The 71,064-nt window shown below is 37.9% G+C and overlaps 6 protein-coding genes, 2 long non-coding RNA genes and 1 pseudogene across 13 annotated transcripts in view; 5 read left to right on the top strand and 4 right to left on the bottom strand.

Moving 5' to 3' along the window:
* Positions 1-685, bottom strand: part of LOC149679138 (uncharacterized) — a 2,866-nt gene extending 2,181 nt beyond the window's left edge. Inside the window, exon 1 of the mRNA XM_089834773.1 lies at positions 1-685. This exon is cut by the window's left edge and continues 48 nt beyond it. The gene's annotated coding sequence lies outside the window, so the exon portion shown is untranslated.
* Positions 686-824: 139 nt separating this feature from the next.
* LOC149679137 (uncharacterized) lies at positions 825-6,973 on the bottom strand. The gene is made up of 2 exons (XM_089834770.1): positions 6,851-6,973; positions 825-4,169 (listed from the first exon to the last, which is right to left on the bottom strand). Exon 2 carries the CDS (start codon positions 3,902-3,904, stop codon positions 1,874-1,876), a length of 2,031 nt encoding a protein of 676 aa, XP_089690896.1. The 5' UTR covers positions 3,905-4,169; positions 6,851-6,973; the 3' UTR covers positions 825-1,873.
* A 4,125-nt stretch (positions 6,974-11,098) lies between these two features.
* On the top strand, positions 11,099-12,718 carry LOC149679136 (uncharacterized). The gene is made up of 2 exons (XR_016365671.1): positions 11,099-11,189; positions 11,253-12,718. It is a non-coding gene; the product is annotated as an uncharacterized LOC149679136 (long non-coding RNA).
* A 5,436-nt stretch (positions 12,719-18,154) lies between these two features.
* stnA (stoned A) lies at positions 18,155-21,473 on the bottom strand. The gene is made up of 5 exons (XM_089834774.1): positions 19,672-21,473; positions 19,542-19,604; positions 18,994-19,125; positions 18,794-18,930; positions 18,155-18,721 (listed from the first exon to the last, which is right to left on the bottom strand). Exons 1-5 carry the CDS (start codon positions 19,744-19,746, stop codon positions 18,646-18,648), a joined length of 483 nt encoding a protein of 160 aa, XP_089690900.1. The 5' UTR covers positions 19,747-21,473; the 3' UTR covers positions 18,155-18,645.
* A 3,058-nt stretch (positions 21,474-24,531) lies between these two features.
* On the bottom strand, positions 24,532-30,898 carry LOC149679134 (uncharacterized). Its single transcript, XM_089834772.1, has 4 exons — positions 30,840-30,898; positions 30,208-30,770; positions 29,229-30,129; positions 24,532-25,024 (listed from the first exon to the last, which is right to left on the bottom strand). The coding sequence occupies exons 2-4, from the start codon at positions 30,208-30,210 to the stop codon at positions 24,675-24,677; spliced, it is 1,254 nt and encodes a 417-aa protein (XP_089690898.1). The 5' UTR covers positions 30,211-30,770; positions 30,840-30,898; the 3' UTR covers positions 24,532-24,674.
* Positions 30,899-32,364: 1,466 nt separating this feature from the next.
* LOC149679133 (E3 ubiquitin-protein ligase UHRF1-like) lies at positions 32,365-39,473 on the top strand (annotated as a pseudogene). Its single transcript, XR_016365902.1, has 10 exons — positions 32,365-32,532; positions 32,933-33,124; positions 34,149-34,366; positions 34,463-34,470; positions 34,529-34,829; positions 35,361-35,494; positions 35,568-36,065; positions 37,297-37,403; positions 39,099-39,262; positions 39,341-39,473. The product of XR_016365902.1 is annotated as an E3 ubiquitin-protein ligase UHRF1-like (transcript).
* Positions 39,474-39,575: 102 nt separating this feature from the next.
* Positions 39,576-41,269, top strand: LOC149679132 (uncharacterized). Its single transcript, XR_016365672.1, has 2 exons — positions 39,576-39,798; positions 40,975-41,269. It is a non-coding gene; the product is annotated as an uncharacterized LOC149679132 (long non-coding RNA).
* Positions 41,270-50,802: 9,533 nt separating this feature from the next.
* On the top strand, positions 50,803-53,189 carry LOC149679131 (uncharacterized). The gene is made up of 6 exons (XM_089835704.1): positions 50,803-51,021; positions 51,119-51,167; positions 51,507-51,588; positions 51,658-52,218; positions 52,297-52,758; positions 52,924-53,189. Exons 4-6 carry the CDS (start codon positions 52,216-52,218, stop codon positions 52,927-52,929), a joined length of 471 nt encoding a protein of 156 aa, XP_089691830.1. The 5' UTR covers positions 50,803-51,021; positions 51,119-51,167; positions 51,507-51,588; positions 51,658-52,215; the 3' UTR covers positions 52,930-53,189.
* Positions 53,190-54,854: 1,665 nt separating this feature from the next.
* LOC149679130 (uncharacterized) lies at positions 54,855-66,159 on the top strand. 5 transcript variants are annotated; one of them, XM_089834780.1, is made up of 8 exons: positions 54,855-55,706; positions 55,838-57,896; positions 61,670-61,751; positions 61,819-61,881; positions 62,298-62,429; positions 62,493-62,629; positions 62,702-62,745; positions 64,723-66,159. In XM_089834780.1, the coding sequence occupies exons 3-8, from the start codon at positions 61,677-61,679 to the stop codon at positions 65,658-65,660; spliced, it is 1,389 nt and encodes a 462-aa protein (XP_089690906.1). In that variant the 5' UTR covers positions 54,855-55,706; positions 55,838-57,896; positions 61,670-61,676; the 3' UTR covers positions 65,661-66,159. The 5 variants fall into 5 exon arrangements, with proteins under 5 accessions (XP_089690906.1, XP_089690904.1, XP_089690908.1 ...); XM_089834778.1 differs by lacking the exon at positions 55,838-57,896; XM_089834782.1 differs by lacking the exon at positions 55,838-57,896 and having other exon boundaries at positions 54,857-55,706; positions 62,285-62,429.
* Positions 66,160-71,064: the final 4,905 nt, after the last annotated feature.

Raw genomic sequence — 71,064 nt, 5'->3', positions numbered from 1 at the left:
TGTCGATGGTGCGTTAGCTAAGCAGACGACTGTTAATACCTCTCAGCAATTAAGAGAGTGAATGGGTAATGCAAACAGACCAAATAAGCTATGACTTTTTACAGACTTATGAAAACTTTATGAAATCTGTAATTTTAATTAAAGAACTTTTATCTAGCCAAAACTCTTAATATTAATACGATTAATACGAAGGTTTAGTGACAGACAGGCTGAGAAATTAGGTTTTTTTTTAAAAAAAATCTTGCCTTATGGCCAGAAGAGAGAAAGTACTTTTAATTAAAAAAGTGGACACTGGCCACTTAAAACCTTGGAAGTTTTTAGTTAATTAAGTCTCCTTAGGGCCAGTAGACCCTAAAAACATTTAATTTTTAAACTGGCTCAGCTAATTTTTAGAGCGGACATTTGTCCAGGGCCAGCGCCTAATTTCTCAGCCTGGTCAGTGACTTGGTCAAAGCCAAATCGATCACGCGCCCGTGCGAGGATTCGAATCATTCGAGGAATATCAATTGTCAGAGTGAGAAATAAGGAATACTTCAAACTTGGTCGTGTGACGAGTGTAGTGCAAGGGTTTTTTTTATAAAAGAAACTGGTCACTGTCCACTTATTATTCCCACGCGCTGAATAAGTATGGGAAATTCCCGGGGACTACTATCATCCCGGGAAATTAATTTTTTAACTGGCCACCGCCTTATTTCTCAAATTACCACTCTGTCAATTGAACACTAAACTCTACTGAGGTTTGAAACGAATCACATTTGATACGTAGATTACCTAACGTTTGAAATGCAAATTAACTAAAATAAAATAAAATGAAAAATTCAACATTTCACTTTCAACTTGCAAAATTTAATAATGCTTTTGTCACACAACTTTTTGAAAGAAAATGAGAACTTCTTGGCATCTACATTTAGATGATTATGGAAGTTTCAAGTACAAATTTGCAACAAAAATTTTTTTTTTTTTTTTTCAATATCAACGAACTTTTTACTTAAAAAGTATCAAATAATAAAAAATTTACAAAAAAGTTTTCTCTTTAAATTTAAAGATTTTTCAAAAAGCAAAAAAAAACGTGCTAAATTCAGAGTTTTAAACTTAAACAATATTACCGAAGTTTAAAATGACAGTAATATTTTAAAACAAATGTTTCCTCTTTAAATTAAAACATTAAAAAAGCAAAACAAAACATATTTTAGAGATCTTAACTTTAAAATATTATTGAACTTTGGATTTTGACATGAGTTTGAAACATAAAGCATAAAGTACGAGCATATTCTTGAAATTGACTACGCCATTTTACACCACATGAATTTATGAGGTTTGTTTAATTTTGTTCCAGCAGAAGAAGGTTCCAGCGTATCTAAGAACTTCTTCTGATTTTTTAGTTCAACAGTTTTTGAATGAGGTAGTAGGTGTATAGTCGTTAGGTAATATCCTTTCGCCGAGGAAGTGTAGTGTAATATTGTAATGTACTTGGGAAACACTACGTGGTTCTTCATTTCCATTCAAAGCAAAACGTTGAAAAGGTTTTTTTTCGTATACTATTGATATCATACGTCGCGATTTTAGGAGTTCAAAGAAGGAAATAATTTTTCTAAAAGTTTGTAGAAAACATTGGTACATTTTGAGGCGAAACTGTGGTTAATTATTTTTTTTAATTTCCATGAAATGCGGGATTTGCATGTTAATTTTCAGGAAATACAGGTTAACAAACAGCGAAATACAGAAATTCAAGGTAGCTATTGCAAAACGAATTTAGGACAACTTTCGAAAACATAAGACGACTACTGTCTAAAAATAACGATTTAATATGTTAGGTTTCAGTTTGTCAATCTGCTCTCTCGTAGTCGCTTCCAATTGTCATTCTCCGTTTGCTTCAGTAATTGACCGAGCGTGTCTTCAATTCTCTTAATTCTTCTTTTAATTTAAGTTCTCTCGTTGCCGCCTGCAATTTTTCATTCTCCAACTTTAATTTCAGTGTTCTCAGTTCTTCTTTCAAGTCTTCAATATTTTCAACTGAGTCGTTAATGATTTCATTGGCTCGCGACATATGAGTCTCTCTAGCCAAATCCAAAGGTGTTTTCCCATTTATGTCAACTGCATTATAGTCCGCTCCTTTTGACAAAAGGAGACTTAAGATATCGACGTCGCCAATATCATGAATATCTCCTTCTTCAGGGATTTCAGAGACAACTGTTTTATTTAAAGTGGCATAATGCAATGCAGTAAGACTTTTGTTATTCCTAGCATTAACATCCGCTCCTTTATCCAAAAGAGACTTAACCACAACGACCAGATTCCACTCAGAAGCCTTCATTAAGGGTGTTGTCCCATCTGAATCAGTCAGATTAACATTGGAACCTTTTTCAATGAGCAACAATGCCGCATCTGATTTTCCTAATTCACAAGCCAATTGTAATGCCGTTTTTCCATTTTCATCAACGGCGTCGATGTTGAGACCTTTCTTATCCAAAAGAGACTGGATAACAGCGACTCGATCCTGCTGGATAGCACTCGTTAACAGTCTCGTTGGATTAAAGTCAGCCCGATTAACATCGGCACCTCTTTCAATAAGTAGCAACGCCACATTGGATTGTCGATAATCACAAGCCAATTGTAATGCCGTGTCTCTCTTTTTATCAATGGCGTCGATGTTGACACCTTTATCCAAAAGAGACTTGACAACATCGAGTAGATTCCATTTGGAAGCACTCATTAACGGTGTTATCCCATATGCACCGGCCAGATTAACATTGGCACCTTTCTGAATGAGCAGCAACGCCGCATTGGTACTTCTAAAATCACAAGCTAGTTGTAATGCTGTTTTCCCACTTCTATCAAAAGCGTTGATATTGACACTTTTATCCAAAAAAGACTTGACAACATCGAGTAGGTTATGCATGGAAGCACTCATTAAGGGCGTTGTCCCTTCTGCGTCAGCCTGATTAACATTGACACCATTTTCAACGAGCAGCAATGCAGCATCGCATTTTCCATAATCACAAGCCCATTGTAATGCCGTTTTTCCCTTTTTATCAAGGGCATCGATATTGCCACCTTTACCCAAAAGAGACTTGACCACATCGAGTAGATTACGCCTGGAAGCACTCATTAACGGTGTTGTCCCCTTTACATCAGTCAGATTAACATTGGCACCTTCATCGATAAGCAGCAATGCTGTATCACATTTTCCACTATCACAAGCCCATTGTAATGCCGTTTCTCCGAATTCATCAACGGCGTCGATGTTGGCACCTTTATCCAAAAGAGACTTGACCACATCGAGTAGATTACTGCTGGAAGCACTCATTAAGGGTGTTGTCCCTTCTGCATCAGTCAGATTAACATTGGCACCTTTCTCAATGAGGACCAATGCCAAATCTGATTTTCCACTATCACAAGCCCATTGTAATGCCGTTTCTCCATTTTGATTAATGGCGTCGATGTTGACACCATTTTCCAAAAGAGACTTGACCACATTGAAAAGATTACGGCTGGAAGCACTCATTAAGGGTGTTGTCCCCAAATCTGAATCAGTCAGATTAACATCGGCACCTTTTTCAATAAGCAGCAATGCCGCATCGGAGTTTCCATTATCGCAAGCCACTTGTAATGCCGTGTCTCCCCAGTTATCAACGGCGTCGAAATTGACATCTTTATCCAAAAGAGACTTAACCACGTCGAGTAGACCAGTGCTGGAAGCACTCATTAACGGTGTTGTCCCATCTACATCAGCCTGATTAACATTGGCACCTTTTTCAATGAGCAGCAATGCCGCATCGGAGTATCCATAAAAGCAAGCCAATTGTAATGCCGTTTTCCCCATTTTATCAACGGCGTCGATGTTGACACCTTTATCCAAAAGAGACTTAACCACGTCGAGTAGATTATGCCTGGAAGCACTCATTAACGGTGTTTCGCATTTACATCAGCACCCCTTTCAATAAGAAGCAATGCCACATCGGATTTTCCATTATCGCAAGCGATGTGTAACGCGGTTCTGCCGTTCTTAGTACAGTGGATATCGGCACCATAGTTTAACAAACTGACCAGTTCATTCATTTGGCCCTTTTCAACGGCAGCCAAGAACTCTTCGTCAGACATATTGTTGACGAGTACTTCAATCTCTATTTTCTAGTATTTTGGGTAATTTGCAGCTGATCGTAACTCGCCTGAAAATAATAATAACAATAAATATAGATGAATATCCAAACCCTTATTTGAACAAGAAATCATTGTCTTGAATAATTAAACTACTCCCAATGACCAGTGCCATTATTCTATGTATTTAAGTTGGAATTATTAAAGTAGACGGGACCAGTGAGGCTCGGGGTTTGAATTAAAAAAAGCGGCCCGACTAATTAATAAACTGGCTTTTGACTTGTCTTATTTCGAAACCTTCTCTAGAGACGTGTACAGTACATTTTAGCGACAATCAGCTTCAAACTGAGACAAGCCAAGTCAAACGTTTTATGCCATTTTGGGCAAAGGCTTAAGTTTATTACTTTTACTTATTTTTTCTAATTAAACATTGTAAAGCTCTCACTTTGAAGACCAAAATTACATTGAAACTGTCTATATTCCCCTAAAACTGCAAATCATGTATATCAAAATAAAAAATCTTAAATGGTGCAAAATAGCACGAAAACTACTGTCTGTGAGGAGTAAACCTACTGTACTTCCAAGTAAGAGGAGGGTGTAGATGTTTCACTCGTGTTTTCTATAACCATCTTGACACGAAAATCAAATTAAATTTCCGATTAAACCTTTAAATTAATAACAAAGTGCCTTAAATTACCCCTATAAAGATACTATTAGCCCTTTAAACTTAAACCTATCCCTTTAAAACAAACTGAAAAGAAATTCACGGTTTCTAAAAATAACTACAATGAAAGAGGAAATAGCCCATCAAAATTGACAGCGAACTTTCTAGAACTATCCTATACCACAGTATCCACAGTGCAAAATGAAACACCTAGCAACGAAAACTTTTTCCAAGAAACCAGAGAAATACTAGCTTATTTAGACCCCCAAGCAACAAGACCTTGAGTCACTATCCTGGTACCTGGCCCGAGAAACTTCTAGAACATTTTTTTAACCCTTAAACTGACCAATCCGTATTTGGTCCCAAAACAAAAAGTTTTGCCCATTCGCTGTTAACATGAATACGCCCGGCTACGTCATAAATATGGTCCACTATTCGCCAAACCGAAGTCAATCAACAAACGTCATTATCCCAGAAATCCTTGCGAGAAACTAGAAGTTATATATACGAAGTCCCTCCTGTCCCATCGTCAGTCGATACCTGAACTGTCTAAACGAGACCCTGTCGACTCACCCCCAAGAAATCTCTAAACGGACGGAGATTAATTTTTAAATCGAAACCTTTATTTTTATTCGATGTTTTTATTTTTATTCATTTGATACCTTTATTTTTCATCAAGTTGAATATTTTAACCCCTAGAAGAAGAGAGCGCGCGAATTATTAAATCGCGAGAAAAAAAAACATAATTAACCCTTAAATCAAGAAAGAGAAAAAAAAAAAGATCCTGAAGAAAAACCCTTAAATCGAGAAGAAAAAAAAGATCCTGAACCCCTAGGAAGAATATGGAAGAGGAGCTACTTGGCGTAAGAAATTAAAAAAAACTTGAAACTATTGATTAACTGGCTTGAAACTATTGTTAAAGAACTTGGATTATGGTTGACGGATTGATTCATTTTAAAAATCTTAACATTCTATTTTTTTGAACATTATTTTTTTAGTGCATAACTGCACGATTTTAACCCAAACACCCCTAAAATTTAAATTTGAAACTTAAAGGAGACATTCCATAGAGGTTATAAATTGCAAACCTCCCTTAGATATAAGTTTGATTTTTTTTGTTTAATTTCTTTAGTTTGACCCCTATAAAAGTGTGTGAACATTTATGAACAAGATTGAATATTATGTTGAATATTAAAAATTGGATTAGAATCTATTTTGACTCTCACTTGACATATACCAACAAACGCGGTCACTTTTGATTCAGAAATTTTATAAGCCCCTCGTTTCCGCTAAAAAGGCCTTAACTCCCCACAACTGACTGCATTCTAACATCTAGTCTAGCGTTTGCGAGGATGAATCATAAGTGAAAATAGGTAGGTGTTTGTCTTATACTTTAACCCCTCTAATAAGAATCGAACACTCCACCTCAACCCCATAAAATCTTAAAGAGCATAAAGAAAAGGCTTATATTTCCCCTAGAGACGCAACTCACGCAAGAGGGAACGTGATAGGAGCGGACACCAAAAACTAATACTTTTAACAAGTCACGAAAATTCTTTCTTATTAGCTATTTGAATGCAGTAGTCCAAAAAGTCAACAATGTGACGTTTACGTGAACACCGTGTGTTTGGGATGGGGTGGGTTGTCATGCACGACGTGGATAAACGGTTGAGGTCTAACTTAAAATTTTCAGATACTCGTTCACTACGAGGGTTACCCTAACTGTTAAGTTTACAATGGGTTTTCAAGGATAATTCTACCTGTAGTCTCTCTGCTTCAATAAGTCTAATGTGAAGATTTTGATGTTTTTAGTTAACTTATATAGTCAATTTAACATGAACGTAACTCTTCAATTACAACTCGCGAACGCGTGCATATGTTCCAAAAACTGTCTTTTGTTTGAACATAATTTTCCATCAATCTTTTGACCAAGGCTTAACCGCAAAACCGTTAGGAGTGAGTTGGGGCTTTGGCGCGATAAGGGAATATGAAAATAGACCAATAAATTGTTGTTTTAAGAGATAAATTCTAAAAAATATAATGTTCAGAAAGTATTGAAGAAAAATAATAATAATAAATAACAATTACCTTGTTAAAGAAGTGTTTTACAACGAAATGAAGGAACGACGGGCGCCGTGAGTGCTGTATCGTTCTTTAAGTGAGCAGACGACTGTTATTGACGCGGCGCTCAGAAACGAAAAGAGTGAATGGGTTATACAAACAGACCAAATAAGGTATGACTTTTTACAGACTTATGAAAAAATATTGGAAATCTATAATTTTAATTAAAGACCATTTATCTAGCCAAAAATATTAATATTAATACGATTAATATGAAGGTTTGACTTATTTTCGTGCTAAGTTATGCCACTGTGAAGTAAAAAGACGTAGTGCTGTTCCAAGGAAACACTAACATTTCTTTCAATTGAAAAGAACCTAAAGAAGGAAAACTTATCGGATTCGATCAGAGGTGGATTAGGGGAAGTTACGAACGAGCCATAGGGCTCACTGTGGGGGCATTTTATTTACGAGAGAGAGGAAGAGGAACGGCTGGGTGGGTTAAAATTCCTCCCCTCTATCAACGGAGTAAGATTAAGGTCTCTACCTGGTGGATGTTAAGAGAAGTAACACGGGAAATTGAGAAAATGGCCTCCGAAGTTAAGCTTCAAAACTCTTCGCGACCTATTATGAGTATTAACAGCTCTAAAAGTTATTAAGAAGTATCAACTCAATGTAATTTTTATTTAATGGTCAAACAAAATATGAGAAATAAGTCTGTAGGTTGTAACATAGATAAAAAAAACCACAAAAAGTAGCGAAAAATCGAAAAATATAGCTAAGCCTTTGCCGCGCTTTAAATCAGTTTCAACCCAGTGCTTGATTTTAATAAACCCCGTCACAATACCACCAAAGAAATCGGATGTTAAACGGAAAGGTATTTACCCTGCTTTAAAACTTAAAAAATGGGCCACCAACGCTACTCTAGTTTCAGAGGAAGTCACAAAATAGCTGAGATCATTTTTTAATTGTTCTATTAACTTCTTAATAATGGGAAAGTCCGCGCCTCCCGACGATTGTTCCATTTCTAACTATAAACGACTCTTGACTGAGCAAGCCTTGTACATCATACACTAAAGCAGACGCTATTTTCCATCCGTTAGGTGGCGATATCGTTACCCTGCTATCCTCGCGAATTCTCTCTCATTTTTGGGGGGGCTTAAAAATAAAGAGTAGCTCTATGTTCCCCCATCGCTTTTATAAAGCATTTGCCCATCCAGAAATTCGGCCTCTTTCGTAACTTCCCCTAATCCACCTCTGATTCGATATAAAATCGCAGCTAAAATTGACAGAATAACATGAAACTTCTTTGGAACTTTTAATATAAATTTTTGTCAAAGTATTAATTAAAACTTGCGTATTCTTACCACACACTAACCCTATAACAAATTGTACGAATAAATATTGAATATCATATAAAAAACAAACTTTATTTCAAAATTACACTGGAAAATGAAATACTTTGACATTTTTTTGAAAAAAAAAAAAAAAAAAGGTTAAGGAACGCATGGAGATAAGTTTATTGAGGTGGAATGTCTTTATCAGATTTGATTCTAATAATTGGAGCGTCTTCATTTTTACGCAGAAGAATCTTGCCATCTTGAACCCAAACGAATTTGTACTGCTTTGCTTCAGCGAATTCTTTGACGCGATGCAGCAATTTCTTGTTGAAATGGGTCAACTTCTGGTTGATGTAGATTTTGTCATCCTTGAATGATTTATCCAAAGATGATGCCAAGATTCCAGTTGACCTCTTCTCTCTGAAGGCTTTCAACCAAGTCTGGGCCGTTTCCACCCTATGAAACGTGACCGCGATCGATCTAGGCTTGTTGGTAGCTACTGGATAGACACTAGTTTGACGACAGACTCGAATCAAATCGCTTGGAAAGGCCAAACCCAGATGGTGAACTATAGAGGCTAAAACAGATATCAGGTTCTCATCGGATTTTTCTGGAAAGCCGTTTATTTCCAAGGTGTTGAGTAGTTGCTCTTGCTCAGTGCTGTTCAGTTTGGACTCAATTTTGAACCTCCAGTTATCTCTTTCCGGTTTCGAAGCAACCAGTTTTGGTTTAGTAGCCAAGTTGTCGGCAATTTCCGTACACGACTCTGTTATTTTGGCTAGTAGTGGCGCGACTATTTGGGGCATTATAACCTGAGCCGAAGATGCTGGCGACGTTTCTACAGCAACACCTGAGACTAATCCTTCAAGTTTGATCTTCACAACATCTTATCTACAATTAAATCCGATAACATTCCTAGTTGCTTGTATACATACAATATTAATAAATTATTGTTATTATTATTAAATATACGGGAACGGATGAGAATGAGATGGTGGTCCGGTCACTGTGATAGGATGTTCTGATGTTGTCCAATTTGGTAAATGTTTGTAAATGTAGACAAGGTGAGTTGCTTTGATGAGTCAGTGGCGCAATATTCTGTGCTGCTAAGTGTTGCGGTCGATGATGAATTTGCAAAGTAGAATGTTGAGATGGAGTCTTAGTCAGTTCAGGAGGTTGGTGTAATGGTAAGGTACTCAGTGTTGTTTCACTAGGTTGGGTTTGTACTGGAGCTATTTAAGTTGGTATTTGATTTAGAGTTGTCCCAAGGGGAGGTGTCGAAGCTGTTGAGTAGGTTGTTGTTGTTGTTGTTGAAAGCGGTGGAGTAGCGTGTGAGTGCGTTATGGTCGTAGCAGGAATCGATGTCGAAGCTGGTGAGTTGATTGTGTTTATTGCAGGAAGCGATGGCGTTGTGGTGGGTAGTGATGCTATTGTTCGCATCAACGTTGCCGACAATGTGGACGAAGGAGTATGGCCTGATGAAGTTAGTGTAGTAAGAAGTAAAAGTTAACTGTTTTTAATTTTGATACGCTACTTTTTCCTACAGTAAAAAAATTCAAAATCAATTAGAATTTTCAGCTTCTTTACTTTTGTGTCTTTACGTGCTTTTTATTCTCACCATTTTGGAAATTTAATTTATAGTGGGACCGGTAAAATAATAATTAATGCGAGGGTCACTGGTCTCAAGGACCAGTTTAATAATTCCAACATGAGGGGTCGCTAGTCCCGAGGACCACTAACAAAATTCACCTTATTTCCAACCCTGTCCTAGAGTCTATGTTCTAGCAGTAGCATGTCGGTAAAATATCAGAGATTCTTCAAGACTTAATTAAACCACAAAAAATACCTATAACCATTTTCAGAGCAAACTAACAATTATACGGATAAGCTATGTAAAAGTAGATATTTCCCAATTAAATCAATCCATATTTTCTCAATTAAATCAATCCATATTTTATCAGAGGTGGATTAGGGGAAGTTACGAAAGAGGCCGAATTTCTGGATGGGCAAATGCTTTATAAAAGCGATGGGGGAACATAGAGCTACTCTTTATTTTTAAGCCCCCCCAAAAATGAGAGAGAATTCGCGAGGATAGCAGGGTAACGATATCGCCACCTAACGGATGGAAAATAGCGTCTGCTTTAGTGTATGATGTACAAGGCTTGCTCAGTCAAGAGTCGTTTATAGTTAGAAATGGAACAATCGTCGGGAGGCGCGGACTTTCCCATTATTAAGAAGTTAATAGAACAATTAAAAAATGATCTCAGCTATTTTGTGACTTCCTCTGAAACTAGAGTAGCGTTGGTGGCCCATTTTTTAAGTTTCAAAGCAGGGTAAATACCTTTCCGTTTAACATCCGATTTCTTTGGTGGTATTGTGACGGGGTTTATTAAAATCAAGCACTGGGTTGAAACTGATTTAAAGCGCGGCAAAGGCTTAGCTATATTTTTCGATTTTTCGCTACTTTTTGTGGGTTTTTTATCTATGTTACAACCTACAGACTTATTTCTCATATTTTGTTTGACCATTAAATAAAAATTACATTGAGTTGATACTTCTTAATAACTTTTAGAGCTGTTAATACTCATAATAGGTCGCGAAGAGTTTTGAAGCTTAACTTCGGAGGCCATTTTCTCAATTTCCCGTGTTACTTCTCTTAACATCCACCAGGTAGAGACCTTAATCTTACTCCGTTGATAGAGGGGAGGAATTTTAACCCACCCAGCCGTTCCTCTTCCTCTCTCTCGTAAATAAAATGCCCTCACAGTGAGCCCTATGGCTCGTTCGTAACGTCCCCTAATCCACCTCTGATAGAACAGCCGCCGTATTCTGCAGGCTTAACCTTCCGCGCCCACTTGGATTCTCGTCGCTCATTGGTCCATAGACAACTGGATTCTGGCTTTTGATTGGCGGCTTAGGTTTCGAGGCGAAATTGGATTCTGGGCTGAGATTGGATGTTCATGCAAGCAAGGAAAGATGGTGGTTCAGTTCAGTTAGCTTTTCAATTGACACTGAACGTACGGTGTAATGTCAGTATTTTGTGTCGGTTATCGTCAAAGGTCAGTGCAATAACCTTTAACCTCTATGTTTAGGTTCTTCACGCCATCTATTTCGTGAACCTTCAAACAGCAGACTATTTTCCACAATTCTCACATGTTTAGGGTTAGTGTACTGTATCTCGGTAACATGACTCTGGAATGGAAGTTTATTCAAGTATTTAATGTGTAACGATAGTGTAGTTTATGGTAGACGAAGTATAATTTTACATTTTAATAATACAACTTCACAATCTTTACTAAAATAATGCATTGTAACAGGGGTTAGTTCAGGTCGTCAAAAACCTTGTAGCAGAGGTGTTTTATCATTGAAAGGGGCGTGTGTAGCTGCACCATGCAAGGCTAAGATATATTGTGCGCAATTCACTGGTTAGGCTTTTGAGAGCCTATTTGTCTTCATGAAAGAGAGATTCCAATGCACAGAAATTGAAGACGTATCTGTTCTGATATACCATTCCAGTTCACGGGTATAATGTATCATGTCACCAATTAATAAGCTGAGAAAAACGAAAGTAAAAACGCAGCTGTAGGTTGAAGAAGCCTAAAAAAATAGATCTCTGGTTATAATTTCCGGGTTTCATCTTGGCATTTGTAATTTCTGTTAGTCCTGGATGAGTACTAATTGTTGGTATCGAGTACCTCGATCGAATATCAATACAAGTACTTGTACCAAAGATAAGTGATACATATCGTGAAGATAACTAATTACATGAATATGACATTCAACATATAAATGCTCGAACGAAAGGACACGACTAAGACTTCACCCTGTTTCGATAGTGTCACACACTCTATGGTATAACCTTGAATGAAACGTATCTTATTGAATGCGTTCAACTCATTTTGGCTTTTCAACTAACGTTGTAGCTTCTCCAGACACACTTCAATATTAGGCAAACTTACACTCTACTCTCACTTAAATCTAAGATGTTTTAGTTTGAAATGGTCAATTAGGCAAACGAAAAAGTCGAAACAGGAAGCTTCTTGTAATATATCGGTTTCAATCAGTTTTATTCATAATACTTTCTACCAAAAATTTAATTTAAAATTATTATTATAATTAATTGATACAGAACGATATTTCCGAACATATAGCTTTATTTTGACCAGTTTTATGAAGAAACGTTGTCGCTACTCTCATGACAAGAGAGCAAATTTTTGCCGTTGTCATATAATTGCTTATAACATTTTTCATCCAAATGTACCTTCAAACATTGTCTCTTATCTTTTACACAAGCAGGCTGATGTTACTTCATTTGAGGTGACATTAAGTAGCAGCAAATCCTTTATATAGAAAGTTTACACACATGGAGCATTAATGAAACTTACACTTAAAGAGGACAAAAAGAGACGGGTTTCTGTCCTCCTGGTGTAAATGGTATGATTCCTCCATATGTGCAAATCCTGTATATTAAGATCAAAATTTTGTGAAGCCTTAAACATTTATAAAATTTTTGTAATATTTTCGAAATAAAGTGGTAAATACATGGTATTTGATGTTAATTATATCAATTTAAAGTTGTTATTATAGACTGAAGCGTGTTAGTCATCAATATTGACTGCAGTAACCCATTCGTGTGACACTGTCAATTAAACCACTGTTTTATCCCAAATCTTTAGCGCAACAAAAACTCATTCAAATTTATATTGTTAGACACTTCAGTAACCATATTTACCAGTTGAACGTACTGCAACATTTACTTTTAAATCCATCTATCATAATTACTTTCTTTGATTATATCACACGGTACAGTCAATGGTACCCTATAGGGCTGTGACACTTCGAAAGTTTATACTGAATGACGTTTTTGTCTCATTACCCTTGAGTGAACCCACTTCAGCATATCAGTAGGATGTTATTATATATTATAATTAATATTATATATTATATTAATTATATAATTATTATGAGAATTGAATGGCTTTAATTATGGACAGTTGGCTCATTCGATGCTCATGTTATCTACTAACAACGCAGAACGACAATTTATTTAAGTCACATAAATCTTACATTACACCTAAGCCTTGGTTGAAGTAATTTTCGATCACGAGCTGAAACGCTTTACACTAGAAATTTACGTTTACTTTTAGTTAACAATATTGGTACAAATAATTTGCAATAAATGAAATAAAAACATACCCGTTCAATGCGACGATAAGTAAATCGCCCTCCTTCAAATAGGCATCCTTACTTCGCAAATATTAACCGTACTCTACTCCCCAAGTCACCATTAACAATGATGAAGTGTAGTCTGCTACGTTCAGCATCAGAAACTAAAGCAAAAGCACCGGTGAGTTAACCGGTTTATGACGCTGAACGATTTACCCATCGAAAACCGTATTTCAAATTTGGTGGACATCCGCAATTCAATTTCGTCTTGAAAGTCGAAACCTAAGCCGCCAATAAGAAGCCAGAATCCAGTTCCTTTACGGACCAATGAGCGACGAGAATCCAAGTGGGCGCGGAAGGATAAGCCTGCAGAATACGGCGGCTGAAGTTATGGCTCCTTAAGTAAAAGGGTCCAGAAATGAAAGAATATTTTTTTAAAATAGTGGGTTTTTGAAAAATTGGCATTTTTCAAAAAGTTCTCAAAATTTTAAGCTAAAAACTTGGAAACCTTAGTTTCTTAATGGTATCTAATCAAGGGGGGCTGAATCGCGAAACTCGTTTACCGAAATTTTTCCTCTCTCGTTTCCCAGTGACGTGTGACGTCATCACGAGCCCTCCGAACGGCGCGCTTTACGAAAAAGTAAAAAAAAAACCTTGTTCACGTGTTATTTTATTGTGGGATTTTTAATGATAAGCTAAATATTTTGTTTTCTTCGGCTGCAATATAAATTTAGAACACACTTTTAAAACTTCAAAATCTTTATTTATTCTCAAACTAATTAAAATATAGGAACTTATAACAAAGTTGAAGTAAGATTTGTCATGAACATCTTCATAAGTTATCATAACAAAACAGTTTATCTCTTGAGCTTATTTTGTAATTTTTTTCATCTTTTTGGCCTTTTTCCTAATGTTGTCATCACATTCTTTTGAATTAGGAACTGGTTTAATACTGTTCAGATATTTCATTCTGATACAAATTCTTAGCTTTACAAAGCTTTGAATAATTTCTATCGGAATGTGATCATTTTCTTGAAAGATTTTCTGACTTATGTTTTTTACAATATTGCATTTATTAGTTAATGACTTATTGGGCAAATACTTTAGGAATATTGAGTTATATTTCTGGATTTGGTTCGAAAAATATGTAGAAGGTACTGTGTATCCACCGTATGATAAAAACTTTGCCCACGATGGTAAGGTATACGTATGGTCTTCCTTCTCCTTATCTATTAGATCTAAATTCGGATAACTCTTGCTGTGCTTTTTAGCTACCCAACCAGCTAGGTACTCTAACCCATTCTCTTCTAAATTAGTGTATTCATTTTCTAGTAATTCATTGTCATTTGAGTCGATGGGTCTTTTAACATTAGCGGCTGAGTTAGAAATAGAAATAATGTTACTATCAAAGGACGTATGACTCGCACTAAGCGGTTGCAATGGATTTGCCTTTTGGGGACTTCTTACTATATTTTCACTAGACTGAGAAAAACCAAAAGCATCCGGTTCAGGTTCTACTAGTGACTCATTTTGTAAATTTACGGATTTAAGAGCTTTTGATACTAAATACTCATCACAGTTTTGGTCAACGGTATTGCAGTTATTGCTCAATATTCCTGGATTTTTTCCCATAACTACCACGCGAATCCTACTAAGGGCATTGAGGGGTGTTGGGTGGTCATCGAGCCCACCACGGGTGCGTATTTGAGAGAAAAAATTCTCAAGACAATCCTGATTTAGCTTTTGGGTAAGTATATACTTAATTTCAAATTTGTACTTCAAATCAAAAAATAGATCTTTAAGTGACTTAATAGAGATCAAAATGGCTTTCTGAAACACTTGATTACAAGATTTCCCAACACAGCTCATATCATTTATCACGGTGTACATTTGTTCTAAGGCTGGCATTTGCTCAGTCAGGTGGGTGCCAAAAGCACATTTAGTTGGAATTAAATTATCTTTTTTTCCTGAGTTAAATATATCAAACCAGTCGTTTACAATTTTTATGAAAGCTGCTGTTTCTTGATATTCATATTCTTCTTCTTTAGATAAAATCAATACTTTAGTTTTTAAAAGGTACTTAATAGCCCGGGAGACGCTATTAGATAGAACTTCAGCAGCTTTTTTAACGTTTTGTCTTTGGGGCCCTTTACACTCTAGATGATATTTAGTTAATTTGTGGCACATTTTTATCTCATTGTTGTCTATTTTTAAAATATTCTCTAACGGTTTAATACTTATTTTAGTGTCGTCTAGAATAAATCCGGTGTCAATAAGCCAGTTTCTAATTAATTTAAGGGCATGCGGGGCATCGGCGAAACAAAATATTTTCCCATCATTTAACTCTGGATGGTTAAACCAATTTCTGTTTATATTGACCCCCAATTCACGCCATAGCCCCTGGTTTCCACCACCCATATCACAGACTGTAGCGACTACTGTATATCCTGACTCGTGAACACTTTTTACAACGTCAAAGAGAAGTGACTTAGTCATTTTTTGGTCGAAGCCAATATAAACAGGTTGCTTCCAATTGGCATACAAACCCCTTGCCATCACAACCTGCATTTGGGAATGCTTCCCGACAACTTGATCTCTCTTTGTATCATATTCATACTGCGATTTGATTTTCATTTCATCGTAGGTTATCACAGTCAATTTTTCTAATTCAGATTTGGTTGTGCCCACTACTTTCATAATTTTCAAAATCTCAGTTAAAATTCCACCAGACATGTTAATTTTAGAAGCATATTGTTTTAAAGTTGAAATACCAGGAAGGGGGATTTTTAAATCTTTTTTCAAAAAAAGATATGCTCGTTTACTAAAGTAACGTAAAGCAAAAGCTCTATTTAAATCATCTAGACCCCAAGCTACTTTCTTTTTCCCCATTAAAAGTTTAATTTGACTTTCAGTGAAGACACTCTCTAAAATTAACTTGCATTTTTCTTCAAGTTTGTCCTTTTTAGCTTTTTGAGCCTTAAGTGTTTTAAGCTCTTTTACTAAACTACGTGTTGATAGAGCGTTTACAGCCACAGTTTGTTTCAAATCAACAAATTTTCGTTTTGATTTTAAATATAAGTGTTTTAAATTGCTATATCGTCGAATCGCTAGCTTTCGTCCCTTTTCGGATTTTTCATAAAGTCTCTTCAATGTTGCTAATTCACTTTCATGGTCGCATGACGTTGAAATAGTGATATTAGATGTATTTGCTGCAGTTGATGGAAATGAGTTATCGCTAACAGCAATAATCTCTGTGGTATTTGCTGAGACATCTCCAGGTGGACATACAGCGGTACTTGTTAGAATAGTATCCACAATTTTCTTTTGTTCTCTGCGTTTCAATCGAGATTTTCGATCTTGGGTTTTAGTTTCCAAATGTTGTAGATTTCTGGATTCATGGATAGGCTTGGTCAAATTTCTAGATGGCACGGCCAATTCCGTAAGAACTTGTTTGTGATTTTTCCTTGGAATGCCTGTGAGTTCCGAACGTAAATCTCTTTCATAATCCTCAGTTATGAAATGTTGAGAACAAATGAAACTTGTATCTGGATTAAACTTATCTTCCCTGTGACACCTTATAATCCATAACTTTCTTCTTTCGGCGTCTTTAGGGAATTTATGGTATTTTATGTGCTGAGATGTCAGATTTCTTTTTGTTATTTCTAAACTGTTGTTGCATATTGCTACCCCACACCTTGTTCCAGGCATTTCAAAGATTAATCTGGATTAACATAAATATACTTTAAGAACAGTCTTATTATCTGCTATAAATAAGGAAGATCTTGTACACATATTAAGAAATAAGTTTACAATATTTTTGTCATGGTTGGCTTTGACTTTCATGTAATTATTTAAAACCATTCAGTTCACAATCGTACAAAAGCTTCACTTGACAAAATAATAAAAATACTACTATCTTACTAATTATTTTCCGGCGTCAAGCATCGAAATTTACGAGCCCGGTGCAGGCTGGAAGCCTAAAATTAATAGTTTTCCGTGTAGATCGTAAAATTCGTCTGCTAACGAGGGCTCGTGATGACGTAAAAATAACAGCCAATGAAAAATCGTAAAAGCTTAAAGAGAAAACGCGCCAGAGCAGCCAACCTATTATAGCAATTTTTGCCTTTTCCACGAACCTTGGTATCTAATGGTGTACCAAATTTGAAAAAAGTCGATTGACCCATGGTGACATCACTGGTCGAAATCGCATGGAATGCCCCCCATATGTTTGTAATGAGTGACTGATTCCAGCAGGCTTTAATCGGGTTGTGCTGGGGTGACTATTGAGTGGTGTGGGGGTTAGAATGTAGTTGTAAGAGTGTTATTATCGGTTCGGCGTGTCTTAATATCGAGTTAGGCATAACAAACTAATCGTTAACTATTACGTTTTCTAGAGGTTACTATCACGCTGTGTTTGAGACCGTCTTGGCTAATTATATGATTGTACTCTATGGTGGTACAGGGATTATGTTAGGTAATAGGTCTAGTTGCGCGTGTGATTCGTCGTTGGCTATTGTGTGAAACACAGCTTTATCAAGTGGTTCAGGAAAGGTTTACTTATGAGCCATTCCAGTAAGGGAAGCTGAAAATGAGGCTGAATTTTCCAACGTTTAACTCAATAAACAATAAAGAAAATATTAAAAAAATCTATGAAGCAGAGTAAGCACAATTAAGAGCCATCTGGTGACAAATCGTTTGATTAGATATCTTAATAATCCCTAATCCTTTGTCAAAATCGAACAAACGTAGTTTCGCTGAAAGTAAATCATCTTACACTTGTTTAGCGCCGATTATATTAAAATTCTAATCTGATTATAAATAGTAACTGTAATAATTGAGGCGTTCACGCTTTATTGATTTTGCCATTATAATATTTAAAGCCTTTCTCCGTGCCAGTTCAGCTCATTAACGAGCAAACCAATCAGATTATCTTTAGTTATATCCCAGCATGCTCTGTCGATCATCAAAAGACTGTTGGGAAATTCGAAATATTTACTATTTTGGGCCGATGCCTTAATCTTTTCGATTGGCATCAGCAGTAGCTTCGAAATAAAATCAGATTCGCCAACATGGGTCTAGTAGAGTTCATTCTTGTAAGTTAAGCCATAAAATTGTTCGAAGCAGTTCATTGCATTGCCGTATAATCTACATTCATTAAGGATTCCAAAAACTGGCTTGCCCAACTTCATACCATCACCACTGACTAATAAGGCTTTTAAAATTTGCCGTAAAACTTCTCGGGGCTTTGGTTCTAGCTCATCAGCGTTTGGACTTTGGTTCAATGAACTTTGCACCCAGCAAGTGACTTGTGGGAGACTTTCAGTATTTCATTAAAAATAAAATCAACACACCACGCTGCTTGCGGTTCCTGGCCTCAGTAGGGAGTCCTTCCGAGCTATACAAATAAATTGTGATAAATAGTCCGTGGAAACAATAAAATGAATACACCTTTTTTCTCTCGTAATACCTTTCATTTTGAGATTGAGGTTGTTGCTGTTCCGCAACTGGTAGGGATAATGCTTGGCTATCTGGCTCTGAATCATAATCAACTGGTTCAACTTTCACTGATACATCGTTAGCCTTTTGAATTGCTCCATTTTTCTCCTAATTTTTTAGACAATTAACAATGATCAAAGAACATTGCTAATATCTAACCTCATAGGTTACCTTCAGATCTTTGACTTTGTTTTTCAATTCTTCTCTGACCTTAATGAGCAGGTCAATTTTCTCTCGTTGCTCATTAATAGTTAATTCATTTTCCATTCGCGATTTTCTCACGTTTGAAATTAACACGTCAAACTGAAAAATTCAAATAAGATTCCATTACTACTGCAGATTTCCCTGGGACCTTCAGGCAGAATGAATTTTAAAGAGACGAGCAAGAAAGATGAGAAACCAATGACGTCAAAGAACATTAATGGTCCTCATTTTTAATGAATCTTTAAACAAGGGACCTTTATCCTCTAAACCTTCAGCCAATCAGAGGGGAATTTATCATTGGTCATTTAAAAAAGTTCGTTGTTCATGAGTCATTGAGAGGCTGCAGGAAATGTTATTTTTAATCATGTATCTCATAAACCCTTCATAAGGAACGGAAAAACTGGGTGCTTTCACTCAAGCAAGGCGAAATGGCCCCTAGGTTCGTTTTTTTGCCATTAGCTGCGCTACCAGCACAGATTTCCTCATAATGCGGGAAATATTTTATCAATTATTACCTTGTTCCTCAGTTTCTTCATTTTGTCATCTTTGCTTAAGTAACAATATTCCTTATCCATTTCCTAAATCAATTTTGCAATTTTAAACTTCATAGTAGAACGAGGAATAGTTCAAAAATATCGCAAATACCTCTCCGAGAACAACTCTTTGAGAATTGACCAAATTCATATAGGCTTTGCGTAAAGACAGTTTGTGTCGACACATTTCTTCCCTAAAATTAAACTTTGAATGAAGACATGTTTCGAAACATGGAACAGAACAAGCAAATTAAGGAATGGAGAAAAATGTTAATATTTTAAACTACTAAGAGTTTACAGTGTTGCCAGGACCTTTGTGAGACAAAGTTGCTCAAGGCTGAAATGCTTGATTAGTGGGAGAGTGTAGTTACAAAATCCGATTCAATTGATGCATATTAAAACTGATCATATCTCGATCTGCATTGTGTCCGACACGAAAATTGAAAAGTTTTCGTGATTTCTGTTCAATTTAGCTGTTTTGGGCATTTGATTTGTCTTAAAAACGAGGACTACTGCGCCGCTATTGGTTTAGAGGGATTGGTTTAATCCTCACAGGTTGAGAGACGTAAGGGTAAGGTGGGGCATAGTGCGCTCTATCACGAGCTTATCAGGTTCGAATTAGCAGAAGCTACTAAACCAATGGCGGCGTAGTAGCCCTAATTTTTATGATTAATTAAATGCTAATTATTTTGTAATAAGACATATTTTTTTATTTTTTCTTTTGTATTAAGGTAAAATGTTGTTTTCTGACCTTTTCCTTCAAAAATGAATAGTTAAATACCAATTATGTGAAAATGTATCAAATTGGTTCATTTTATACTTGCCAAATATTTCTAAATCTTGAGTTAATTGAAAAAAGACTGTCACTATTTGGGGCGCCTAATTCTAACTGCAAATTAAGGGGTCTACCTTTATACGCATGAAATGGCTTCCAGTTCTCAGAATCAAAGAGTAAATTACAAATGGCGAAAAAATTTAAATGAATTCCGAAATAACATAATTATTTTGTAATAAGAGATTATTTTTTTTAATAAATTTCCGTTTTATATTTAGAAAAAGGCCCTCGAAAAGGCCGTTCTTATAAGGCATAATGTTATGTTAACCGGCCATTTCCTTTAAATATGAGAGGCTAGCCCATCTGGAACAGGTAGAGGATTTTGAGCCATAGCCATGTAGTTTCGTAAAATTATGTGGTCCCGAGTTAATGTTTGAATATCGCTAGCCGGAAGACACAATAACCTCTGGCAAGTTATTCCACGCAATGATTACCCCATCAAAACATAAATATTTAGCCGCGTCATTTCAAGAATAGGGAAGGTGTATCCTATGGATGGCTGTTCCATGTGTTATAATTGTTGACGCTGTATTTAAAAAATATGTTTGGTCTTTCATAGCATCCATCCTACTACTAAACCAAATTAAATTAATCATTCAAGACTCCGCAAGTCCTATAACGTCTGAGGAATCTTTTCCTTGTTATTTGTTCTTCTTGGCGAACGAGTTTCTTATTTCTTTTACTAAAAGTTTCTGTAGTAATTTTAGTTTACCACTTGACGGTCCATAAGAAGAATGCCTAGCAGACGTAAAAGTTTGCAAAACCTCGGACTTGGAGGCGGTAATATTTTAGTACTGGAGTGGTATTAAGATAAGAAAAGAATGCGTGTAGCTCGTCTGCGGGGTGGGAAATAAGGATTTTTTAAACGGGACATTAGGCCAGCGATCCCCCTGACCTTGACGTGCCCTGGTCATTGGTCATGGACCAGTTTATTTTTCCAGATCAGGGGGGGGTCGCTGGCCCAGTGTCCAGTTCTAAAAATATCCTTATTTCCCACCCTGCAGATGCATAACCCAACATCCCATGGCCAACTTAGATAATCTTTTTTAGGCGGTACAAGGCCTGCCAGCTTCACCCGAGCCCCATGTTAAACAAGTTGGGAAAACCAAAATATTACCTCTCCGTGTCGAGAAGATTATATAAACAAAATTATCCAATGAAAACACTTTTGCCCTCATCCTTTATATATATAGGAGGCAATGAATGAAATATATCACAATGCACGGGCCTTGATAGATACAGGAGGCAATGAAGGAAATATATTGCATGCACGGGCCTTGGTAGATATAGGAGGCAATGAAGGAAATATATCGCATGAACGGGCCTTGGTAGATATAGGAGGCAATGAAGGAAATATATCGCATGCACGGGCCTTGGTTGATACAGGAGGCAGTGATAATCTCTCTTTGTACGAGAGGTTTATCTTTAATATTTAAATAAATATAATTATTTTTAATTATTTTAATCTTCAATAATTAACATTAATAATAGTTAAATCGTTTAAAATAAAGTTATACCTATTATCTTCTCAAACTTTGCTAATATTGACGTTTAAAGTGAAGGGTACCCCTCTTCCCGCTTTCTTCAAATTTTGGGGTATATATACGATTCGATTCCATTATAATAGTAAGGAAAAAGCGCAATTGCGAAAACCTTTGGTGGCCGATCCCACCTTAGGGAGGCTAGACGTTTCTCGTAACCCTAGCTGATCGCCGCGTATATCCTAAAACCAAACGATGATAATGGAGTAGAAGCCAATGATACAGATTGGTGTCTATGTGGAATAGACGGCAGACCAGTGGATGGTGGTGTTAGAAGCCAGTGTAAGTGCAGACTGGTGTCAATGTGGGATTGACAAAGAACAGAAGATGATGGTGTTGGAAGCCAGATAAGTACCAGACTGGTGTTCATGTGGGATGGACAAAGATCAGAAGATGGTGGTGTGAGAACTCAAGTAGAGGAGCCATTTCCGTGACTGTGAAAGCAGTTCGGAAATGGCGAACACGTTTGCTCCGATATGCAAACTGCGAACGCGGTCACGTGGGTGTAACAACGGACAGACAGACAGACACACACACACACACAGACAGACAGACACGGCCGTTACAGAACCTCTCCTGGACTACGTCACACGGAGAGGTAAAAACGACTAGCAAAATCGCCCCTAGTTCCGACTTTCGCCGTTGAGTGCGCTACCAACCCAGTAGAGCTATATCAGTTGAAGGGGGAAACTTCACAGTTGGACCTGCCAATAAACGGAGCTGGGTTTCACCCTCCCTCCGTGCGGGCCACTGAAGAACTCTATGCTAAATTTCCCGCACAATATGACGCCTAGGCGGGGACTAGCGAAACCCCGCCTCAAAATCTCTCCTTTACCCCCCCCCCCGAATTGAAATAGCTCTATAAGAAAATTCGGAAGTGGTCTCGTCTTTGAAGCATTTTTAATATATTTACCCATTTTTTTCGTGGCCAAATTTTAATTTATATTTTGAGACCTATTTCATAATTTTCCGTCCGTTACTTGGCGAATAATCAACATTCAAGGTAATGTTAATCCATCTATTAAATCATGTGACTTTGTATTTTCCACTTTTCTTTGTTCTTACCATAATTGTTGTTAAATCGTCAGTTTCATTAGAACTTAATGCGATGAAACTAATACTGAAGTTAAAAGGTCTGGTTTAATAATTACACAAAAACGAAGTTCATAAGGGTTGTGAATCACGAAAAAGGAGGATAAGAACAGTTGCATGAACATTTGTAGGAAGTCCCACCATGTGGAGGCTAGACAGTTCCTGCAATCTTAGGTCTAACGATTATAATGGAGTTCAAGGCAATCATTTGAAGGATTTCTCTCTAAGTGGATTAGTCGGAGACCAGTTGATAATGAATAGCCCAATGCTTGAACATTTAGTACATGTCCCGCCATTTGGAGGCTATACGTTACTCGTTACATCTCGTACCTGTGTTGGCGGAGTAAGACGACAATGCGACAGATTCGGTTTATGTGGAATGGACGAGAGACTAGGCAGATGATGGAATAGTGGCCACTAAAAGAGTGGATCGGTACTCGAGTAAAATAGTTAACATAGTGAAATACAATTTCCCCAATTACGAGAAAAAGCGTACTCAGTTCAGAAATGGGGAATACGTTTACCTCCATGTGCAACCCGCGAACGCGCTCTATTGTTACAAAGAACAGAAAGACAGACACAGAAATGTTCCAGACAGTACCTCTCAATAGCATAACGTTCCTATAACAAAGAGGAGAGAGAGAGAGACGGAGAGATAATCAGTATAGGCAGCCGTGATCCATGCGTGTTGAAAACGGGGGTAAATCTACGGACGGTACGTCGCGGCGCTGAGCGCAGCTTTATCGCGCATAGTTGACATAGGGGATGACAGAGACAAGACAAGGAGGTCCATCCGCCCACGCGGAAAGGATATGAGTCCTGAAACTGAACTTTTAGAAAGCTGTTTTAACTACCCCCTTATTTTGCCATTTTTTAGCGCATTTTATAAAGCCTGTTTCTATCACCTCTCTGTCCTCTTTGCCTATAATAGAGGTAAAAATATAGTGTTAAGAATGTTTACCGGCGAAAAAACATTATCCACAAACCTTAGGTCAAATGGTCGATAAATGTTTCCCTCAAAATGTTTAACAAATGTTCGTGGAATTAATTGCAAGCAAAAGAAAGGAAAATACAAGTTACAAGTATTTATTCGCTCTCGATTGCCCCCTCCCCATTTGCGCAATTGGCAATTCTCTAGCCTTGCAACCACAACAAGATAATGAGGCGTCTCTGTATTTTTTTTATTTTAGCATTAACAATTACGGCCCATTCATTACAGAAAAGGATGAAAGATAAAGTTTTTGTTCAACAATATTTAAAATGTTCATGTTACGATTAAAAAGAAATTTTACATTGTCTAGCAGCCTTCAAATCCATCTAGTTATTCATGTGACTTCTACGTTTATGTTCTGTCAAAGAACTCTTCCACGTACTTGCATAGTCACATTGATCACATTTGAAGGGTTTTTCGCCACTGTGAATGCGTTGATGTTTGATCAAATTAACCTTTTGCGTGGATCCATAGTCACATTGATCACATTTGAAGGGTTTTTCACCACTGTGAATGCGTTGATGCGCGACTAAATTAATCTTCACTGTGCTGGCATAGTCACATTGATCACATTTGAAGGGTTTTTCACCACTGTGAATGCGTTGATGCGCGACTAAATTAATCTTCACTGTGCTGGCATAGTCACATTGATCACATTAGAAGGGTTTTTCACCACTATGAATGCGTTGATGTGCGATCAAACTAATCTTCTGCGTACATTTATAGTTACACTCTTCACATTTGAAGGGTTTTTCACCACTATGAATGCGTTGATGTGCGATCAAATTATACTTCTTCGTGCATCCATAGTTACACATATCACATTTGAAGGGTTTTTCACCACTGTGAATGCGATGATGTTCGATCAATTTACTCTTACGCGTGCACCCATATTCACACTGATCACATTTGAAGCGTTTTTTACCCTTCTTAATGTGACGTTGTGGATCCCTTTTATATTCAACAGAATATGTGATCCGAGTTGCACGATTCTTCCTGAATTTCCCTACAGAAATTTATAAATGAAATATAAAAACGACACATACATCATTTACAACATAATATCAAAAACACAGTAACATTCAAGCGCACTTCTTAAAAAATGCAATGCTAAGGCCTCTACGAAAACTCAATTGTTAAAGAAAAGAAACAGTGCTGATCAAGGCGTTAGCCGATGAGTAAACGACCTCATCAACCAAAAGGGAATGAACGAACATCAACTGAAATGCAGGAGAAACCTTGGCGCGAAAATAGAAAGGTTGTATTGATGCTGGGTGAACACAAGTTACCAATTTATTTCGTTCTTGCACCCCCTCTCTCTTTTGTCACGTCTAGTTTTCACTTTGTTTCTCTGCCAGGCAAATGGCACCCCCGAGGTCTGATTAGTGTTATATTTTCCACATATGTGAAATAAAGTACAATTGACACATACTTAAAAATAACTAATGTGGATATCCCTTCGATAGATAAAATTTATTGATACAAAAATCTGCGTAACCAGAAACAATATCTCATTTTATCCAGCTACAAATAAACTTCGTATGTTTGGTGGTCGAAATAAGTACAAGCATAAGAAAATGATATATAGCTCCCTATAAGTATGAAAGTCTCCATTTAAGCCTTGTAAACAGCATTTCATCCATTGAAATTTTGAAAAAGTTTCTAAAGCCACCCGTTAAGAACTTTTGGCGTTAAAAGAGCTGAAATATTTGTTTAGAAAATTTTCAAATTTTATATTGTAATCGTTAAATGTCTTGAAGTTATTAGTATGATAATTATAACTGAATATGTGCATGCCAGAATTATATTAAATTAATAGATGGCGCGAATTTTGACTACCAAGGCTAGCCCCTACACTGGTACGGGGTAAGTATGAAAATGTACACATTTCATACTTATAGAGAGCTATATTTTATTTTCTTATGGTACCAGCGATAACAAAAGGAGTGAAGACCCTTGCGAAAGAGGACATTTTAAAGGTTCTGATACATAATAATCTAGCTTTATTGCGCGTCCATAACATTCAATGGGTCACGATTTCAATGCATAGAGGGGTGGTGGCTAGCTCCTATGCCACAGCTTACCGACAGCGCCCAATACTAAGTATTACCATTAACCTCAGCAAGTTTTTGGTGGGAAGGAGAAACCGGGTTACACCGCGCAGGAAAAAGTGGGGAGAAAACTTTCACAATTCTATGCAGAAGGGTTTGTACCCAGGTTTTCCACCCCGTGCCACAGTCCGGGATCAAACCCGGGACTCTCTTAGTGCGAGACGAAAGTGCTAACCACTTCACCACCCCACGCACCTAGAATTACTACCTAATGGCTTGATGCCACTGTTATTGGGTATTTACAAACCAAAACGATGGAAAAGAAGTTTAAAGATAAAATTAGGTCCAAAAGCTGAACACTATTTTATCGGTAGAGAGTTCACTAGTTTTTCCAAAAAAATACATTCGGATACTTTTACTGATTTGAACATTTTTGAAATCGTCCTTTGTTTTAGCGGGAATTTAATCAGTTCATTAAATAAATTGATTAATTATGGATAAGGACAACCTCTTTGATAAAAGCGAAGGCGAAAAGACAGAAGGGACTAGGGACAGGCCAGTGTTATTTAACATTTTCATATATTAACGCCCCAGGCGAATTTAACCCATTAAATAATTTTTGGCAATTGTTGAAATAACAATTTAGTGCTGGAACGTAAAATGTTTATCTCGTACCTAAGAAATTGTTTTGCATAATTGTTTCGAATAAGCTACAGCGAGGATGACAAAACAAGTTGGAAAAACCAAAATATTAACTCTCCGAGTCAAGAGGTCTACTACTACAAACTTATTTACCTAGATATGGAATTGTTTCTCTTTTTTTGAAGTAAAAATTTACGAATTATTGAAGCAGTATTCCAAGCATGGATGGTGGTGTTTAGAAGCTAGTAAGTCCTTGTGGGATGGACAAATGACCAGAGGATGATGGTGATAGACAGATACAATTTTCCAAATTTCCGGGAACTGTAAATGCGGTCCGGAAATTGAGAACACATTTGCTCCGATTTGCCAAAAGCGAACGCGGACCCCTGGGGTGTAACAACAAACAGACACACACACAGACACGTCGAAATTGGAACCTCTCCGTGACATACATCACTCGGAGAGGTAAAAAAACTCGGGTACATTTAAGGCCGTTGACAACCATATCTTCTATATCTATATAAATCAAAGTCCTGACTGACTGATAATCAACGCCCAGCCCAAACCGCTTGCCCTAGAAGGCTGAACATTTGCAGGAACTTTAATAAGTAGGAGCGTACTCAGAAATATTTTTCCAATCTGCCGCCAGCTTAATAAATGGCGCCCAGAAATATAAAAAATCTTCTCTATGCAACAAAGTCAGAGCGTTTCAACCGATTTCACAAATATTTTGTACACTGGTTTCCTTTAGGCTATAGACGGGCTAAATGGTCTTTTGGGGACCGTTCATAAACTACGTCACACGCTTATGGGGGGGAGGGGGTTTGTAAGTTTGTGACGGTCCGTGACGAGGGGGGAGGGAGGGGTCCTTCGATGCGTGACGTCACATTTAAAATTAATTTTATTACGAAGTCAGTAAGAGGTCGATTGACCTTTTTGTTATAGAAGAAAAACACAACGTTTCAAAGTCCACCGTGAGAACGACCTCTACAATAATTTAACAAAATTCTTATTCCATCATCCTTTAAATAGTAGAAACTGTAAGCTATGATCACATACTCGTACGTGTAGCCAATTTAAACATCGCATTTAAAATAAAGTGACCCGTTCACTGCAGAACTAGCTACACGTACGCATAAGGACTGCTAAATGTAGTGTCAGCTTAAACTCTCAAATGTCATTGTTTATTCGCCACTAGCATTAGCAAGGATGAATCGAATCCACCATCCGATTTGCATGGTTTCGTTTCTTTCGCACATTTTTAAAATCTGAATCCCAAGCTCGATTAGCCTAAGGTTTTCAAGTGACAATGTAGAAAAGTATTTAGTGTGCCCCTTTAACTAAGCTTTATGGAAATATTTTGGAAGGTTATAAAAAAGCACATCCAGACAATAAAGTTCTAAAGCTCAATCAGAGGCAAACGATATTTGTAAAAGCTTAAAATGGAAATGAACTTTGACTTTCAAGTCGATCAAAAATTTCTGAGTGGAAAGAAGAAAGAAGCTCTTTTTAAATTAATCAAATTAAGTGGTAAATTAAGACATACCATAGTCCGTTGGGGGGGGGGTTAAAGAAATGTGACGTGGTTTTCAGGGGAGGGGTCTTAGAAAACGTGACGAAGCGTGATCTGGGGGGACGGGGGGGTCAGAAAATGCCATTTTTTGCGTGACGTAGTTTATGGACGGTCCCTTGGGCTCGATTTGTTGTCATCTCTATAAATGGCGGCCAGAAATTTTAAAACAATTCTTTATGGAATAATGTAAGCATGAAAAGTAATAAAAATGTCCCGACGAGCTGACGGGCAACGCCGAGTCCTTCGCTCTTAGGGTGCTTCAAAAAAGTTAGTCATCAGTAAAATCTAACCGTTCTTTATATCATTTTCATGCAAGTTCATATTACACGCGAGCGACGCCCCGGGTAAAAGCTAGTTCTGAATTAAAGTGGAGGAAAGATGGAAAGTAGAGCTCGTCGAACGATATTTTCGGATAAAAATCCAAGATGGAAACTTTTGACGACACACCTAAAATCCTCGAGATATTTCCCAATTTTTTTATACGGGTTCTGCACGAACCCTGGAATAGGGATCTGCCTGCTTTTACCAGGAGTATTAAATAGGTTTTTTCAGTTTTTGACCTAGATAGCAGCAACACCAATAGCGTATTCAACTTAGCGCTCAAGGGCGCTAGATCTGCTCGCGCTCGGATTTCTGTTTTCCATTTACCAAGCTCTAGACCCAAGATCCCATCGGTGCTAATCTGTACAGAATAGATAGCTCGCTAAATTTGTATCGACGATTACGACGGAAAAAGACAATTGTTAACGCAGCTCAAGAAATGAAGCGCATTTCATGTCGTCTAGAGCAAATCAAGAGCGATCTCAGAGCAGTTATGTGGAAAACGCCATTAGACTATACATCGAGAAGGCGGAAATGATTGATAGGCATATTTCCCCCATTGGGGGTAGGGATGTGAAACCCCACCCTAGGCACTCAGACTATTAAAGTGTAAAATGACTTACCAATTTCCGAACAAGATGATTCGGAATTCTTTGGAGCGATTTCTTGAAATGTCTCCGAGTTGGACACCGAACTATTATTTCCGACTTCAATCGGAACTTCGGGTAAATTGATTTCCATAGAGACCGAGGTCAATTCTGACAGTTCATTTGGGCTACGTTTTGGTTTAGGAACACACTCTGGCACACTCATTGGATCAACACGCTTCAGTTTTGGCAAACACAGTACCATACTTCGATTTTGTCTATCTGTTTTCTTCGCACCTGTCAAGGTTATTCTGGATTGGTTATCATCGAGATCGTTTTCTACGGCTAATTCTAGTGAACCACATTCGACATTTGCGCCAAGAGAAAGATCCAAGTGTTTTTCAACTTCAACATTCAATTCAGGAACACGAAATTCCTTCGATCGAGTTGTTCTTTCGTCAGTTTCTCCCTCTGTTGCAACGCTTTGTGATTTACGATAAGAATCGATAATTGTGTTATTGTTCTCAAGAGGTTCTCGTGACGAATCACTTTCCGTCGTTGTGTCGAGAGGCGTTTTCAAATGGTTTTCGACCTCGAGCTTCGGCGAAGGCACACAAAGTGGCGAATTCTCACTGCATATCAATTTAGGGACACACACATTCGTAATTCGCGTTATAAACCCAATATTTTTAGACTTTTTTGGGATAATTTCAGTTTCGTTGTTTGCATTGCCAGCCTCCGTAACATATTGAGGCTCAGAATCAGGCGATTCTTGACTAATATCTTCTCTACCCAGGATGCCTTGGACATTGACAGCTTCGACACTGTGCATCAAAATTGGAAGAGATAACTCGTGGCCATTAATCCCCGAATCATTTTCAACGGGTTCAGATTTCACTAATTCATCGTTAGCTAATTGATCCATTCCACTTTTCTCCTATTTTTCAAACAATCAACTCTTAACCTTTGGAGTAACTCTTTCCTATCGACCATGAAAATGAAGAATGTTCCATACCATCAAATCTTTAATTCTCCTTTCCAACTCTTTATTGACCCTATTGAGCCTTTCAATTTCGTCTATTTGCTTATTTATCGTCAATGATGTTTTCACTCTCTCTTTTCCCAGGTTTGAAATTAAAACATTACGCTAAACAAAATAAGATTTCATTTTAACAGTAAATATTCTTTGGACTTTCATTGGCTGAACGTATTTTAAAGGGGCAAGCAAGAAATAACAAAGGTCCTAGCTGGGTTTCTTTGTTGCTAAAGAGGGATGTGTTACCAATCCCCTTAGATCAGAGCCAATCCTGATTGGTATTTTCACAAATAAACCTAATTATTCACCCACCCACAGAGTTTGGTTCTACTTTAAGGGACATAAGATTCGACAACTCATTCTGTACATTTAAAATGAGCTATGATACCAAAGGGGTCTCATATTTTTGTGCTTAATTTCACCCTAGTTGAAAATACCTCGGCTTCCAGTTCCCTGACTCGATCATCCCTGGCTTTAACTTCATTGATAAGATCATCTTTGCTCAAGTGATCATAATTACAATCTTCCTCAGTCTTCATTTCCTAAAAACAAAGTTTCCCTGATTTTATTTTTGCCTTAAACAGCCAATATTGCAATAATTTCTCAAATACCTCTTTAATCGCCACCCTTTGAAGATTTACTAAACTCATTTCGGAATTTTGTGCCGAGAATTTGTGAAATTGTAAATCTTCCCTAAAATGAAATAATTTTTCAAACAGAAGAAAACGAACATATAACAAGAAAGGTTTCCCAATACATTGTAGCTTTCGCTATCAAAGCTTAGAAAAACATGCTTAGCTAGTTCAAAAGATTGTGACAATTGACACTGCAACTTTCTTCAAGATTAGGGAATTCCTCAAACCCATTTTTTGAATACAACCAGCTTCTTATAAATTTTTTATTCTGCTAGTATTTGCCTTATTTTTGAAATAGCAAGAAAGATCTTTTTCTTTTCAAGACATAATAGTTTCGATAGGCTTGGATCCGTAACATGCCTTATTGATAGACAAGTTGCATTATATTCATCACTTAGCAGCTTAAACGTTCGACCATAACACGACAATCCTTCACAAAATCCATCATACTTCGTAGAGTTTCCCTGTTTAGATAACATACGTAACATTTTAATTATAATAAAAAACATGGCCGTAAACAAAGATTCAGCGTTTTCCCCTCAGTTCAATATAGATTCTTACATGAGCGGCTAAATGTGCGCCTGTTTTTGTTATTATCAAGTTTTATCAACTGAATAAATTTCCCCTTTTCCAAAATTTTACTAAATAGAATATGTGTTTGTACCCCTAATTATTGGTACCTTTCCAAGTTATGGCTAATTAGCTTTTTTATTGCCACCTTTTCCAAAAAATTGCTATTTTTAGTTTCTTTCTACCCTAAAAAGAGGCGCACTTTTAGCCATTCGTTAATTTACTTGTTGAAATCTTTTGAAAATTTGAGAAAGAACCCTAAACATAGTTTTCCAGCACAAAATGAACATCTATAATCTATTATGTGGATTCGGCACAAAAGTTAATTAAGAATATAGTAATTTTAAATACCTTTGCAAGTAGACAATTCCGAACACTCGATGAATACTTTAAACGACATGTCACGTTTTATCGCGGTTTTGAAGCAGACGGCTTCGTTTGGTCACAACCGACTCGATCACGCTTTTGGATGCACGCTCTATACAGCTATTTCAGTGGGGGAAATATTTCGTCTGCTACGAAAATTTTTCTCTATGGGCAAATAGCATTGGTGACGTAGCCATTACCCCCTCTGAAATAGCTCTACAGATGCCCGTCCAAAGAATGTTTTTCCTATGTAAAAGCGCGTACCAGGAGTCCAGGACAGACTGTTGCTAAGGTTGCTTTTAAAGTTTGCACGTTATTAGAGTTGGCCGTGGCTCTCCTTTTTAAAAGGCGGGAAATTCCCCTAGCGCTACCGGCGATTCGAATTCCGGGGCGGGGCCCTGGTGGGTTAGAAAAGGCGGTAAATTCCATAACTGCAACTGTTGTAGCCTAGGGCGAAGCGCAAGTCGGTGGCAGTGAAAGTGTGAAACAAACACGAAGTAACCCGCACTTTGAGAGTCCGAGTCTCCGACACTCGCGGCTTGGACTTGGTTACCGTTCATTTAACATGCGGGTTAAAGTCTCCTACACCGATGGCTCGGTGTCAGGGAAGTTTTTTAAGATCAATTCCCAAGATTTTTCTAAAACGCAAACGGTTGAAACTTTCAGGAACACTGTATCGCGTACTATAGATGTTCCTATAAATAGGTTTGATATTATCTTCCGGGGAAAGGTGGTAAGTTGCGCTCTTTTTGTTATTGTTCCGCTAATTCATCTACCTTTATTTTTATCAAGAAGTGATATCTAGTTTAATAGGGAGAAGGTATAAGATGATTAAGTATTCGCGCGCCATAGTCCCATTCCCCCTTTCAAAATACAAGGGGGACGTAAAAGGAGGCCGGGCTATTTCGCCTCTCCTCAGTCGGAAAATACGTAATTTTCGTCATTCGCGTCGCGCTGACGTTAGTTTTCAAGAACCAATGAGATGCTGGTTGTAGTTTAGAGGCGGGGATTAATTCCGGACCTACGTTTGGACTGGAGATAAAGCTGGAAATGTGGCGAATTTATACCTTCTCCCTAATAAACTAGATATCACTTCTTGTTTTTATTAATTAAATTAATACGAATCAAACAAGCTCACGGATAAGCACACCGATGAACGTGGTACCATCGAAGACGCCTTTCTCTATCATTATGGGGTTGAAGAATGCCATACTTTACAAGTTTTCGTAAAGGTTAATCTCGATGCCGATGCCAAAGATGAAAAGAAAAATAGCGGCTCTAGTTCTGTAAATGGGACTGAGAATGAAGCAGCCACTAACGACATTGTACGTAACGTTACAACTTTTTACATTTTGGGCGGTAATGGAACCAACCACGTATCATAACTGAAATTTAACCATACTTAGTTCATGAAGGGGCAATATGTAACAACATTGCATTTAGACAAGTTGCAGTTGCCAAAATTAATAGAGTAATATCGGTTACGGGGAGGGTGACATTAAACTCCGCCCATTCACCATTTTGGAGGCAGAATTTAACATGAGCTCTATAGCCACCTGAAGGTGACTCCATCTGTTGGCTTGTTAATTTCATTGGCAGAAAAACCAATGACGTCTCACCCCCCTCAGCAAATATAACTTTTATTAAGTATTTTCTAGCAGCGCCCCAATTCTTGACTTAACATTATTTGTTGTAATACATAGTTTACAGGCGTAGAGGATTCGTACCATTAACACCAGGAGAACAAGCGACTTAGAGTGTAAAATCGTCTGCTATTTTACACTCCAGTTCCCAGGTCTCCTTGTGCTAATGGTATGAATCCTCCACGCCTGTAAACTATGTATTAGTAGGGTTTAATGTTAGGAATACCATTTCTAAGATTTTGTCGCGTTTCTCACATAGATGGCATCAAGTACGCTGGGGGAAATTGCGTGGTTCTTCGGTCCAAAAGCTGTTAAACTAATTGATTGGACCAGTTTTTAAAAAAGTGGAGGTTACTGGTCCTGGGGGACCCAGTTTATTAATTGCAAATCTGTAGCCTTTAGGAAAACTAGGGGGGGAACTAGATCAAAATTTTTGATCCCAAGAACTAGTTTAAATAATATTCTTAATTCCCAGACTGGCATCAATTCTTAAAGATACCATTATAGAGTAGATTGTAAGCAGCGCCACCTTTTAGAGAACTTTATATTATTTGTTGTTGTAAATAGTCACGGGTTTAAAGCAAAGCGCGGGCCACGTGGTTCCCCTACAACAAGTTGACTTTCCTTGTCGCGTTTCAGTACATTTTGCGCTCAAAGACGGCATCAAGTCTTTAACACATCTTTTTTTATTTTTTTTGCTTTGAAGGAAGAGATTAGTAACTCGCCAACTCTTGAACCGGCAAGCAGTCAATACTTAAACCTTGGGGAGCTGGTTGATGCCAAAAACTTCCAGGAGGAGTTTAAAGGGGCTTGGCTGGAGGCCAAAATTATCGGGATTTTTCAAAAAGCCGAGGAACCCTCTCAGCCTTCAACCTCAAACAATACAGGAGACTCACTAATTTACTCCGTTGAGTTTGAACTGGAGTGAGTATATTCAGAAGCTATAGGAAGCTGCCAGAGAGGTGTGGCTTAAAATGGCTCCTCCCCTTTCCACCGTCAAAATGGCGTCAAACTTCTCAGAGTGAAAGGCTAGTGGGGGGGGGGGAAGGCTCCTGATTGGCAAAGTGAGGGTCTGACGCTTAGTAGGGGAGATTTGCACCCCTTTGCCTACTCCCTATTCATGGCCATTTCTCGAAATTATTGCCAACCGCCTTTTTGGGGTTTGGTTTGATTTTGTTTCTTGCAAAACCAAGGCTGATCTCCCGTTAAGAAGTATTCGCCCAAGAGCTCGACGAAAGGTGCCATTTGACAAAGTGACGCCTGGATCCAAGATTATGGTGAATTATAACGATGATGCTCCAACTAAAATTGGACATTATTACGATATGATCGTCGACCGTAAAAGCGCAAGGAGGCAGAAATATGTCGTTGGAAGCGTCTTGCTTGGGTATTTTATTTTTTCTCGTTTATCATAATTATTGGCAGGTTTGCTTTAATCAGCGAACACCCAATTTCTTGTCAACCCCTGTTTCCCCGATATTTTCTCTAAAATTCCTAGTTTCATATTTTAAACCAATTGCGCGTTTAAGCTGAACTTCAAAGGCTCAATATGAATTTTGTAATTATAGCTAAGAGTTAATTAGCACCTGCTGATTGAGCTAATTAATTTAGTCCACCGTTAACGCACGCCCTAGAGTAAAAGAGGATGTTAAAGTTTTTAATTTCACTTATTTCTCATCTTAATCGCTTCTGAAACTCCTAAAATTAATGGTTTGATCCTTTCATTCTCGACAAAGTCCCATAAAATCCTATCTTTCCTTGAAAGAAAAAAAAAACTATTTTTTTCTATGAAATTTTTGAGAGTCAAATCAAAAGAAAAGTGGATTCAAGGACTTAACAATACTTAATTTATGTTAAGACTCGAAAAAAGATTTAAAAACGTTTCAGTTCCTTCAATCGTATTTTTATTTCCCAACAGAGTTGACGACACTCCGCTACAGGACTGTAAAGTTCATCTAGTGGATGAAATGTATATTATAGAAGAAAATGTCCTCTTGGCAGATAGAGACGCCGCTTTGAATGAACTGATGCTTAACGGCTCTAGTCTAAAAAGTACAATTTGTTTGTTTGTCAGCCAATTTTAGTACATCGCTTAAATTGTTCACTTTATCCTTCCTTCCTATAGGACTTAAAAAACCCGAGTGTGATAATTTCGATGATAATCCGGATGTTAAGTGCCGCGAATGTTCGTGTTCAGTGTGTGGTGGTAAAGAAGCACCTGACCAACAAATCCAGTGCAATCGCTGTTTGAAATTCTTTCACCTCTGGTGTTTGAATCCGAAACTGGATTCGGTACCAGAGGACGATTATTACTGCCGAGATTTGCAAAATTGTCAGACCCGGACAAAAAACAAAAAACAAAAAAAATTCGAGAGTGTTCATCGGATCATCCACTAAAAATTGGGGCAAAGGCATGGCTTGCGCCGGAAGAACTAAAGTATGCGCGATTGTGCCAATGGATCATTTTGGAGCCATACCGGGAATAGTAGTAGGAATGTCCTGGCAGTACAGGAATCTAGCCGCTGGATCTGGCGTTCATCGCCTACCAGTTGCTGGGATACACGGACGGGAAAAGGACGGCGCCTTTTCGATAGTGCTCTCTGGCGGCTATGAAGACGATCTTGTTAGTATTCGTAGAGTCCTGATTTTCGATGTACGCTCGATCTATCTTGGAAAAAAGTGATGCTAAGATCTGGCTTGTCGAAAAAAATGGGACGCCTGATGGAGTCGCTTAATTCCAGTGAGAGGGGAAAATGGGTTTCTGACTTTAGAATTAAAAAGGTCGTTTCATGATGTGTTGCCTCAAATGCAACGCCTAGTCCTAAAATGGTGTTGATGGATCATAACGTATTTAGATTGCTCTCAAAATAATGGCCCATTTTTCAAGTGCAGCGTAGATCGAAAATCCGTGTAGAAATTTCAAGCGAAGCTTAATTGTATTGCGCTTCTAATGCATTGTTCTCTAAAGATAGAGCTCGGCAATATCTATCCATTATCCACGCTATTTTATCTATATCCATGCATAGTCGAAAATTATCCACAGAACTTACGTGTTAAATCGTATTATAATCCACAACATAGTTCATAAATAATCGGTTGTCCACCACTTTGTGGATAATGGATAGAAAATGCCGAGCGCTATCTAAAGATGGATTTTCAAAAGCGTCACGTGTGTTGAGGGCAAAAATCTAGCGAGTGCGAGGAAATTTTAAAAATGATCGTGAAAATTCAAATAAATTTATCCTGCCCGGTCGATTTTATCCTCAGCAAGAACCAGCGCTTTCGTCTCGCAGCAAGAGGTGCCGGGTTCGAGCCCGGACTGTGGCACCGGGTAAAAATCTGGGTACAAATGATATCCTTCTGCGTAGAGTTTGCAAGGTCTTCTCTCCCCGCTTATTAAAAGGAGTTTTGCTCCGCGGTGTAACCCGGTTTCTCCTTTCCATCAAAACTTGCCGAGGTTAACGGTAATAGTTAGTATACTGGGCGCTGTAGGTTAGCTGTGGCATAGGGGCTAGCCACCACCCCTCTATGCAATGTAAACAAGCCACAGGCTTAGTGTGTAAATCCCTTCATAGAGAAAGCCTAGATTATTATTATTATTAAAACCCACCTTTAGCGTAGTGAGTGTTGCTGCAATGGTCACAAAAGGGCTACTGGTGATTTAAGTCGCACATATCTCGCTCATGCAGTCCTTTCTACGGGATATCACTTCCTCTCGTGAATAAAATACTCGGCTTGAACTTCATTTATGTGGTTGTTGTTGCGTGTGGGAAACGCCTATTTGATAGAAGCGCAACATTTTTGGCCCACATTATCACGGAACGATAGCAATGAACGGATTCGTTTCTTTTTAGGATGAAGGAGAAACATTCTACTACACCGGAAGTGGAGGCAGGGACCTCGGTGGGAATAAGAGAACGGCGGAACAATCTTGCGATCAAGTTCTAACTGATAAAAACCAGTAATAATTATTTCTTCTTATGGCCTTTTCAGACGATACAACTTTTTGACTTGTTAAGACGAGTCAACCTGAGTTAACTAGTTCGGGCTTATGAACAAGTTGAATCACCAAATTTAAAATTGATCATTGACCCATCTAGTTGAGTCGGAAGTTTTTTCGTTTGAAAAAGCTTTTAAAGCAACAGGCGGCTCCATTATCGCCCCGAGCATTCTGGCTAGCCTTCTGGACACAAATTTTATCTAGCCAAAGGCAGGAACCAATCGGAACTTATGCACTAGGTCCCATTGGTTCCTTCCTTTGGCTTAACTAGCCTTTAGAAAGCTTAAACACTGTGTAGTAGAAAAGCCATCTTTAAGGGGAACCATTAGGATAGCATTTTTCGACAATTATAAGGTTTTGAGCTACCTAAAAGAAAATGTGGAAACTGAGCCTCATTTAAGTTTTGTTATTTGAAAATCGAGACTAGTTAGAAAGAGGAAAGAAAATTACGCATAAAGGCTAATGATGTCATAATGGTGGCACCATCCGGTTTAAAGATCATTATTTCGCGCTGTCGTTTGCATCGAAAAAACCCTGGAGCATTGCAATTATTGCTACTTTATTGATGTTATAACTAGGGATGCACCGATATGGGTACAGCCGATTAATCGGCCGGCCGATATATCGGAAATTCGTAGCCGATATATCGGCCGATATTATCGGCCCATAAAAAAATAATATTTTTCCCTGAATATCGTTTTCAAGAGTAGAATCAACAGTTTTTTAGGACCATTTACGTTTTTACTTTGTTTTATTAGAGACATGTGTCACATCTATGTCGTTCAATGTGGTACCGCTACATATTTTAGCCTTAAACCCCTTCCTTAAAAAATGGTGTGGTCTAAGTTAAATCCTTCCTTGGTGTTTAGTAAAAATGCAGCTCCTTTCTTTGTTCAACAAGAAGTAGCGTTATAAGCAAAATTATGGACCACAAGTCAAAAATTCAAAGTGTACATTAGTGACACCAAACGCATTAGGGAGCGTCAGTGTCCACTTCGATTGTTTGTGGCAGGTATGGGAAACTAGGGAAATTACTTTCTCATAGTCGTGAACAACGGGATAAAACATAGATTGTGGAAAATCTTGCATTTTTAAACGGAAATGTTAAATTATGGGAATGAATTTGTGTGATGTACTTCAATTAGTATTCATTGAGTACCTTATAACTTGTTAAGTTTTTTCTGAAAATATCGGTTCACATGAAGCCGATATTGGCCGATACCGATATGAAAAAGACAGGCCGATATATCGGCCGATATATCGGTAAGCGATATATCGGTGCATCCCTAGTTATAACAGTGTGGTTATAATCAAGATGTCCCCCCAAAATCTATAATTTTAAGCACATTTTTCTAGTAGCAACGTCATCATAACGTAGTCTAAGTGAGCAAATAAGATAATTTAAAATATTCGTGACGTGTGGGAGGGAGGGGATCTATACTGGGCTATGAGTCGGAATGAAGTAAATACTAACCGTTCTCCATTCCTACTTTTGAAATTACATCTATTCCTGATGAAATGTATTTTTATATTATATCTTGAGAAACTAATTCCAAATTTAATGACAGATTTACACGCTATTAGCACTTTGTGGTTAACATTAGTTGATAGTCGCGATCATTTAAATAACCATAAAATATTTAATTTACCTTTCAGGAGCGTTAGCCAAAAGTTGCGCAGCGCCGTTTAATGATAAGGAGGGAGCCGAAGCCAAAGACTGGCGGAGCGGGAATCCCATTAGGGTTTTAAGAGGTTTCAAAGGTTTTAAACACTCCAAGTATTGTCCTGAAAAAGGTTATCGATACGATGGAATCTATAAGGTGAAGAAATAACATAAAACTGATATTTTATGAACCTATTTAGTGTTCAGGTGTAGCTAACTGAAGTTAAAATTGTAGGTCGTCAAATACTGGCCCCAGAAAGGCCGGTCCGGATTTGAAGTTTGGCGTTACCTTCTACAAAGGGACGATCCAACACCAGCCCCATGGACTGAAGAAGGAAAAAAAAAGAATTCAAGATCTCGGAATAGAAATGCAGGTAAATTAATTTGGAAGCAACGAAATACTTTGGTCGACCATCCTTACTAATTTTTTAGAAAAGAGTTTAATTAATATTTCGTCTGTAGATGTTAAATTAATCTGAATCGTCAGAAACCAACGAAGAAAGCAAGGATAAACTTTCTAGTAAGAAACGGAAAAGGAAGAGATCTCCTCAAGACTCTGTTGCTCCCGAACCAAAGAAAAACAAACCGGTTCCTTACGTTATACCCGAAAGAGTAGCGGCCCTGATGTCAAAGGATAGCGTGAATAAAAGGATTTGGGAAGAGTGCAGTTCGTTTTACGAGAAAGGCGAATTAGTAAGTTTATATTTTATTACAATTTGATCACTCATTGCCTCCCATTTAAGCATGGGCGAATACCACTGTTTACTATCGAGACGAATATCGAATACCCAAAAATTGTCTTATCGAATACCGAGACGAATAATGATTTTTTAATGGAATATCGAATAATTAGGCTTAACGAAAATATAGTCTTATCGAATACTCGTCGAATATTAGGCCTATTATTCGCTAATACTTGGCGAATATCAGTACTAAAGGAGGTTGTTAGTAGCCATTTTTTACAAAATATTTATTCGAAAATGACTATGCTTTTAGTGAAAGTACATTTTTAGGGGTTAATATTTGACTACACACCTTGGTACAAAGATGTACCAAGGCCCTTTGCGAAATTGGTTGTCGAATATTTATCGAATAGTAAAAATGGGTTCAAACAAATACCGAGACAGTTATTCGTCTCGATATTCGATCGAATTATTCGTCATAGACGATCACGAGTATTCGCCCACCCTTAGTGAGAAAATAGCTTTCCCCAATCAACTCTTAGTATCTTTAGAATTGTCTCTCTAGGGAGTGGTAAAATGCTGAAATTCCACGCTAAGCCAATTAGGCACATTCCCTCAGTAGGAGGAGCTATCTTATAATCTTAAGCCACACCCCTGAACTCTTCATTTAAGGCCACCCGGTTTATCCTTTCCATCAAAACTAGCTGAGGTTAGTGACAATGCCAAAAATATATAGATATAAAAAGAAAACTTACACATTGTTGTTTAAACTTGTTCGCGCTGGTGTAATATGAGGAATCGCCCCTTTTTCCTAAAAATTAATTAACCTTTGGATCGCCAACATCGTGTACTATACTTTCTATAAACTCATGACGTCAAGAAGCTATTCCCTGATTGGCTAGTTTCCTCGCGAAGAAGAAATGGACTTGCCCAACAAAATTAGACTAGTTCAAAGAAAAATAAACTCTTCGAGTAGAGTTACTAGCTTTGCCCAGTACTCGCGAGTACCCGCGAATTTCTAGGGGGAAAACAAGTTGCAGTCCAAGTCTGAGTACCAGCCCAGGCCTAATAATGACCAATCTCTATCCCCCCACCCGTTAAAAGAATTATAATTTACCTTCACGCTTATAGGCTTGCCAGCGAATTGTTTTTGCGAAATTAATATTATTTATTGTTATCATTTCAGAAATTCATTGAAAAAGTGATAGAACAATTTCAGTGCACTATTTGTGGCATTTTAATGAATAGAGATCCCGTGAGTTTAAAGTGTAGCCACACTTTCTGTTTTAATTGTATAAAAAAGCAACTAAAATCAAAACAATTCGAGTGTTCCCTTTGTAGGACTGTAATTCCGAACGATTTCCGCCCTAGTCCTAACTTAATACTAAGAGAAATTTTAAATAGTTTATTTCCTTGAGAAAGGACGAAAAAAATGATGTTGTGTTTTAAATTGTCTTTAAATTAAAGTTTAATTAAGTTTATTTTGATGCATTTACGTCTCGTAGCATATGGCTCTACTGTGGCACTGAATTGAAACTTGTTTGCACTCCATTAAAACTACTTGACGGAAATATTGCAATTGTAAAAGGCAAACGTTTTCACACGAAAAACCGTTGACGTTTCTGTCGGTATTTTCCATTGAGAAATTTTATTGCAGTGACAACGAAAGTTCCTTAAAAAATGGGGACTAGGCAATTCGAGCTTAGTTCCACCTCCAGCGCCATTATGGGATGTTATTTTACAGAATAAAAGATATTTAAGCCCCTCCTCCTGGTAAAAATTTAGCACTAGTGGAAGGTAGCGTGACGTTGCATGTCGTATTGGTGCCAAGTCCCTGTTGCCTTAAATGTATCCCTGTCTCCTTTACTACTGCTCCATAGTGGCAAGCTATATTTCCGTGGAGTAGTTTAAATGGAGTAAAACGTAAGTTTAATTAAATTGCCTTAAACACAAGTGTACAGTCTACATACAAGGAGGGATTTCTCACCGATTTGTCGAAATTTTTGGGAACTGACAGGAGGGAGGGGAGGCCGCCATCTTTTTTGTGCCAGGGAGAGTAGTGACGGTCCGCTGACAGCTTGTATAAACTTCGCCAAGGTTTAGCGTTTAACAAACAATACAAAACACAAAGTTCCAGGTGAAATGAAACACACTTGCGATATACTTAAAGGAATAGATAAGCCTACTTTTTTTTTCTCCTTGATATATTTGTAAGTAGCGTAAGTGCTAAGATCCGGGTTTTATTTTTTAATTACGATTCCAGCTTTTCAATTAAATACCATTAATTAACTTATACGGGCGCCGCCATTGACTCCTGTAATGAAGCTTCTCTGTATGTTGTGTGACGTGTTAGTCCAAACGATGATTGGCTCATAGACTCCGCCAGTAAGATAGCTCGTTTTACACGTAGTCTGCTGCTAGAAACGTTCCCTTAAATTTCGTTTTCTTTATCGTCTCACTCTTTTTAAAGTTATATTATTGGCCAACAGAGGGTGAGCAAAAGCCAATAAGATTTTAGACTAGGAAATTTGCGCAATTTTTGAAAATACAGGAAGGCACCTCACAGTATGGCCTAACGCGAAGGGGCCAGTGTATTACGTGCTCATATCTTCCTTAATATTGTGGATAAATACATGGTTCCAATTTTAAATATACATATTTTTATATGATCTTTCCAATAACAAATGAAAAATTCTAGGGTGAACCATTCCTTTAATATATTTTTGAATTGATTACTCACGAATGTATTTTTTTGGGATTATATTTTATCTGCCTAACCTAACCAACGCTGGTTTCTGACTAATTAGACCATGGGGACTCGGGAATGTGAAAAAAATAGTAAAACAAATTCTATAGCACATTCCTCCCCGCAAATTGGTCAAATTGTTTTTTTAAAGTTCAAAATTGCATATATTTACCGCCATTGTGGGTTAAGACTAAAGTAGAGAAAAAAGCGAACGTGCCTAAGAGTGCCTAAATGGTCAAAAATCACTAAAAACCTAGTTTCCTCACAGACGTTTTAACCAAGGAGACCAACGGGAAGTAAAATACAGTTAATTGTAATGAAAAGTGATTTATATTTTATCAATTTGACCTTTTTTACCATTGAAAACAAGTAATTGTTCAAAATTAAACGATATACATTGACGGCCAAATGACCTCGCAATTCTATACTTTAGTCGGATTAGCCCTACTTAACTCTCACCAAAATCTGTATTGTCCCGGACTGATGGTTTTAGTTAATCGAATATAAACCAGCAGTATCAATCAAAAACATCCCTTTTAAGTTTCGAAATTTATTTTTTCCACAATATTTTACTGAAATCGCCCTTAGGGACCCGCGTACTTGGGGTAAATTAGCGAAAGAAGGCGCTGATGCTGCGTAAAAAAATGCGTACTTTAGTTGGCCTGGCAACTCTGAGTCTGTTTCACTAATTAAGAATAAATTAATTCAAATAACCGATTCATATCGGCTAATCATGATGGGAAACGTCGTATTCAACATCTAGAATAGTTATTCAACGTCTTTTTAGAGATTTCGCGACCTTGGGCACCCTCATAAAGATCGGTTTTCCACTTTGAACGCTTTCATTTTAATTATCAAGGTCTCCTAACGCGAAACGAATTTCAAAATAATTGTAATGAATCTAATTAATAAGTTAAACTTGGATTTCTATCCTTTGGCAACCTCAAAAACAACGAAAACCAAAATTTCCTCACGCGTATTCTTTTACTTATCCACATACACTGTCAAAAGTTCATAGATTAAAACAAAAAAAGTATACTTCATTCAATGGAGCTTTAATCTAACCGGGGCCATCTTGTTTAATCTCATCAGTCGTACCTGCTGGGCCAACTCCCGTAATCACGCGTAAAAATTGCATTTGCAGTTATATATTTCTAAGACGCTCAAAAATTGTTAATGAAAGAAATTTAGTTTATTTTCAGGGTCTGAACGTAACATATACAAACTTTATCATAACATTTCATGCTGTTTTAATGTGTTTTTATGTGTTTTATGCTGTCCTATAGTGGTTTATGCTATTTTATTGTTTTACGCTGTTTTATTATTTTTTATGCTGTTTTAATGTGTTTTCATGCTGTTTTTTATTATCCTGGTTTACTGTATTTTTATGCTGATTTATTGTGTTTTTACGATGTTTTATTATGTTTTTATGCTGTTTTATTGTGTTTTATGCTGGCTTATTTTATTTTTATGCTCATTTATTATGTTTTATTGAGTTTTCATGCTGTTTTATTGTGTTTTCATGCTGTTTTATTGTGTTTTTATGCTGTTTTATTGTTTTTATGCTGTTTTATTGTGTTTTTATGCTGTTTTATTGTGTTTTTATGCTGATTTATTATGTTCTATTGTGTTTTTATGCTGTTTTATTGTTTTTTTCATGCTGTTTTAGTTTTTTATGCTGTTTTCATTTCAGTGGTTTTGCGCGACCACTGGCCCAAAAAATTGAACTGTAAAATATTACATTAAGGTTGCGTCAGGCCTAATTAGTCAGGTTATTGTCATAGACTTGCGCACAAAATGATGTCATAGACTTACGCACAAACAGATGTCATAAACTTGTGCAAAAAGAGATGTTATATACCTGTACACAAAAAGATTCCATGGACCTCTGCACAAAAACATTCCATACCCCTATGCTCAAAAATATGCTCAAGAATATCTCGTACACCAGTGCACAAAAATACTGCATATCCATTTGCACAAAAATATCCCGTATCCATTTGCAGAAAAATGTTCTTTAGACCTGTGCACAAACAGATGCAGTGGCCTTTGCAAAGACAGATTCCTTAGACCTCTGCACAAACTTATTCAGTAGGCTTGTGCACAAAAATATTCCGTAGACCTGTGCAGAAAAATATTCCGTAGACCTGTGCACAAACAGATACCGTGGACATGTGCACAAACAGATACCGTAGACATGTGCACAAACAGATACCGTAGACATGTGCACAAACAAATACCGTAGACATGTGCACAAACAGATTCCGGATACTTGGACACAAACGGAAGTCACAGGGTTGTGCACAAACAGATGTCATAGTCTTGCACAAAAAATACATCATAGACTTGCGCAATAAGAGATGTCAAGGATATGTGCACATCAGATTCCACGGACTAGTGCACAAACAGAAGTCTTAGACTTGTTTACAAACAGAAGTCATAGACATGTTTCCATAAAGATTCCATACCCATTTGCACAAAACAATTTCATACCCATTTGCACGAAACGATTCCATACCCATTTGCACAAAACGATTCCATAGACCTGTGCCCAAAGAGATTCCATAAAACTGTGCACAAAAGATTCCCTAGACCTGTGCTCAAAAAATATGCCGTAGGCCTGTGCACAAACAGATGCCGTAGACCTGTAAAGAAACAGATTCCGTAGACCTGTAAAGAAACAGATTCCGTAAACTCGTGCACAAACAGATGCCGTAGGCCTGTGTACAAACAGATTCCGGAGATCTGTGCACAGATTCCGTAGCCATGTGCACAAACGAATTGCGTAGACTTGTACACAAGTGGAAGTCACAGGCTTGTGCACAACAGATGTCATAGACATATTCAAACCAGATTTCATAGTTTTGTGCACAAACAGAAGTCATAGACATGTGCACAAAAACATTCTATAGACTTTTGCACATCAAGTTTCCATAGACCTGTGCACAAAAGATTTCATGGAGATGTGCACAAAATATTTCATGGAACTGTGTACAAAACATTATATATGCTTGTGCACATAAAGATTCCTTAGACCTGCCCGCTAAAGATTCCATAGACCTGTGTACATAAAGATTTCATACCCATAGCACAATACTATTCCATAACCATTTGCACAGAAATATTCTGCGCACAAAATATTTCATAAAACTGTGCTGTGCACAAAAAGATTCCATTGACCTATGCACAAAATATTCTATTGGCTTTTGTATAAACATGTGACATAGACCTGTGTACAAAAATATTCCATAGACCTGTGCACAAAAACATGCCTTGGACCTGTTCAGAAACATTCCATACCCCTATATGCTCAAAAATATTCCACACCCATTTGCTAAAACATTTTCTGTAGACCCGTGCACAAACAGATGCCGTAGACTAGCGCATAAAGAGATTCCATATATTTGCGCACAAATATATTACGTAGACTCGTACACAAATAGATTCAACAGACTTGTACACAAACAGAAGTCACACGGTTTTGCACAATCCCATCATTTCCCATGTTATAGACTTGTGCACAAACAGATGTCATATGGTTGTGTAAAAAACTGATTTCATAGACTTCCTCAAAAAGAGATGTCATCGACATTTGCACAATAGATTCCGTAGACTTGTGCACATAAAGATTCTTCAGACTTGTGCACAAACATATTTTGTAGACCTGTTCACACAGATACCATAGACTTGTGCAAAAATAGATGTCAAATATTTGTGCAAAAATACATCCCTTAGACTTTTGCACAAACTGATGCCAAAGACTTGTGCACAATCATATGTCCTAGACCGGTGTACAAAACATTTTATAGATTTGTGCACAAACATGAGTCATATACCTGTACACAAAAAATATTCCACTGACTTCTGCACAAAAACATTCCATATACCTGTACACAAAAATGTTCCTTACCCATTTGCACAAAAATATCACGTTCACCTGTGCACAAAAATATCACGTACACCTGTGCACAAAAATATTCGGTATCCATTTTCACAAAAATATTCCATACACGTGTGCACAAAAATATTCCAAATCCATTTTCACCATAATATTCCATACACCTATGCACAAAAATATTCCGTACACCTGTGAACAAAAACAGTTCGTACACCTGTGCACAAAAATGTTCCGTACAATTGTGCATAAAAATATTCCGTACACCAATGCATAAACATATTTCGTACACTTGTGCACAAATAGAAATCACAGGCTTGTGCACAAAGAAATGTCGCAGACTCGCGCAAAAAGAGATGTTATAGACATGTGCACATCAGATTCCATAGAGTTATGCACAAACATTTTCAATGACCCTATGCTCAAACTGATTTCAAACCCTTATGCTCAAAAAGATTCCATACCCATTTGCACAAAAATAATACGTAGACCCGTGCTCAAAAATATTCCGTAGACCTTTGCTCAGACAGAAGTCACTCGCGTGTGCACAAACAGATGTCATAGACTTGTGAATAAACAGATGTTATAGACTTGTGCACAAAGAGATGTTATAGACTTGTTCACACACAGGTGTTGTAGACTTGTTCACAAGCAGGTGTTATAGAATTGATCACAAACAGGTGTTATAGACTAGTTCACAAGCAGGTGTTATAGAATTGATCACAAACAGGTGTTATAGACTTGTTCACAAACAGATAATTTAGACTTGTGCACAAACAGATGCTTTAGACTTGTGCACAAAAGGAATAGACTTGTGCACAAACAGAGGTTTTAGTCCTGTGTACAAACAGATGTTTTAGACTTGTGCACAAACAGATGTTTTAGGCTTGTGTACAAACAGATGTTTTAGACTTGAGCATAAACAAATGTTATTGACTTGCACAAAAAGAGATGTCATAGAAATGAGAAAATCAGATTCCATAGACCTGTGAACAAACAGAAGTCGTAGACCTGTGCACAAACAGAAGTCGTAGACCTGTGCACAAACAGAAGTCGTAGACCTGTGCAAATAAAGATTTTTCACTTGGACACACAAAGATTCTTCAGACTTGTGTGTGCACATAATGATTCTTCAGACTTGTGTGCACATAAAGATTCTTCAGACTTGTGTGCACATAAAGATTCTTCAGACTTGTGTGCACATAAAGATTCTTCAGACTTGTGTGCACATAATGATTCTTCAGACTTGTGTGCACATAAAGATTCTTCAGACTTGGGTGCACATAAAGATTCTTCAGACTTGTGTGCACATAATGATTCCTCAGACTTGTGTGCACATAAAGATTCTTCAAACTTGTGTGCACATAATGATTCTTCAAACTTGTGTGCACATAATGATTCTTCAGACTTGTGTGCACATAAAGATTCTTCAGACTTGTGTGCACATAAAGATTCTTCAGACTTGTGTGCACATAAAGATTCTTCAGACTTGTGTGCAAATAAAGATTCTTCAGACTTGTGTGCAAATAAAGATTCTTCAGACTTGTGTGCAATTAAAGATTCTTCAAACTTGTGCACATAAATATACCATAGACCCATGAACAAAAAATTCCATAGACCTGTGCACAGAAGATTCCATACTCCTATACTCAAAAGGATTCCATGCAGATTTGCACAAAAACATTCCGTAGACCTGTGTAAAACAATATTCCAGAGGCCTGTATAAAACAATATTTCATAGGCCTGTGCACGAAATGATTGCATAGGCCTCTGCACAAATAGATTTTATACTCCTTTGCACAAAAATATTCTGTAGGTCTGCGCTTAAACAAATTCCGTAGACTTGTACACAAACAGATGTTATAGTTTAGACTCGTGTAAAAATTTCATTACCTATAATTGGTAATTATCTTTAATTGCTTATTTTGTTTAATTATCTTCAATTGCTTATTTTGTTTAATTAAGTTTAATCTGTACTTCGCAACTAAATTGGTTGGACGCGCAATAGTTATAATGACAGTTAAGCTAGCTAATTGCCCTACCAATTTGATTATCCGCAGTAAAACGACGTAAGTCCTAGAATGACTTTCTTTATTACTTAACCCAAGCAAAAAAGTCTTAAGTTCCACAGTTTAAAGGTAAACCACGTAATTCGGAGCAGGTACTTAAAACTATTAAAAACAATACTTAAACTTTGTTTTTCTTATTGAAACAAAAATTGGCGCCCACTTTAAAAATGGGGCTTTCATTTAAGACCGTTTTCAAATCTATCAAACGTATAGTTATTTTTGTAAGGGTAGTTACAACATGGGTAAGTTTTTGAAAATTTCCCATGTTATTTCTATGGAGATTCTCTAGTTTTTCGCCAAAATCTGTGATTAATTTTATGGAAATGAAAACCACCCTTAGCAACTTTATGCTTTATAAAATAAACTATTAGGTGGATCATCTTGAAATTTTTACCACATATTAAGGGCCCGGATTTTAGTTCAGTAGAAAACTTTTGAAACAATAAACTTAATACGAAAAAAGTTAAAACCAATCCAAAAACCTTCGTTATACCAGGGAGAGAAAGGGAGATGCCGGGCGAATAGCGCGAGGTGTCTCTCTTTAGGGTGGGGGAAGTAAATTTCCCAGCCAACGGGGGTAGTACCGCCCGGGCCACCGCGAGCGCTACTGCGCAAAATCCAAAGTTTTTATCTCATGTAGCGACTATTCGCGCATGCTCAATGATCCACCGAATGACCCAAGGTAGAGAGAGAGAGAACATAGTATTTCATACCCCCGTTTTCAACCCCTACCCGCTAGATACGAGTTCTGTTAGCATTAGGCGGCTTCTCCCTTTCCTCCCTGGTTATACATTAAAGCCGTCATCAGGCCTTATCTAAGGGAGCTACCGCTCCCTTAGAATTTTACGTCATTATAAGGAAAAAAAAGGCCATGCGACACTATGCGGCGGCGGCGGTAACTAAAATATATTTTTTTAATTTAATGCTGGAATTTGATTGGTTAACTTATTTAAGTCATGCGCACGAACGAAAAATGCCGAGAGAGTGTAATTGTAAACAAAATACAGTTTAATTATACGGTAGGGCATTATTATTTACTTTTTCAAGTAAATTAAATTATTAATGTTCAAGTTAAAAGAAAATAAATGGTAAGCAACTTTAATAGTTTTCTCCTTAAAGAGAGAGAGAAATATATAATTTATTATAGAGATGGCCGATACCAGGCTTAACCCGATACCGATCGATACCGGTACAAACATGAACCGATACTGATCGATACCGATATTTACTCACTATGATCCAAAACCCGATACTTCAACCGATAAAGATATGGTATCGGTTCATCCCTAGAGTAGTAGGCGCGTACAAAGATTTTCGCTTATTAGTTGTTAGATAAGCTGAATTCAGGTACTTTTTATATAAATGAGAACTCGTCACGATTGAAATTCATAGAAATGAGATATTATCACCATCATTACGTTACTAAAAGACCTAAAAATGTCATGTAGCTCCATATAACGCATTTTAAACGAGTATCGGTTTAGTATCGAATATCGATATCGAACCAACCGATCCGATACTATCGGGAAACCCCGAGTATCGGTGCCGATACCGATATGGTATCGGTACCGGTTCATCCCTAAAATATTATGAAGCAAAATCAGCTCTTTTCAAGTTAGGGCTACTGCCCTTGTGAAAAGCTTAACTACTTGGTAAATCCACCTTATTCCCTTTCGCCGGAAGTTAGGCTTAGCTCGGGATTCATGGGGGTGAGTAACGGGAAGAAATTGGCTTGTCGTCCGCTACAGTACATATTTTTGGCTTATGTAGCAGAAGACAGACAAATTTCTTCCCTTTACTCGCCCCCATGAATCCCGAGCTAAGCCTAATATCCGGCGAAAGGGAATAAGGTGGATTGGTAAGATGCTGTTTTCTCCTGGAATAATACACTTAAGGCCAAAGGCAGGATGTGAGAAACGCTTGGAGATGTTATTTAGTACCTATCTCCTTCAGGACCATTGTACCGATTTTAGTATAAATACAAGGTGAATCAGAACACTTGCATAGGTACCGTTTTACGTCTATTTTGGAGATGGCTAAATAAAATTGTTAAAAATTATTTTGAACCATGGAATTTTATATTTATAAATAATTTTAAAATGGGACCAGTAGTAAAATAAATTGCACATGGGTAACTGGTCTTGGGGACCAGTTTATATTGTTGATGTCGGGGTCACTGGTCCCGAGGACTAGTTGAAAAAAAATCTTATTTCCATGGCTGTCTGAAAGCTAACTGGTAATCTAAGTTGGCCATTGCACGACTCATTGGGCTTTGGAAATAGTTAAAGCTGTCTTCTAGACGTTCTCTTTTTTTTTTCGCGTTTGTACTTTTTTGTGAATTACTTTGCTACGGTAACGGTTCAGGCTATTAATAATAGTTTATTGATTATCAAGAAGAGTATCCATTTACAAGAAAAGCTCTTTATAAAAGTGGAAGCTTTTTCTCCCAAAGACCCGAAAAACATAAAAAACAGAACAGTGTGAGTAACTGTGAAAGAAAAACGTTCATATAAGCCTTGGCTGGTAAGAATCTATGTTGAACTGAGGGGAAAACGCTGAATCTTTGTTTATGGCCATGTTTTTTTTTATCATTAAAATGTTACGTATGTTATCTAAACAGGGAAACTCTACGAAGTATGATGGATTTTGTGAAGGATTGTCGTGTTATGGTAAGTGATGAATAAATTGAAACTTGGATGTCAATAAGGCATGTTACGGATCCAAACCCATCGAAACTATTATGCCTTGAAAAGTGAAAGATCTTTCTTGTTATTTTAAAAACTATAAAATACTAGCAGAATAATTAATTTATACGAAGCTAGTTGTATTCAAAAAAGGGGTTTGAGGAATTCCCTAATCTTGAAGAAAGTTGCAGTGTCAATTGTCACAATCTTTTGAACTAGCTAAGCATGTTTTTCTAAGCTTTGATAGCGAAAGCTACAATATTTTGGGAAACCTTTCTTGTTATATGTTCGTTTTCTTCTGTTTGAAAAATTATTCTATTTTAGGGAAGATTTACAATTTCACAAATTCTCGGCACAAAATTCCGAAATGAGTTTAGTAAATCTTCAAAGGGTGGCGATTAAAGAGGTATTTGAGAGATTATTGCAATATTGGCTGTTTAAGGCAAATATAAAATTAAGGAAACTTTGTTTTTAGGAAATGAAGACTGAGGAAGATTGCAATTATGATCACTTGAGTAAAGATGAACTTATCAAGGAAGTTAAAGCAAGGGATGATCGAGTCAGGGAACTGGAAGCCGAGGTATTTCTTACTAGTGTGAAATTAAGCACAGAAATACGAGACTCGTTTGGTATCGTAGCCCATTTTAAATGTACTGGATGAGTTGTCGAACCATATGTCCCTTAAAGTAGAACCAAACTCTGTGGGTTGGTGAATAATTAAGTTTATTTGTGAAAATACCAATCAGGATTGGCTCTGATCTAAGGGGATTGGTAACACATCCCTCTTTAGTAACAAAGAAACCCAACTAGGACCTTTGTTCTTTCTTGCTTGCCCCTTTAAAATACGCTCAGCCAATGAAAGTCCAAAGAATATTTACTGTTAAAATGAAATCTTATTTTGTTTAGCGTAATGTTTTAATTTCAAACATGGAAAAAGAGAGAGTGAAAACAACATTTACGATAAATAAACAAATAGACGAAATTGAAAGACTCAATAGGGTCAATAAAGAGTTGGAAAGGAGAATCAGATCTGATGGTATGGAACATTTTTCACTTTAATGGTCGATAGGAAAGAGTTACTCCTAAGGTTAAGAGTTGATTGTTTGAAAAATAGGAGAAAAGTGGAATGGATCAATTAGCTAACGATGAATACGTGAAATCTGAACCCGTTGAAAATGATTCGGGAATTAATGGCCAGGAGTTATCTCTTCCAATTGTGATGCACAGTGTTGAAGCTGCCAATGTCCAAGGCATGCTGGGTAGAGAAGATATTAGTCAAGAATCACCTGATTCTGAGCCTCAATATGTTGCGGAGGCTGGCAATGCAAACAACGAAACTGAAATTATTTCTGCAGGAAAATTCAAGAAGAAACGTTCAACTCGGATCAAATATTCTGCTAATTATAAAAGGGGTCCACAACGTCACATTAAAAAGAGTAACGAAGAAAAACGATTCAAATGTGATCGGTGTCACTATAGTAGCAAGAACAAGAGTGGTATGATCAATCATCAACGCATTCATAGGGGCGAAAAATGGTTCAAATGTGATCATTGTGACTACGGATCCACGCAGAAGGTTCATTTGGTCGTACATCAACGCATTCACAGTGGTGAAAAACCCTTCAAATGTGCTCTGTGTAAGTTACACATAGCACATTTGAAGGGTTTTTCACCACTGTGAATGCGTTAAAAATGAATGCACAATGAAGAGTAATTTGATCGAACATCAACACATTCACAGTGGTGAAAAACCCTTCAAATGTGATCAATGTGACTATGCAAGTACGTGGAAGAGTTCTTTGACAGAACATAAACGTAGATGTCACATGAATAACTAGATGGATTTGAAGGCTGCTAGACAATGTAAAATTTCTTTTTAATCGTAACATGAACATTTTAAATATTGTTGAACAAAAACTTTATCTTTCATCCTTTTCTGTAATGAATGGGCCGTAATTGTTAATGCTAAAATAAAAAAAATACAGAGACGCCTCATTATCTTGTTGTGGTTGCAAGGCTAGAGAATTTCCAAGTGCGCAAATGGGGAGGGGGCAATCGAGAGCGAATAAATACTTGTAACTTGTATTTTCCCTTTCTTTTGCTTGCAATTAATTCCACTAACATCTGTTAAACATTTTGAGGGAAACATTTAACGACCATTTGACCTAAGGTTTGTTCGCCAGTAAACATTCTTAACGCTATTTAATACCTCTATAGGCAAAGAGGAGAGAAAGGTGATAGAAACAGGCTTTACAAAATCCGCTGAAAAATGGAAAAATAAGGGAGTAGTTAAAACAATTTTCTAAAAGTTTAGTTTCAGGACTCATATCCTTTCCGCGTGGGTGGATGGATCTCCTCGTCGTGTCTCTTTCATCCCCTATGTCAAATACGCGCGAGAAAGCTGCGCTCAGGCGCCGCGACGTACCGTCCGTAGATTTACCCCCGTTTTCAACACGCATGGATCACGGCTGCCTATACTGATTATCTCTCCGTCTCTCTCTCTTCTTTGTTATAGGAACGTTACGCTATTGAGAGGTACTGTCTGGCACGTTTCTGTGTCTGTCTTTCTGTCCTTTGTTACAATAGAGCGCGTTCGCGGGTTGCACATGGAGGTAAACGTATTCCCCATTTCTGAACTGAGTACGCTTTTCGAAATTGGGGAAATTGTACTTCACTATGTCAGGGAGAAAGGGAGAAGCCGCCTAATGCTAACAGAACTCGTATCTAGCGGGAAGGGGTTGAAAACGGGGGTATGAAATACTAGGTTCTCTCTCTATACCTTGGGTCATTCGGTGGATCATTGAGCATGCGCGAAGTGACATCACAACAGATAAAAAATTTGGATTTTGCGCAGTAGAGCTCGCGGTAGCCCGGGCGATACTACCCCCGTTGGCTGGGAAATTTACTTCCCCCACCCAAAAGAGAGACACCTCGCGCTATTCACGAGGCATCTCCCTTTCTCCCTGACTATGTTAACTATTTTACTCGAGTACCGATCCACTCTTTTAGTGGCCACTATTCCTTCATCTGCCTGTCTCTCATCCATTCCACATAAACCGAATCTGTCGCATTGTCGTCTTACTCCGCCAACACGGGTACGAGATGTAACGAGTAACGTATAGCCTCCAAATGGCGGGACATCTACCAAATGTTCAAGCATTTGCGCTATTCAGTATCAACTGGTCTCCGACTAATCCACTTAGAGAGAAATCCGTCAAATGAATTGAAATTATTGCCTTGAACTCCATTATAATCTTTAGACGTAAGATTACGGGAACTGTCGAGCCTCCACATGGTGGGACTTCCTACAAATGTTCATGCAACTGTTCTTATCCTCCACTTTCGTGATTCACAACCCTTATGAACTTCGTTTTTGTGTAATTATTAACCCAGACCTTTTAACCTCAGTATTCGTTTCCTCGTATTAAGTTCTAATGAAACTAACGATTTAACAACAATTAAGGTAAGAACAAAGAAAAGTGGAAGTCACATGAATTAATAGATGGATTAACATTACCTTGAATGTTGATTATTCGCCAAGTTACGGACTGAAAATTATGAAATAGGAACAAAATATAAATTAAAAATTGGCCACGAAAAAAATGGGTAAATATATTAAAAATGCTTTAAAGACGACACCACTTCCGAATTTTTTTCTTATAGAGCTATTTAAATTCGGGGGGGGGGGGTAAAGGAGAGATTTTGAGGCGGGGTTTCGCTAGTCCCCGCCTAGGCGTCATATTGTGCGGGAAATTTAGCATAGAGTTCTTCAGTGGCCCGCCCGGAGGGAGGGTGAAACCCAGCTCCGTTTATTGGCAGGTCCAACTGTGAAGTTTCCCCCCTTCAACTGATATAGCTCTATAGAAAAATAATTACGAGGAAAACTGGGTTGGTAGCGCACCCAACGGCGAAAGTCGGAACTAGGGGCAATTTTTGCTAGTCGTTTTTTAACATGGGGCTCGGGTGAAGCTGGCAGGCCTTGTACCGCCGAAAGAAGATTATCTAAGTTGGCCATGAGATGTTGGGATAGGCATCTGCAGGGTGGGAAATAAGGATATTTTTAAAACTGGACACTGGGCCAGCGACCCCCCCACCCTTGACCTGGAAAAAATAAACTGGTCCATGACCAATGACCAGGGCACGTCAAGGTCAGGGGGATCGCTGGCCTAATGTCCAGTTTAAAAAATCCTTATTTCCCACCCTGCAGACGTGCCACACGCATTCTTTACTTATCTTAATACCACTCCAGTACTAAAATATTACCGCCTCCAAGTCCGAGGTTTTGCAAACTTTTACGTCTGCTAGGCATTCTTCTTATGGACCGTCAAGTGGTAAACTAAAATTACTAGAGAAACTTTTAGTAAAAGAAATAAGAAACTCGTTCGCCAAGAAGAACAAATAACAAGGAAAAGATTCCTCAGACGTTATAAGACTTGCGGAGTCTTGAATGATTAATTTAATTTGTTTTAGTAGTAGGATGGATGCTATGAAAGATTGTAGTGTGATGATGAAACCTTTAAGCTGGTAAGTAATGAAAATATTTCTTGAACTTGAAGGATGTCCCAAAGAAGGACTCTTCCGTTTACCCAGACTTGTTGTTTTGATATAAAATACTACACTATTTAGTCCAGACCAAACTTATTTTTTAAATACAGCGTCAACAATTATAACACATGAACAGCCATCCATAAGATACACCTTGCCCATTCTTGAAATGACGCGGCGAAATATTTATTTTTTGATGGGGTAATCATTGCGTGGAATAACTTGCCAGAGCTTTTTGTGTCTTCCGGCTAGCGATATTCAAACATTAACTCAGGACCACAAAATTTTGCGAAACTACATGGCTATATGGGGGCTCAAAATCCTCTACCTGTTCCTGGTAAAAAAAAGAGGTCTACGCCTAGTGTAACCAGGGCTCTACATAAGGATATTTTTTTAGTAGTCAGCCTGACTAGTGAGCCCCCTATCCCAATTTTTTTTAGTAGTCACTGACTAGTGAGACGCATGGTTTACGAGCATTTGGGACATTTTTTTACTAGTCCAGATTTCGATTTATTTTAGTAGTCAAGGCATTTTTTTTAGTGATCAAATGCCTTGACTAGTGCCTTGAGTGTAACTGCCATGGCAAAACCTAACCTGACTTATTAGGCCTAATGTAAAATTGTACAGTTTTCAGTTTTTTGGGCCATTTAACTTAAGGCCAAATGAGCCAGTGAAGTTTTATTATCTTCTCGTATTTAAAGGAGAAGGTCGGATAACATAACATTAAACCTTAAAAGAACGGCCTTTTTCTAAGTATAAAAGGAAAGATATTAAAAAAAAATTAATATCTATTATTATTGTGTTATTTTGGAATTCATTTTATTTTTTTCGCCGTTTGTAATTTACTCTTTGCGTGGATGAAGGATGCGCGTGAAAAATATTCGACGCTCTACAGGATGTGCAACTGAACTCCCTATAGTAAAAAGTAGACAAGTCGATACTAGCGCCGCCTGGGTACCAGTGCTGGAAACCCTCGCGGGAAAAATAAAAAATACTGGGCATAAGAAAAAACCACTTTTGCTTCTAGCAGACGACGCTAAGGAAAAAAACGACGGTAGCGAGCAGGCTGGGAAATAGCACACTTCCTCTGGTCCAAAACCAGTTTATTAATTGCTTGGACTAGTTTTTTAATTCAAAAAGTGGGGGTTACTGGTCCTCGGGACCAGTTTATAAATTGCAAATCTATAGGAGAACAAATGCTGGGACCAGTCCGGAGACCAGTTAATTATTTCGGGGACTAGAGGGGTCACTGGTCCCAAGGACTAGTTTAAAAAATATCCTTATTTCCCAGCCTGGTAGCGAGTGTTTTTTTCTCGTGTCCAATATTTTTTTTATTTTTCACGCGAGGGTTTCCAGCACTGGCAGCCAGGCGGCGCTAGTATCGACTTGTCTACTTTTTTAGTATAGGGAGTTGCACATCCTGTTGAGTGTCGAATGTTTTTCACGCGCATCCTTCATCCATGCTCTTTGATTCTGATTTCACGAGAACCGCAAGTCATTTCATGCATATGAAGACAGACCCCTTAATTTGCAGTTAGAATTAGGCGCCCCAAATAGTGACATTTTTTTTCATTTAACTCAAGATTTAGAAATATTTGGCAAGTATAAAATGAACCAATTTGATACATTTTCACATAATTGGTATTTAACTATTAAATTTTGACTTTGTGCAAAACAATGTATCTACAGTACAACCCAAACCTTTTCTTGATTCAGTTTTGAAGGAAAAGGTCGGAAAACAACATTTTACCTTAATACAAAAGAAAAATATAATAAAAAAAGATCTCTTATTACAAAATAATTAGCATTTAATTAATCATAAAAACTAGGACTACTACGCCGCCATTGGTTTAGTAGCTTCTGCTAATTCGCACCTGATAAGCTCGTGATAGAGCGCACTATGCCCCACCTTACCCTTACGTCTCTCAGCCTGTGAGAATTCAACCAATGCCTCTAAACCAATAGCGGCGCAGTAGTCCTCGTTTTTAAAACTAATCAAATGCCCAAAACAGCTAAATTGAACAGAAATCACGAAAACTTTTCAATTTTCATGACGGACACTATCCAGATCATATGATCAGTTTTAATTGCATCAATTGAATCGAATTTTGTAACTACACTCTCCCACTAATCAAGCATTTCAGCCTTGAGCAACTTTGTCTCACAAAGGTCCTGGTAACACTGTAAACTCTTAGTAGTTTAAAATATTCCCTTACCCAAAAATGGACCTCCAATTATTGCCTAAAATTAGTCCAATATAGACCAGCATTTTATTTATATTTCACGTTGAACGTTTACGTAAAAATTACGTGATTATCATTTGTGATAAGAGTCATATTATCACTCGTTATAATCCTGTGTGACACCTGATCACTCATTATAACCTGTGTGACACCTGATCACCTTCTGCTGATCACTCATTATTCACTAGACATACGTGATACATTATCACCCATTATTGACCCGAGAGACAGCCGACATGAGTGACAAATAATAACCCGCTATTGACCCAAAAGACACCCGACATACGTGACACATTATCATCCGTTATTGACCCGAGATGACAAATAATCACCCATTATCGACCCAAAATCCACCCAAGATGACAAATAATCACCCGTTATCGACCCAAAAGCCACGCGACATTAGTGACGAATAATCACCCGCTATTGGCCCAAAAGACACTCGACATGAGACGAATAATCACCCGCTATTGGCCCAAAAGACACCCGACATGAGTGACGAGTAATCATTCGTTATGGACCCAAAAGTCACTCGACATGAGTGACAAATAATCACCAGCTATTGCCCCAAAAGCCACCCGACATGAGTGACAAATAATCATTCGTTATGGACCCAAAAGCCACCCAACATGAGTGACAAATAATCACCTGTTATTGACCGAAAAGCCACCCAACATGAGTGACAAATAATCAGCCGCTATTGACCCAAAAGACACCCGAAATACGTGACACATTATCACCCGCTATTGGCCCAAAAGACACTCGACATGAGTGACGAATAATCACCCGCTATTGGCCCAAAAGACACCCGACATGAGTGACGAGTAATCATTCGTTATGGACCCAAAAGTCACTCGACATGAGTGACAAATAATCACCAGCTATTGCCCCAAAAGCCACCCGACATGAGTGACAAATAATCATTCGTTATGGACCCAAAAGCCACCCAACATGAGTGACAAATAATCACCTGTTATTGACCGAAAAGCCACCCAACATGAGTGACAAATAATCAGCCGCTATTGACCCAAAAGACACCCGAAATTCGTGACACATTATCACCCGTTATTGACCCGAGATGACAAACGATCACCCGTTATTGACCCGAGGTGACAAACGATCACCCGTTATTGACCCGACGTACGTGACAAATAATCACCCGTTATTGACCCGAGATGACAAATAATCACCCGTTATTGACCCGACGTACGTGACAAATAATCACCCGTTATTGACCCGAGATGACAAATAATCACCCGTTATTGACCCGAGATGACAAATAATCACCCGTTATTGACCCGAGATGACAAATAATCACCCGTTATTGACCCGAGATGACAAATAATCACCCGTTAAATCCCGCCCACAAATGCCTTTACCCTTGCCAAGCCAAAACTGTAGTTCGCGAGGAAAGTCAACTTGTAGGGGATCCACTCGAGCCTCGTTATGCTTTAAATAATTGATATTATATCACTAGTTTATCTGAAATAACCTAACATAAGTGACACATGAAGGTTCTCGCCCATTCGGCTGTTGCCGCTGTAGTGCTGTACCCAAAATGCATATGTCCCATTCAAACAAAACCCCGCATATTGGGCGGTTTTCGAAAAATATGGACTTAACGATAATTGAATATTGCTTCGATATCCTCGTTTGATTTAATAATCCGAGGACGCAATAATCGATTCATTCAATTAAGAGATACAGGCTTATCTATCTTTATGGCAATGTAAAGTAGGGCATACTTCGAAAGTGGTCAGCTGTTATTATGCTTAAATGATAATTAAGACGAAGAAAATATATTTATATCTCAGCAAACAAACTTAATGAAAACGACTTCTGACCTTATTTTCCATTTTTATTCAAAATCTTTATTATAATACGAATTAAAGGTAGATAGATAGGGGCCGAATAAATGATACAAATGTTAATGATCTGAGATAAACTTGAGATAAATGATGTTATCTATCACTCGCTATTGATCTAAGCAGATGTTACTTTTGATCTAAGTGATATCACTCGTTAGTGATCTGAGATACATCCGACATAAATGAAAATTTGTCACTCGTTAGTGATCTGAGATACACCCGACATAAATGTAAATTTGTCACTCGTTAGTGATCTGAGATACACCCGACATAAATGAAAATTTGTCACTCGTTAGTGATCTGAGATACACCCGACATAAATGTAAATTTGTCACTCGTTAGTGATCTGAGATACACCCGACATAAATGTAAATTTGTCACTCGTTAGTGATCTGAGATACACCCGACATAAATGAAAATTTTTCACTCGTTAGTGATCTGAGATACACCCGACATAAATGTAAGTTTGTCACTCGTTAGTGATCTGAGATACACCCGACATAAATAAAATTAAATTTGTCACTCGTTAGTGATCTGAGATACACCCGACATAAATGTAAATTTGTCACTCGTTAGTGATCTGAGATACACCCGACATAAATGTAAATTTGTCACTCGTTAGTGATCTGAGATACACCCGACATAAATGTAAATTCGTCACTCGTTAGTGATCTGAGATACATCCGACATAAATGTAAATTTGTCACTCGTTAGTGATCTGAGATACACCCGACATAAATGTAAATTTGTCACTCGTTAGTGATCTGAGATACACCCGACATAAATGAAAATTTGTCACTCGTTAGTGATCTGAGATACACCCGATATAAATGAAAATTTGTCACTCGTTAGTGATCTGAGATACACCCGACATAAATGTAAGTTTGTCACTCGTTAGTGATCTGAGATACACCCGACATAAATGTAAATTTGTCACTCGTTAGTGATCTGAGATACACCCGACATAAATGAAAATTTGTCACTCGTTAGTGATCTGAGATCAGGGTTGTTGATTTTTTTGATTTTAATTGATTTATTTGATTTTTTTGATTTTTATTGAACTAATAGATAGTAAATTACCAAGATTAAAACTTTTGAGTCAAAATTAACCAAAAGCAAAATAATCATGACATTTAAGCAGCTATTGGATATTATTACTATTCAAATGCTTGTATAAAAAGACTAGCTTGACCGCTATTTCATTTCCTAGCCTTTCCAGCAAGACAAACTGGAGTTCTGGGAAAAACTTACATTGAAATATACCAAAACCATGATTATTTTTAATTTTAGGTCTTTTCTAGTTAGCTGGTGTAACTCGGGTGAATATTGAATATCCAATATTCAACAAGGTGTACATAAACCCAGTGAAGTTTACTTGATGTCTGATATTCATCCGACATGCACCCACTGAGTTCTTAACAAACAGAATCGACTGAGCACCGAAGTGATTTTTGGATGTTATTCACCTGAGGAACCCTCATTTCATTAAGGTTTTACCTTGAACATGACCGATATCCATGGGTGTAAATTAGTGATGCGAGTGTCACCCATGAATCACCTTGAGTATGAAAAGTCATCTAACGTGACACTTTAATGAGCTGGTATTCACTAATGAAATACTTCTCAAACACAAGTGATAATCATTGACACGTCGTGTCACGTAATATTCACATGTACTTGGTAACAATTACGTGAAATTCATGTAATATCTACCTTTTTATCATGCAATATTTTAGTAAGGGTTAACATTTTTCTCCATTCCTTAATTTGCTTGTTCTTCGAAAAATGTTCCATGTTTCGAAACATGTCTTCATTCAAAGTTTAATTTTAGGAAAGAAATGTGTCTTCACAAACTGTCTTTACGCAAAGCCTACATGAATTTGGTCAATTCTCAAAGAGTTGTTATCGGAGAGGTATTTGCGATATTTTTGAACTATTCCTCGTTCTGCTATGAAGTTTAAAATTGCATAATTGATTTAGGAAATGGATAAGGAATATTGTTACTTAAGCAAAGATGACAAAATGAAGAAACTGAGGAACAAGGTAATAATTGATAAAATAGTTCCCGCATTATGAGGAAATCTGTGCTGGTAGCGCAGCTAATGGCAAAAAAACGAACCTAGGGGCCATTTCGCCTTGCTTGAGTGAAAGCACCCAGTTTTTCCGTTCCTTATGAAGGGTTTATGAGATACATGATTAAAAATAACATTTCCTGCAGCCTCTCAATGACTAATGAACAACGAACTTTTTTAAATGACCAATGATAAATTCCCCTCTGATTGGCTGAAGGTTTAGAGGATAAAGGTCCCTTGTTTAAAGATTCATTAAAAATGAGGACCATTAACGTTCTTTGACGTCATTGGTTTCTCATCTTTCTTGCTCGTCTCTTTAAAAGGCATTCTGCCTGAAGGTCCCATGGAAATCAGCTGTAGTAATGGAATCTTAGATGAATTTTTCAGTTTGACGTTTTAATTTCAAACGTGAGAAAATCGCGAATGGAAAATGAATTAACTATTAATGAGCAACGAGAGAAAATTGACCTGCTCAATAAGGTCAGAGAAGAATTGAAAAACAAAGTCAAAGATCTGAAGGTAACCTATGAAGTTAGATATTAGCAATATTCTTTAATCATTGTTAATTGTCTAAAAAATTAGGAGAAAAATGGAGCAATTCAAAAGGCTAACGATGTATCAGTGAAAGTTGAACCAGTTGATTATGATTCAGAGCCAGATAGCCAAGCATTATCCCTTCCAGTTGCGGAACAGCAACAACCTCAATCTCAAAAGGAAAGGTATTGCGAGAGAAAAAAGGTGTATTCATTTTATTGTTTCCATGGACTATTTATCACAATTTATTTGTATAGTTCGGAAGGACTCTCTACTGAGGCCAGGAACCGCAAGCAGCCTGGTGTGTAGATTTTCATTTTTAATGAAATAATGAAATACTGAAAGTCTCCCACAAGTTACTCGCTGGGTGCAAAGTTCATTGAACCAAACGCTGATGAGCTAGAACCAAAGCCCCGAAAAGTTTTACGGCAAATTTTAAAAGCCTTATTAGTCAGTGGTGATAGTATGAAGTTGGGCAAGCTAGTTTTTGGAATCCTTAATGAATGTACATTATTCGGCAATGCAATGAACTGCTTCGAACAATTTTATGGCTTAACATACAAGAATGAACTCTACTCGACCCATGTTGGCGAAAATAGCGAATCTGATTTTATTTCGAAACTACTGCTGATGCCAATCGAAAAGATTAAGGCATCGGCCCAAAATAGAAAATATTTCGAATTTCCCAACAGTCTTTTCATGATCGACGGAGCATGCTGGGATATAACTCTGATTGCTTTGCTCGTTAATGAGCTGAACTGGCACAGAGAAAGGCTTTAAATATCATAATGGCAAAATCAATAAAGTCTGAACGCCTCAATTATTACAGTTACTATTTATAATCAGATTAGAATTTTAATATAATCAGCGCTAAACAAGTGTAAGATGATTTACTTTCAGCGAAACTACGTTTGTTCGATTTTGACAAAGGATTAGGGATTATTAAGATATCTAATCAAACGATTTGTCACCAGATGGCTCTTAATTGTGCTTATTTTCTTTATTGTTTATTGAGTTAAACGTTGGGAAGATCAGCCTCATTTTCAGGTTTCCCTTACTGGAATGGCTCATAAGTAAACCTTTCCTGAACCACTTGATAAAGCTGTGTTTCACACAATAACCCACGACGAATCACACGCGCAACTAGACTTATTACCTAACATAATCCCTGTACCACCATAGAGTAACAATCATATAATTGGCCAAGACGGTCCCAAACACAGCATGATAGTAACCTCTAGAAAACGTAATAGTTATCGATTAGTTTGTTATGCCTAACTCGATATTAACTCACGCCGAACCGATAATAACACTCTTACAACTACATTCTAACCCCCACACCACTCAATAGTCACCCCAGCACAACCCGATTAAAGCCTGGTGGAATAGTTAGTATAGGACGCTGTCTGTTAGCTGTGGCATAGGGGCTAGCCAGCACCCCTCTATGCATTGTAAAGGGACCCGCCTGTAAACAAGCCACAGACTTAGTGTGGAAATCCCTTCATAGGCAAAGCTTACATTATTATTATTATTATTATTATTATTACTAACGTATGGATAACCGAGTTATAACCTTATAGGAGTCATTATCTCATTACTAACATTCGCATAACGGAGTTATAACCCATGTTCCAACCTTGACGTACTTTTAGACCCTACTATAACCTGTTTCAGACTAATTGTTAGTGGATCAATTTGGTTGACTTTTAACCTGTTGTTACACACGTATATCGTCATTTGAACCACGCATTAACTTACATTGAACCTTCTATTTTCGGTAAGGTTTAGCACAAAAATTCACCCCTAGGTCAAAAAATTTGGTTCTCTTAAACCTTTGTCAGTTTTAAGGGACAATAATAAATCACATCAAGACATTTTCCATCCGTGCTAAGGAGAAATAGTTTAAGCCTAGTTACCTACAACAAGCCTCGCATTGGTTTAGAGAGAAGAAACTACTACTTTTCTTTAATGTTGTGTCTTCACATAACTTATTTTATCAAGCGCGCTTACAGAATTCTATATACAATATATTTAATGTTAATTTGTAAACCACGATTGAATATAACTAGGAAAAAGTAGACGCGACTCTGGGAATCTTTCGCGCGCTCCCCGTCCCCACTGTGTAACGATATTACTTGGGCGGATGCATCAAAAAAGGGTATGATACAAGTTAAGACCACATCCCATAGTATCATCGCGATTTCCTCGTGTCGTATCTCTATTTTCCGGATGTTACGTGATTATTTCCTTAATGAAATATAGTTTTTGCTTTTTGTAGATAAATCCACGGAAAAACATAATACTGAACAAAAAAGAGGTCTAGACCATAACAAAAAAAATCTTACTAGAGGAAAAATCTTCAAATGTGATCAGTGTGAATTTTTGAGCACACAGAAATGTAATTTGACCAGACATGAACGCATTCACAGTGGTGAAAAACCTTTCCAATGTGATCAGTGTGATTTTATGTGCGCTGACAAGAGTAGTTTTATCAGACATCAACGCGTTCACAGTGGAGAAAAACCTTTCCAATGTGATCAGTGTGACTTCGCTACCAAGTGGAAGTCCGTATTGATCACACATCAACAACTTCACAGTGGAGAAAAACCTTTCCAATGTGATCAGTGTGACTACGCATGTGCGTGGAAGTCTATATTGATCACACATCAAAGCGTTCACAGTAGAGAAAAACCTTTCCATTGTGAACAGTGTGATTTTAGATGCGCTGTCAAGGGTAATTTTATCAGACATCAACGCGTTCACAGTGCTGAAAAACCTTTCCAATGTGATCAGTGTGACTACGCTAGCGCATGGAAGTCTGTATTGATCTCACATCAACGCGTTCACAGTGGAGAAAAACCTTTCCAATGTGATCAGTGTGACTACGCTAGCGCGCGGAAGTCCGGATTGATCACACATCAACGTGTTCACAGTGTAGAAAAACCTTTCCAATGTGACCAGTGTGATTTTGGTTGCGCTGTCAAGAGTAGTTTTATCAGACATCAACGCGTTCACAGTGACGAAAAACGCTTCAAATGTAGCCAGTGTGAATATTCCAGCACTCACAAGAATAGTTTAATCATACATCAACGCATTCACAATGGTGAAAAACCCTTCAAATGTGATAAGTGTGACTATTCCAGCGTACAGAAGCCTAATTTGACCAAACATCAACGCATACACAATGGTGGAAAACCCTTCAAATGCCATCAGTAAGACTTTAGGTGCACTGGCAAGAGTACTTTCATCAGGCATCAACGCGTTCAAAGTGGGGGAAAGCCCTTTAAATGTGCTCATTGTGACTTTACTAGCGCATGAAAGTTCGTTTTGATCACACATAATACCCTTCATAATAGAGAAAAACCCTTCAGACGTGCGTGACTGTTGTGAATTTGTTAGTAAATATAAGAGTTTTTTATCGGACATGTCCGCATTCACAGCGGTGAAATACCATTGAAATTTGATTGCACGGTGGAGGAAAACCTTCAAATGTGATCGTTGTAAATATTCAAAATAATTGAAAATGAAACTTATCAAGTAGTAATAGTGAAATGTCCATTATTCATTATACGTTAATACTGCTTTTTGAAATAATGTAAATATTTTACTTAATATGCTGATTTCATTGTAAGATAATTTTAATTGTTTGAGTTTCTCATTTGTAGAAAGAAAATGTTCTTCAAGAATTAAACATTCTAACTAATATTAAAATTCATTAATCGTGTTTAAATTAAATCAATTTTCGGAAGGTAATTTCAATTGAAGTAAGTTACCTTACCTTGGAACATTCTGAAAAATATAGTCAATTCATGGGGCAACATCATACTCCGCTATTTCTTTCATATGAGCTGAAATGAATCATATAACCCTTGCTTGTATTAAGAATGAAAGATCTATATATGTTGAAACTTCTTCAATATTATGTTTTTGGCTCATCGGGAGCCTTTTGAATATATTAGAGCCCCTTAAGAGACCTTGTATTAGCAGAAGTGAGATGAGACTAGAAGTACTGAGCTAACCAAATTCTTCACTCGGCGAAAGTGAATATTCTTGATAACACACCAACGGTTGGCCCTCTAGTGGCGGTTTCAGAATTTCCCCTCCAAAACGTGAGATGCTCGCGGATGTACACCGCCGAACTAGATTCAAGCACCCGCGTCCGTGTTTCGCCGCTTTAGGTTGAGGGGAAGGGGGTAGGAAATATTTTTGGAACTCTACCAATTTTTTTCTCTCTAGCGTTGGCGCGATTGAAGCGGCGTAAAATCCTCAAATTTGTTCACTAATGCCAGGATCTATTACCAATACTAGAACCCTTCACTTCTAGTCTCATCTCACTTCTGGTATTAGAAATATCAAAAAGATATCTAGAAACAGCGCCGTGAGAAGTCTTGTGTTAGACATATCACTAGATATCTAGAAATACAACGTCCTAAGAGAAGCCAAAAAAGTAGGTTATTAAGCAAAGAGCATTTCTCAGAAGTCTTAGAAGTGGAGCGCCCCATCCCAGGGTCCGACATTCCCAAAAACGTACGAGATTTCGTGATTTTGCCAATGATTATGAGAAAGATTTCGTGATTTTGCCAATGATTACGAGAAAGATTTCGTGATTTTGCCAATGATTACGAGAAAGATTTCGTGATTTTGCCAATGATTACGAGAAAGATTTCGTGATTTTGCCAATGATTACGAGAAAGATTTCGTGATTTTGCCAATGATTACGAGAAAGATTTCGTGATTTTGCCAATGATTACGAGAAAGATTTCGCGATTTTGCCAAAGATTGCGTGATTTCACGATTTCACAAAGATTAAGGCAGGAATGAAGCTGAGACCACCTAATATGGCCACCAGAACAGCGGTAAGACTTGGGAGGGTGTCACGTACTACGATCCCATTGTTACTATTTCCAGGCGGCACCTAAGGTTTATGCCGTCCCACCGTCTCCCCCCAGTTCGAATAGGGCGAACGGGAGCGTGGGAAATAAGGCGGTGGTACAGGGCAAATGACCAGTTTAAAAATTGCGTTGACCAGTTTAAAAATTAAATCGGAGGGGGGTCAGTTAAATTCAATTGGTATGCCTTAGTTGCAATTAAGGTGATCGGGATCGTTCGAAAGAGGAGTTCAATTAGAATCTATGTGCATAATTTGAAGGATATTGACCGTTTTCATGATTTTTCCCCGTTAAAACCAGTATTTTGATTTCGATTATTTTTGATTAGAGTGAGTCATTTGTAATTGATAAGGTATATTTAATTATGGATTTATATAAATACTACCAGAAGTATATAATACTTCTCTTCGAGAGAAGTGTACCACAAAGCTGGGTGAGTGTAACGCCACTCTTCCCAACATCGGAACATTTAGAGCAAGGTTACTAAACCGAATCACATACGCGATAAATAGTTCCCTCATCATTACTCTATTAGCGCTTAAATATTTGGCAAGACGCGCTTGTGCATTTTGTCCCACGTCCAGACGAGGTTTGTGGGATGATTGCTGGGGATTTAGTGGCAAACAACTATTGAATTCACCTTACGGTGCGATGCCCATTTGTAGTTTGATAAGCGGGAAAGCAAACTAAAAGGGGGAGCCTGGGAAGAATGACGTTACATTACTAAAGCATAGGGAGGATACAGAGTGTCATCCTTCTTCTATTATCCCCTTCTGATACTACGTATTATGGATAGCCAAAAAGGCGGCCACCAAATATGTGCGACACCGTCCGGCGGATGTGACGCGCTGGAGCTATACGGGACTTACGAGGTTACCGCCCCCTTTTCGGAGAATTGTTCTGCCAAGGCTACGGAGCGCGTTCGACGACAGGGAATGTCAGCCACTAACTAAAGGCCGCCGACAGGTTATGGCAGCGCCCACAGAAATACCTCTCGTAAATCCCGTATAGCCAAATCATGGAAGAAAGTATGGAAGGCCGACTCCCCTTTGAGCTGTGAAAGGTGGTTTAAAAATAGCGACGGGTTTGCCCTCTGTCCGCCATACTGAAAGCGACAGTTTCCAGGCTGTCAAAAAAGGCGGAATTTTTAAAATTTCAAATTCCCCGCCATCCCGTTAATAAACCCAACCTTTTCACCAAAAGAAAATACATTAAATAAGGACGCCGCCATGTTTGTTTTCAGTATGACAGCTAGGGGCGCTGTAGTATGCAGGGCTACCGGTCACCTTTCAAAAAAAAGGGCTGAGTCGGCCTTCCATACTTTCTTCCATGGCCAAATTGAGTCCGGAGAGCTTAGGTCACGTGGGAAAAAGGAAGTAGTGGTGAATGCGGCGTCTGCTCCAAAACGTGATCTGCGGCTTTGGGGCGGCCACTAAATGCGGTTTGCTGCAAACTATTTATGCATACGAGGCCTTTTCACCAGGGCCGGAAATAAACGAAGCTTGCCGAATCAACCGAGACGAGAGAAAGAATCATAAAAGTAGCCGGACCCTAGCCGCGAAACCGATAACCGAAACGCCGTACAATAACAGGGTTGCCAAGCTGTACATTTTTAAAAAAAAAGCACAAAATAGTAAGACCTTGCTTGTCCACTAAAGAAAAATATACTTAGTCTTTGTCAACTGTTACTGTTTTCCTACCCCTTTTATGGAACGGAGTATTCTCGTATATTGCGCTTAGCAACTAGCGCGTTGCGCCCTCCTCCTCCCACTGTCTCGCCCGAAACTTGTGAGACTTGAGTTGTATTTCTTCCAACTTTAAATTGTCGGGTTGGACCACGGGTCTATAAAAAGCCCGACCCGACCCTGCCCTATTATTTTGAAGTTAATAGAAACCCGACCCGGGCCCGGCCCAATAGAAAGTGAACCCGACCCGATCCGGCCCGATTTTAAACCCTATCCGAGCCGACCCGGAAAAAATTTTAAATTAATTTTGCCCTACCCGACCCGAAACGAGTTCGGGTCGGGTCGGGTCGAAAAAGCCAAATCAAATCGGGGGCCCGACTCGTCTCTAATGTGGGATGGACAAAGCCCAGAAGATGGTGGTGTGGAAGCCAGTGTGTACAGACTGGCGTCCACGTGGGATGGACAAAGAGCAGAGGATGGTGGTGATTAAAAGCCAGTGTGTACAGACTGTTGTCCGTGTGAGTTGGACAAAAGACCAGATAATGGTGGTGTTTAGAAGCTAGTAAATACAGACTGGTGTCCGTGTGGGATGGACAAATGACCAGAGGATGGTGGTGATAGACAGACATTGGAGTAATACCCATTGTAAGTGGAATACAATTTTCCAAGTTTCCGGGAACTGTAAATGTGGTCCGGAAATTGAGAACACATTTGCTCCGATTTGCCAACTGCGAATGCGGTCCACTAGGGTGTAACAACAGACAGACATACAGACACGCCGAAATTAGAACCCCTCCGTGACATAGGTATTAGCTTTCTTTGGTCGTCTGATCTTTTGACGTTTCAGTCAGGAAGAAATTACGGTTGAGGGTTGATAGAAAATTATTATTTATTGATAAGGCGTTAACATTGAATGAGAAAAGTATCATACGGCCGTACATTACGAGAGCAGATACGCGAACGCGCGAAATATCCCGACAGCGTGCTTTGATGGGGATGCAAAAACGGAAAAACTGGTTTTTGGGGGGCTAGTCCCCTCCAGTGAGATAGAATATATATAAACCTAGAGTCACAACGTGGGATCTCGAGATTGACGATTCGCGATACACTTTTTGTCGAGCATGAATCTTTATCAAATACGGGTGGCGCCACCTATTAATCACTTGAAGAACTTTTTTATTACCGTCTGCTGTCAAAATAGTTTTATAAACGTGTTAAATAAAATAAGCAAGTTAAATAATAAAAACTCTAGTCCTTTTTAATCTAATAAATAGATGAAATAAAAATCATAACGATGTTTCTGATTGAAAATAAGCGAGTAAAAGTTGTAATTAGTTCCGCTAGAGGCTCACAGGTGGCGCTGTCATGTTTTGATAAACTTGCTTGATAAAAACAATGTGTATCGCGGTAAGCCGATTTGAATTGGAACTCTATCTATCTCATTGGTCCCCTCGTACCTACTCTGAAAACGGTTTCGCCCTCTACCTTCGTTCCTTTTTTTCCGGGCGTTACAAACTCGTACAAAAAATATAACGAAAATAAAATATGGTAAAAGTATATGAAAACGTTAATATTCGGCCATCCGTTACTATTAACCTCCCGGTTATTTGAAACTTATTAATTAATTGTTACTCAAATTAAATTCAAAAATATGTTTGGTACACAATAGTAATGTAGAAATTAAGATTTGCAACGTCATTTCTGTTTCTTTTACAATTAAAAATTCAAATAATATTCTTGTAAGTGTCTTGGCCGTTTCACCTGTCTTTTAGGCCTCGTTAGGCTCGTTCGCACTTCTACTTCAGTTGGCGGAAGTGACTCGGATTCGTTCATCGTGGGAATGTTCTTCGTCTTATCGTTCTTTAGGGTTGTTCGTATTACATTAGTTTTTGCTTTTAAATGTTTCTCGTTCTCGTCTCGTTCTAACTCTTCATCCTCTTACTGTTCAGAACTTGAATCGTCACTGTTGTCAGGAACTATAAATCGCTTCAATTTGTCAGCGGGCGCGGTGTTTCGGTAAAATCTTAGCGATGTCTGCGTTTCAGG

Source organism: Phalangium opilio, unplaced genomic scaffold, assembly GCF_054372755.1.
Source record: "Phalangium opilio isolate 3A_F unplaced genomic scaffold, DU_Popi_V2 ptg000041l_1, whole genome shotgun sequence".
NCBI classification, from domain to species: domain Eukaryota; kingdom Metazoa; phylum Arthropoda; class Arachnida; order Opiliones; family Phalangiidae; genus Phalangium; species Phalangium opilio.
This window is presented reverse-complemented; position numbering and strand designations above follow the sequence as displayed.

Excerpts from the sequence above, each read along its gene's own strand:
- LOC149679137 (XM_089834770.1), bottom strand. The coding sequence starts at position 3,904 with ATGAGTGCTTCCAGGCATAATCTACTCGACGTGGTTAAGTCTCTTTTG.
- LOC149679134 (XM_089834772.1), bottom strand. Across the intron at positions 25,025-29,228 it reads ATCATCTTGTTCGGAAATTG|GGAAATTCAGGAAGAATCGT; the intron begins GTAAGTCATTTT and ends AAATTTCTGTAG.
- stnA (XM_089834774.1), bottom strand. The coding sequence starts at position 19,746 with ATGTGTCGACACAAACTGTCTTTACGCAAAGCCTATATGAATTTGGTC. Across the intron at positions 19,605-19,671 it reads AAAGAGTTGTTCTCGGAGAG|GAAATGGATAAGGAATATTG; the intron begins GTATTTGCGATA and ends AAATTGATTTAG. Across the intron at positions 18,722-18,793 it reads CCTCAATCTCAAAATGAAAG|CTCGGAAGGACTCCCTACTG; the intron begins GTATTACGAGAG and ends TTATTTGTATAG.
- LOC149679130 (XM_089834778.1), top strand. The coding sequence starts at position 55,630 with ATGATTAATTTAATTTGTTTTAGTAGTAGGATGGATGCTATGAAAGAT. Across the intron at positions 55,707-61,669 it reads ATGATGAAACCTTTAAGCTG|GAAAGAAATGTGTCTTCACA; the intron begins GTAAGTAATGAA and ends GTTTAATTTTAG. Across the intron at positions 62,430-62,492 it reads ACAAAGTCAAAGATCTGAAG|GAGAAAAATGGAGCAATTCA; the intron begins GTAACCTATGAA and ends CTAAAAAATTAG.